The sequence below is a fragment of the Melospiza melodia genome, chromosome 4 (genome assembly GCF_035770615.1).
Source record: "Melospiza melodia melodia isolate bMelMel2 chromosome 4, bMelMel2.pri, whole genome shotgun sequence".
Lineage (NCBI taxonomy): Eukaryota > Metazoa > Chordata > Aves > Passeriformes > Passerellidae > Melospiza > Melospiza melodia.
In genome coordinates, this window is record NC_086197.1 from 68759812 (window position 1) to 68831900 (window position 72089).

The 72089-nt window shown below is 39.8% G+C and overlaps 1 protein-coding gene across 1 annotated transcript; it reads left to right on the plus strand.

The window, feature by feature from the left end:
* The first annotated feature begins 13253 nt into the window (after nucleotides 1–13253).
* Nucleotides 13254–30218, plus strand: TSPAN8 (tetraspanin 8). The gene is made up of 8 exons (XM_063155920.1): nucleotides 13254–13475; nucleotides 18576–18635; nucleotides 21208–21330; nucleotides 21967–22041; nucleotides 22127–22234; nucleotides 23918–24061; nucleotides 27304–27387; nucleotides 29921–30218. The coding sequence occupies exons 1-8, from the start codon at nucleotides 13416–13418 to the stop codon at nucleotides 29972–29974; spliced, it is 708 nt and encodes a 235-aa protein (XP_063011990.1). The 5' UTR covers nucleotides 13254–13415; the 3' UTR covers nucleotides 29975–30218.
* The last annotated feature ends 41871 nt before the right edge of the window (nucleotides 30219–72089 follow it).

Here is a 72089-nt window from a genome sequence, read left to right on the forward strand (position 1 = left end):
AAGCTCTGCCTACAGAACTGGGAGTTAAGCAGGGCTCTGACACAGCACAAGTCCAAGACATTTTCAGGGCCAAAATCTGAAGTAATTAAAAAACACAAGTAAAATGATGCTACTTACACACTGAAGAATAAGATGTATTCAACAGACAAAACCCTCCAAGAAACCAATGAAAAGGTGTAAAACATTATTAAAAAGTTATGTTTAGTTTACAATTTCTGGAACAATACTATCTTACTAAAATTTGCTAAAAGATGCAGTATCAATTTCACCTTAGTAAAGAAACTGAGCATATCCAGGAAAATGAGAGTTTAGTAAAAGAATTTTTTTTGCTGCATTGTACTTTTTCCTTCCTGTTTCTTCAGTTTCTTCTGCAGCTGTATGTATTACAGTACACACCATATTTTAATTAGTAAAATTAGTAACTTAGTAATTAGCAATATTAGTAATTTTAGTAATTAGTAATATGCCAGGCACCAACAGTTACATGTCTTTACACACAAGTTCTTATCATCCCTTGAGGTGTGTTAGTACATAAGGTGCAACATATATGCGAGCAAAGTCTCCAACAGTACATGAGTGTCACACACCAGTTATTGTTATCTACAAAAATTATTTATTAACAGACTAAGGAGGAAAAAGGCTGGGTGCAGTTTTAAATTAGGGTTTCATTCACTTCACTTCCGGTTACATGATTCACAAACGGAGGGTGTGATTGTGTGTCTAAAGCTGTGTTTAATTTGTCTGTCTCTGTTCTCTGCTCATGGTTTACTGTGTAGCACAGCCCTTGTATAGCCTCCATCTCTCTTTATTTCCCCTGCCCTAAGTAGCCCACAATATTCTTCCTTCCCCTGATTTCCCCAGTATTTCCCTGTCACTGACTCTGCCCTGTTCTCCCCCTTATTCCCGGTGCTGGAGCTGAGCATTTGGTCTGGAGAAATGGCGGGATTGCAAAAACTTGCTTTGAGTGCAGCACTCAGGGTCGATATTGCTTGGCCTTGCCCCAAAAGACTTTCTGTAACCAGAGCTGGAGCCAAAGCAGTTATACCAATTTGGCAAATGTAGAGGACTCCTCTGTGCACTGAGTACACTGGGATTGCTCTTTAACTGCCTTTGAGTTTTCTCATGAAATCTGCAGTGACGCCCAAACAAGCCTAATGTGGTTAAGAACTCAGTCCAATGATCTCACATCCTCCACTGCAGTTGAAGGCTCATAAACACATTTTGTCTGTATTGGTATGTTGTCATAATTTGGGAGACACATTGCCTGGAAACACAATAGTTGGTTGTGAAAGTCTAGTTTGATGCTGAGAGATCACAGCCAGATGTTACATTCTGGTAATCAAAAATGAGTTTTGCAGGAACAAATAAAAAGTAGTGAAATGATAATTTTATATAGCTCTTTTTTTTTTTTTTCTTAAAAACATTATTTATTTTTTGTCTTTAAAAGGAGGGACTACTCAGAGGAGACAATGGTAACTAGGAAATTACTAGGAGAAGAAATCCAAAGAACTATAGAATAAGTAGAGCTAGTTAGGGGAGACATTTCATATTATTCATTAAGTTAGGATGTATCTGATCACAGAATGTATATCTGATTACATGCATTAAGCATAACAGAGGTCCAAGAAATGACCAATAGACTGTACAATCAACTGGTGCAGAAATAAAGATGTGTATTTGAAGATACAGTAGATAAAATATTTCACAGAAAATTCAGAATTTGCAGGTACATGCTGCACAAGGCAATCTCAAGGCCATTCTTCCAGATAAATTGCAGAATAAATGAAGAAATGCAAGAGTTCTTTTCTATCCCATCTCTATAAAGCATGTGATGGGATACTTGGGGAATATCTGTTAAACCAGTGAAAATCGATATCTACAGAAGTATTTTGTGGTGGGTAAGGAGAAGCTTAAAATAGAGATGTAATCAGATAGTGCTGAAAGGGAAGATGCTGTCATTGAAGAAAATTAGTTTGCAGAGGAACAGAACAGAAACAACAAAGGACCAGACTTGGGAGCTTTATTCTTTAATATTTTTTCTGTAGTGTGGAGAATGGGAGAACCCAATTGGAAATGATAGTGACACAAATGGTTGAGAGATGATCAAGACATGAACAATCAAGATATAGAGAAAAAGCTGAATGGCTTGAGGCCTTGAGGATTAGAATGGGATTAATTTCTGAAAACTATAATGTCAAGTATTTATCTTGGACAATGATAAGAAAAAGCCTTGTGTAATAAACCATAAACTAATCTGGTAAAATTTGGTTATGAGGATGGGGACCTTGGACATATTATAAGAGGGATGGCTATTGCAGTTTTTCAGACCTCATCTGGAATTCCATATCCTTCATGGGACCTCCCTTATTCAGGAAAGATGAACTCAAATGGAAGTGATGCAGAGTGACAGCATACGGCTCGGCATCTTGTGAGGAGAAACTAGGAGAATGTGGCATCTTTTGGACAAAGCAGTTTTCCAGTTCATAAAGCTGTTACAGAAAGAAAATAACTATTTAGGCTAAAAGACATAGTTGTAAGAAAAGACAGAAATCAAGTGTAAATGTAAACTGGTCACATGCAAGTTTTAGAATGGAAGTTAGAAGAGCGTTCCTACTGAGAATAAGAACAGGAGCAGAGGAAGTGAAGAAAACAACAGCTAAAATGAAGATAATAAAAAAGGATATAATATGATATCTGCACTAACAATAGAACACAAGAGTACTCCCTGAGCTCAAAGGCCGATTTCTTAAATGAAAAATTATATTTTTATAGTTCATTAAATCATTGTAGTTGTGGCAATGAAGTACAGTCTAGCTAAATGAGACTGGATTCTTATGTTCAGGTGAGGAGAGAGCATTAAGATCATCCATCCTGAAATTTAATGTAATACAGCCCATAGAAACCTACTCATTCATTTTTTGCTCCAGGCTCTATGCCTCTCTTTGATCTAAAGCCCATCTTTTCAGAAAGGTATTCAGATTTAATTTAAGTGCTTCAAGTGAAGTAGAATCCACCACATTTAACAGCAACTTCTATTGAAACTGCAATACAGATGGTTTGAGAGAAGAGCTTTTGACCTTCAAGATTTTTTTTGCCATCATTGACAGGCTTTATGAGGAAATACATCAGACAGATCGTTGTGGAAGATATTAAACTTCCTACATCTATTCTGATCTGATGATCTCCTTTTCAATATTTTCAGGAGTTAATGGCCTGTGGTATGTTTCTTCTGCTACTAAGACCAACTTTAAAATCAGTGAAGTTATTCCCATTTATACCAGGTAAAAATATGATTCTTTATGTATATGATTAACAGACTTCCTGGGATGAGTAAATATTTTCTAAGTAATCCAACAGAGTGGAAAATAGCTTATCTATAAACCATGTATCTTATATCTATATCTTATATATAGCTATTGTTATATAGCTATCCATCTTATCTCTGAGTAAAGTCAGCCGACTTTGGTTTATGGCATGATTTGTGTAATGCACAGCATTTAAATTCTTGCACATAGAAACATTTTAGTGTAATACCTATTTCCTTTAATACCACCTTCTTAAATTTGACATATAATCTGAAATACCCCTTTAAAGTCGGTCTAAAGATTTTATCTCTAAAAAAAATATTCTTGCCAACAATAACCATCTCACCTGTTTTATATACTTAGGATGAATCACCTTTAGGTTAGAAAACTAACTTTTAAGATTAATTGAAAGGGATCATATTTAAAAAGTATGGAAAAGAAATATCCTCGTGACAGGGTGTTCTGGGTGGCTGTCACAGAAAAAATTTGGAGTAGTGCATGGGTAAGACTGAATCAACCAACACAGCAGTACTTGAATGCAAACAGACATCTGATTTCTGTGTGATTGAGTGAAAGGATGGGGGGAAAAGCCTTTCAGGTCTGTGAATAAATTTGAGTCATGAAGAACTCTGCAACTCAAAACCCAAGAATGGAGCTAAATCCTAGCATAGCTAAATAGTGATTCAAATCGTGGTTATCTCTTGCAACATTTTTGTTTGGTGGTAGTATTTCCCTGACACCCATTCTAGAGCTCTCGGGCACCATGGAGCAGAGTCCTGTGCACCCAGCAGTGTGTGTCCTGGAGGATGCTTGCACTATGGCTCACATCTGTAGCAACAAGCTTATTGTGTGTAACACTGTGGTTAGGCCTTATTTTTAGTAACCAAAGACTCTTTCAAAAGCAAAATATCTTTGATGCCAGGTTTTGAACTAAAACCAAAATCAAAATCCCTGTGTAATCAAAATCCTTGCATAAAAGGCCTTTTTTTTAGGTATCATTAGCACGCTGTTAAGTGTGTCTTTTGTAAGGGTAGTTTGAATATGATTAATCCGTACTATGGTGCTATGAAAAGAAAGAAAATGTGTCCAAACTCTGCTTTTAGCTACAGCAGTCAGCACAGACATCTGGAGGTCAAGTATTTTTAGAGGTCTGACTTGGATTAGAGTCTGACCCGCATGCACATGAATCATCACAAGGATTAATGAAGTGTATAAAGTGTGTGTGCTTGTTAATCTCATCTATAGACACGACAAAGGAAGAAATTCTTCACTTTGAGGGAGTAAATGGTTTAGCAAAGAGAAGATACAAAGCCTAGCCTTAAGCTGATGTGAAGCCCACAGCTTAATGGAAGAGTGTCTTTTATTGTCTTAACTGCAGCAACTGTGTTCCAAGGAGGTATAACATGAAAATGATCCTCTTTTATTTTTAGTTGTGAAGTTTTGTCCCTTTCCTTTTGGTATTCTCATGTCTGTTTTAAATGTTACCTATGAAAAAGATTCTATTTTAAATTTAAACTAGAGTTTCAACACTTTCATTTATTTTAGTTCACACTTTCTGTAAGATCCTCTGGCTCATGACATGAATATAAACATGGTTGCTCAAGATTTGGCTTTGGCCAAATACCTTCAAAGGGGCAAGTAGCTCTCACAGTAATTCAGGTAACACAAAATAAGGAGTATATTGCCTGAATTTTCTCTTGAGTTTTTCCATCAGCTTTCTAACTGAAAGAGCTCTCTGCCATTCCAGCTCAGGAAAGATACTCTGAGGCAGAGTAGTTCCCTAAAGATTGTCTTGCCTGTCCTTGCAGGGGAGGATTTTAAATGTTCTGAGTCAGCCCTAAGACTGACTCTACGCAGAGCTTTGAAATCCTTCATGGATGGTATCAATAAAAGGTTTGTCTTCAGATGCTCCTCCCTTGTGGTACTGTAGTGTTTGTCAGAGAATGAGTCAAAGGGGTCAGAGAGCAAGAGAGGAAGCACATCACAACCTACAAAACCCTGAGTTGGTCTCTAAGAACTTCTACAGCTACAAAAGCCCCAGGATTATTCTAGCACGTATTTTTTTTTTTCTTTCTATCTCTGTAAAGGAAAGTCTTGGACACCTCTTGTAGCACTGAAGAGAATCATCTTTATGCAACAGCCAGGATTATCCCACTTCCATGTGTTTGTCTGATCAGAGGGAGGTAATCCCAGATAATTTGTGAAAGATGAAAAAAAGAGTAACTATTTTTACAGTAGTGGTTAACATTTGAAGCTTAGCACTGGATGGTTCTGAGATTCCTCTGAAAGGAAAGTTCACCACTCTCAGCTCTGATTACAGGCTTGGGAGGCCAATGGTCCCTCAGCATGGGCTCCTCAGCTTTTCTGAGGAGGAACAGGCCCTTTACAGCATCTTTCTTCAATGGCTTCAGAAGGAAATTAGTTTTTAGTGCAAATGTAAATTGCACATGTGCAAGTTATAATTCTGGATCATTGCCAGTAGGTAAAGTCTCTAACTCTGCTATTTGGTAGTTACTATAAAGTTTTCAGTAATACTCTTCAGTTCTCTTCCTGTCCTTTCAGCTACAGAAAAAACCTTTGGAAAGAAAAGAGTCTTTTTATGTATAGGGGGGATAAATGAATAGCACTTGGGGGACAAAGATGAATGGAAATTGAAATAAGAGTTTTTTCAACAAATGTTTATAGTCTGCAAATGACAGAATTTTTATATTCAAGTTTTGTGAAAAACAGCACTCAGGGGTAGAAATGAGAGTTTTGTGTGTGAGGGGATTAAACTGAAAAAGCAATACAACTATCTGAAGCAGAAAAGACCCCAGTGCCCACAAAGTGCTACAGGGAAGCAGAGTTTAATGTCAGTGGGATTGCGAAGGTCAGTGAGCAGATGAGGGTTGATGGAAACTCCTCTCTGGACTGTGAAAAGATCATACACATCTGGTAGAATACTCCCAGAGGATCTCTAAGTTCCAGGGGGTTGTGAAGCCTGTAGCCCATTTGCTGTGCTGTGTTATTTTGATAGCATCGCTTTGTCTACAGCAACTATAGAAAAATAAAGAAGCTCCCATTCAATTTTCAGAGCATGGATGTTTTATCTCAAATGAAACTTAATAAATTAATAATGTTGAAAGCTAAAACTAACTTACATTTGTTTTTAATTTTTTTTAATGTGTTTAGTTTTTACTTGCCCAACAGAGGTATGCCTCACTGAAAGAGGGGATTGAGTGTCACATTATCCTGAAATAGAAGAAATACACTTGTCAAAATAAATATCAAATCTGCATTTTTTGAGCAAAATTTCATGGCAGATATTATGGACTTCCTATGTACCAATTCTAAACATAACTAATGACCACATTGCCTGCTCGCCTGTATTATGCAGAATTTTCATATAAAGCATTAAGAATGCATTTTGATAGGGAACAACATGATTATAGTTGCATAACTCATGTCTATAAAGCAACAACAGAACGACCTGGTTCTCATTTTCTAACTGGTAAGTATCTGGTTTTGGATCACAAAATGACCATATACCTCTCTGGGCCTCATATCTTTGGGATACTTCCCACCCATGGGTGGAGGGCAGCAGGGAAAATTCAGAGAGAAAGTGTCACATTTCTCTAACAGGTTTATTCTTTTTCCTCGGAAAAAATATGGCAGGAGAGCAGTTAGCTATATTATTTCAAATTTGCACTCACAGTGACTTGCTTTATAAACTTTTTTTGATTTACATAGTCATAAACAAAATTAGAATTTTTTTCTGGTGTTTAGACCAGAATATTAAATATGCATGTCTTCTCCAGGAAAAACCCTCCTAGATCTGCTCCCCGTTACTTGAAAAAGAAGACAATGTTCTAAAAATGCATGCGAAATCTTTTGATTCTTCATTGACACAGGCTGTTCTCTGCATTTTTAAGGCATCTTTCTTCACAGCAATCTGTATAACTGTATAACACAGACATTTTCAAGATATGCTGATAATGACAGGGGCCAAAAGTACCATCCCTTATGTAAGTCACAGCTTCCATTCATGGAGCCCTGCCTATATAGTACAAGCCTACAGGAAACCTTTTCAGTACGTGTTCTTTAGCAAGCTTTTTTTTTTTTTTTTTTAAGAAGTTAGACTTAATCATAAACTTACTAATAATAGACTATATCTACAGGCTAGATGTGACGCCCTTACTGACACTGATTATCATTTAATCCGTGATAAATTAAATTTGAAACTACCAAAAGATTTTAAACTTGGAGACATACAGTTTAAATGAATCCTGAACAGGTGCTGGGAAAGAGGAAATCCCTGACAAAGAGCTCTGACATAAAAGAAGAGCTTAGTTGGTCTAGTAGAAAAATGAGCTAAATTACATAAAGCAGCAGTAAACAAGAAGATCTGTTGGGAGGGTGTAAAGAGAAATATGTGGATTAGGTATGCGAGTTTAGTCATACTTACGGACTTTAATAATAGCCAAGTATCACTCCAAGTGTAAAGATACGTATTTCAGAGAGTTTTCAGATGAAAGGCTCAGAAGAAAACCAGTGGTGTATGGGAAGAGAAGGCTGTGCCCTTTGGGAGGCAGAATGCATCACAAGCTGATTGAGGTTTGTTTTCTGGAAGAGCTGTTACTTTAGGGGAAGTGAGAGTGTTTGAGACACCAGACCTTGTTAAAACATGAACATATGGGTGTTGCTGGCACCAGGCCATGGAGAGCCTGGGTAGGAGTTTAGCACAGAGCTGGATGGGGATTTTCTAGTGAAACTTTTGTCAGAATAGGAACTTTTTGTGAAGACATACCCCCATTTAAACTCTCTCACTGGGGACTAGCTGTACATGGCTCATGTGAAAAGTGTGGTCAGAGGGAAGGTGTGACACACCTCTGACCAGCACCCTTAGGGCCAACAAACTCACCTGGTCTGGAGAAATGCCTATGCCCTCTGAGGGCCTCTTTTGGTATGAGGGATATTACACATCCACACTGCCTTTCTCTCAGCCTCTGAGGAGGGGACAGCATCAGGATAATCCAGATATACATTTTCCAGCCCAGAGCTGAGGCTAACAAGGCAGACAATAGGATCTGCCTGCTCCTGTGTGCATGGACATGTCCTGGAAATCCAGGTTTGTATTGATGATCAGGCCCCCGCCTCCTGTGAGCTGGGCTGTTCAGGAACTTAGTTTGGGCTATATCTTTATATAAACAGTTTGTGTATCTCTTGGCTGGAGTACAGATGATCATTATCAGTAATCATGAAAGAAATGTTTACATTGCTAATGGTTACAAGCACCTTTTATCTAAAAATGAAAGTAAAATCCCTAACAGACAAGAAATCCATTCCCAGTGGCACACTAACAGGAGCCCATTTACTCTTGTAGCCCACAGGAAATGGAGAGGCTTCAGATGCTGTTCTGAGACACAACTCTGCTCATCATTTTACAGTTCAGGGTGTGGTAGAGGAAAAGAAAGGAAGGAAGGCAGTAGCAGTATCTGGCAGAAGGAGGTCACACCAGATAGCTTTCTGGGTGGATTACAGCTTGTTCTGAGCTGTAACTGGGGTGGGGCTGGGGTCAAAGAACTGCTGAGCTGTAATCAGTCAGTGCCTCTGAAAGCCCAGGCTTGCAGCTTTGGGCTACACCCCTTGCTGTGGCAGCTACACAGCTTTGGGTCAGGGCACATCCATCTCATGGCAAAACTTCTGCACACACGCCCACAGTGCAACATAGCTGAGACCAGATCCTCATTTCCTGTGTTTTTTCCCCACAATTTTGGCATCATTTTAACAGAACAAAGAAGTTCTATAACCAAAAGACACATGCTCATCCTTTAGAGCAGTTTAAGAGCAAAAGGTGCCTGCTGTGTAATAGGGATGCTGTTCAAGGGCACAGTTCACCTGTCCTGTTTTCATGCCTATTTTAGGATAAGTTTAATCCCTCCTTAGCAGTGTCCACTCCTTGGAAGAAGCTGTGAAGGCGCACTAGACAGCTAATACAGCTGATGCTGATACCTGTATACATGTCTAGCACTGGTTGAAAATACTTCTACGGCTTTTCATGTGGTCAGTTGCAGTATCAGCCTTTACTATCACTCAACCATTACTATCTAAACCCTGTGAGGTATGGAAGTTTCCAAAAAGTTTATGCACTCATAAATTACAAATCAGCTACACAAAATAATGAAAATGGATTAAGGTGCATGATTAAATGCAATAATGCTGTCTTCTTTCTTCTAGCTTTTTATTCAGCCTTTGGAGTTTTGGGGTATATTTTTGTCATGTTTTCCACTCTTATCCTTCAACTCAAGGCTTAAATCAAAGGACAGTTTAAAATGAGGGCAGGGAGTCTTGTAGTTGTTTGACTGTGGGATTTGAGTATAAACTCAAAATCAGCTGTCCTGGCAGGGCCACATATCAAAAATAAGATCAGTCAGGAAACTGTAATATTTTGCTAAGAATCAGACATAAGAATATTCTTCAGTTTTACAATTGAATTATTACAGGCTTTTACAATATTGCAATGAGATGTAATTGCTAAGGTTGTAACTCAACTTGAACTGTAGCAAACTAAGCACGAGCTGAGTCAGAGCTTGCGTTGCAAGTACAGTCAAGGGCAAGAAGAGATACTAAAATTTTGCTCTGTTTTAAAGGTGTGTGTCCCACTGTTTGCACTGCAAACATGCCTTTGTTAGGCAGCACACCCCGTTTAGGTGACTGCAGAAATGCTGACAGGGCTAATGCCACTCAACATTTGTTTCACCTGGCATTATGAGTAAATAATTTACTGTGAAAGCATGAGAAAGCGCTTGTAATTTGCACTTTTTTTAGACAAGAGTTTAATTAGGAAATACAGACACTTGTATTGAGACCTCAGAGCAACAAGAGTTTGCAAGAGGTCGAGAATCCCTTTGGCTGAAAGACAAATGCCGTGACAGCCTGAAATCCATCTCTGCATGCCTTATATAAGCTGAATCTTCTGATTCTGAGATCTACTGATCTCTTTGAAGCTTCAGCCTCCACTCTGAATATGGTTCTTACCCATCTTCTCTGTTGTGTATTTATCACTGAAATGGTAAAAATCCCTTTTATTCTCCACTATTCACACCCCACCGTTCAAGGACTTCATTGTTACCCAGGACAAATCAATTTTTCAGGTCTGAACCTGAATGTGTGACTAGTTGTGCAGTGAATCATCTGATATGGGGCTTTGGTCACAGCCTGAGCTTGTGGAGGCACCTCACAAGAGAAAAGGGAGTTTGTAAAACAAGATGACAAAAGACTCAGAGTGAGGAAGGCTCAGAGGTGAAGGAAGATAAAAACTGTAAAATCAACTGTAGCTGCTTGGGATGTTTTAAAGGGGGGATGCTTTACTCCAGGTTCATTACAGAAATACTGGCTTATTCTCTTTTTGGCTAAAATATGTCTCTCCAGTATTTTGTGTGAGCGTGCTGTCAGAGCTCCCCTGTTGTGGTGGGAGCTGTGTGTGTTGTGTCAGAGGCTCTCACCCTGTGCTGCACTCAGGCTCTGCACTGAAAACCCTCCTCTTCTAATCTGTAGAGGAGCAGTAACTAAATGGATTTTCACAAATTCTTTGTTGAGAAAAGCTTTTGAGTAGTTTGTGGCTTAGGCTTTATTGGTAGGGTATAGCTGATTATCTAAACAGTTAGTGGGAGCAATTTCATATGCAGACAAATAGCAGCAATATTTCTCATGCCATTCCTGTGATTTATAAGCCTCTGCAATTATCTGCATGACCTTCGTACTTGTAGGTGCAACTAAGAACAAAATCTGTGCCATAATTGTAGCCTTTTCCTTCTCCAAGGCATAAAAAACACTGTGTAGCCAGGAAATAAGAATTAGGCAAACATATGGAAGATTTAAGCTGAAAATCTGTCACTTATTGGAAACTGCTTGTTTGTTTCTAAATTTAGATTGCATGTTCTTGCTTTAGATGCAATTAAATATAGATATGAAACATGTAGGAATTGTAGCAAAGTCAGATACTGAGTTTCTGTTCAGCAGCTGTAATTTAGCATGTTGTAAGCTGGGATCTTACTAGAACTTGCTTGTGGTTATGTTCACTAGGCTTATTAATAAAAACCCCAAATCTCCAAAACCCCCTAAAAATCCCAAAAACCCCAACCCATGCCAAGAGACCTCCCCAAAACTCACCAAAAGCAAACCCAAGAAAACAGCAGAAGTTCTGGGTGTGTCAAAGGTCCTTGCACACTGTCCTGTTTTGAAGAGCCAGTGTGAATGCTCATGCTTGCCTCCTAGATTATTGTTTCCTCAGCACATTTTCCCTCAGCCATGTCTGACTGAATGCCTGGGCTAAGCATCTCACAGACAGCAGTGCTATGGCTCAAGCCTTCCCTAATCAGCGTCTACTCTGTGTGAAGATTTACAGCAGGGTCGTTTTTGAAACATTGTGCAATTTCCAAACTCCACTATAAAAAACTTTTCTGCAATTGTATGGTCTGATTGCAGACTTATCTGTTCAAATCCTGTATCATCTGTAATTCCCTTACTACCCTTAATGGTCCTTTTCATACATTTTTATATGACTGTTTAAACTTTTCTCATGATTCATCTGTGGCTATGGCATCCCTCCATAAAGACACCCACATTTCTCAATTTACTTCCTTGTGGAGCGTGTTAGATGGAAACCATACCACACAGTTGTTTCTCCCAATCCTTACAAGATCTGTATTTCATGAGTGCAATTACTTTTAGGAACATTTTCAGATTTAGGGTGAATATTTGAAATAAGGTAGTCAGTCAGTTGATATCCTAGAGCTATAACAAAGACTATTACCTCAGAAAGGAGCACAGGAAGTCTGAGACAAGTACAGATACACTCCTGAAAATGGGAAAGCTAGCTAAGAGAGCAGCTGGAGGGAGTTGTTTTAGATGTAGAGTACTTGTGGGGTTGTTTTTGTGGATGCTACAAAAGCCAGATTCTAATTTACATCTTTTTGTCACCATCTATAAGTGTGTTACATACTACACTTTCCCTTTTTTTCAAATACAGAGACTGGAGCTGAGGAACAGGAACTGACATTGAAGACTGAAAACTGGATTTGGGCCAAATGGACTTCATAAATCAATTCAGATCAATGTTTCCTCAATCTCTCACACTGTGTTCACCCTCAAAATTAAGTCTTCTTTTTGTTAATGAAAAACTCAGAGAAACCTATGTCTGACTCTTGTTTCTACAAGCACTGCTGTATTGGGCTTCTTCAGAAAATAGGCTGATAGATAAAACAGCAAAAATACCTCTTTTTTTGCCTCAGGATTCTTAGTTGGAGGGACACAGAAGAAAACAAACAAGAAAAAGCCCAAACCCAATGAAATAGGCTTTCTGCCTTGCTTACTGGAATGAGTCTAGCTCCTGTTGCTGAGAGGGATCCTGCACCTAGTGCCAGAACTAGGGCTGCTGTGCTGGAGTTCAAAATGCTTCTGGAAACCTGCACAGTGGGACTTTTGTGCACCACAATGCTCAGGTTCCTGGGGTCCTGACTTGCTGGGGAAGAGGAAAAGGATCTGAAGCAGATACTCAGAGGGAGAAAATGTTGGCAGATTCCTTATCCTTCCACTCCTGGGATGAAGCAGACTCATCCCTTCACGCTGGTTGAACATCTGAAGTGGAAGTGTGAACAAAACTGAATGAATGCTGGCAGTAAACATTAGTCAGTGAAAGAGTGAACCCTGCAACGTAAAGGATTGAGAAATGCAATCATCTCAACTTCCTCTTAAAAGCAGGTCTGTGAAATATTTTTATGCTCACCTCTCAAAACTAACTTCTGCTTCATTATTTACCTTTGAGGCGTAGGACAAGTCATAGGATTATTAGAGAGAAGTACAAATCACAAGACACAGTAAGAACCTGGAGACTTGGTGGTAACAACTGGTAGTGTTCCCTAATGCTTGGTTAATATTTACCTGTGATAAAGCAACTATTTAAGCAAATGTGGATGACTTGGTTGTAACATTTGCTTTCAGGAGCAGAGCACGGTGTATTTGACGTGCTTTGAGAAGTTTTCTGAAGACACAAGAACAACTTTTATATCGAGGTCAAACTCTTAGGAAAGCTTCTTTTGCAGCACTTGTTTTCATCTCAGCTGGTTGAAAATGGCGGGTGTAAGCAAATGCTTGAAGTACTCCATGTTCATCTTCAACTTTTTGTTTTGGGTAAGTTAGTGTTTAAACTGTTATTAATGATGTAGGAAATGTGTTCCCCATTATCTGAATGCTGCAGTTAGAGAAATTGTATAGAAAATAGAGCATAAGTGGAACCAGAGTATGATTCTAAATCAGGGAGGGGAGAATATATTTAACTTTTGCCTTCCCTTTGTCTTTTTCCATCTAAACACCTTTACCTCTGCATTTAAAAGTAGACAAGCTACAAATGTGTCTCCCTGTTCATCTTGTGCCCCTCATGACGAGGGACATCACTCATCTCAGTCAGAAGATAACAGACTCTGCAATAACAATGCACAGTTGTTTTCCTTTTATTGTCGTTTGCATGCAAGATCCTGAAAATGCAGTTGCAATAGAAAATATGGAAAACTTGGTTGAATTTTTAGCCTCCTAATTGATAAATGGTTTTCATAGCCTTCTTTGTGGTTCTTTGCTTTACATTTAGTGCATAATTAGTTTCTGATGGCGGGCAGTAAATGTTTCTAAGAATGTGTGTGCTGGCAGTACTGCCGCAGCTGTACCAAGGCTGATACAGCACAGCACAGCAGGCAGGTTTCTAGGTGTTATTTAAACCACATTTGTCTGCTTACCACATCTCAGCTGGGTTGCAAGAATTTCAGGTCTTGAAAGCTCTGGAAAGGTTTGAGTTAAAGAACACTTATGTCATGGTTCAGCCTCACAGTCAGATTTCCTGACAGAGCTTTGTCAGGTTCACCAGTGGTTCACTGAAACCAGAAGTGGAACTCCTAGACATATTATGGGCTTTGCCTCGAGGGATTATTTTCAAGTGTAAAGGGTGATACCATTCAAAAGGGACCACTAACAGTAGCCTTGGAAAATTTGTGGCTAGCCCAAATTCTTTGATTACTTATGGACCTCACAAAGAAATTCCTGACAGACCAGTGATGGTTTGGACTGTCTCCTCCAGTTCCTTCCTTCAGTTTAATGAAGGCAGATTGAAGATTTTTGACATTTGTGTTGAAGTTTTTATGCAACAGTATTTACAGGAATCTGTAAGTTTCTGAATTTGACTTCCTGTTCCTCAGGAAGTTTTTTCCTGTTTTTGTGGTTTGACCCACACCAGCAACCAAGTACCACACAGAAACGCACTCACTCCCCTACCAGCAGGATTGGAGAGAGAATTGAAGGCATAAAAACTGGAAAATTCTTGAGTTTACATATAGACAGTTTAATAGGGAAAGCAAAAGCCATTAATGGAAACAAAACAAAACAAATAGTTAATTTCCTGCTTCACATGGGCAGGCAGGTATTCAGCTATTTCCATGGGGGCAGGTCCATATTATGTGAAGTGTTTACTTGTGAACACAAATTCTATGACTCCAAATGTCCTTTCTCCATCTTTCTGCCATCTTTATCTACTGAGCATGATGTCAAATGGTCTGGAACATCCCTTTGGTCAGCTGGGGTCACCTATCCTGGCTGTGTCTCCTCCCAACCTCCAGTGACAGTACGAATTTCCTAGGGAAAAAAAAGGGGTAGGATCCTGGGGGAGTCTGTGAAACAAACTTCCTCCTTTCTTTACAGCAAAGTTGAAAAACCCATAATGTATTCTAAGGAAAGAAATGCTGAGAGCATTCACTGCACATGTGCCTGCCTCGATGGAACAGAGAAGGACAGGAATGCAACTGTAGTTAACTGTTTTAGGGAAGGTGTTTAGCACTATTAAGAGAGGGAAGAATGAAACAGAGAAGGACAGGAATGCAGCTATAGTTAATTATTTTTAGGCAGATGTTTAGTTTAGCCTGATCAAGATAGGGAAGAACAGTATGGCCGGACAGAAATATAATGAAACGGAACTTTTTGGTTCACATTCCTGTCTCTAATTCATGGAAATCACTAAACTGTAACAGTAAGGTTGAGGGAACAGAGATAACTTTACAGCCACTCATTCCACAGCTGCTCTCTCTAATACTAAGACAATTGAGAAGTGGAAAATTACTGATACTGGGAAATGAAGGTGACTTTAACCTAAAGAGATAAGAACGACTGTTGCGTATTTACCTGGTGTTCTCATTTTACACCCTTTGCAATCTCTCAGGGAGTGTCCTCTCTTAAAAGACTCAGGAACGAACTTTCTAGGCTTCTGATGACATTTTCTAAGCAGGTCATGTAGCATCACACTAAGTGTGTAAGCCCTGGAACAGTCCAAGATAGCTCTGGAAATTGACTATGGATGGCTTCACTACATGATGTGTGTCCCCTGGGCATCTTCATGCCCATCAGCCCCATGCTGGGTTCCAGCACACAAATAGAGCTTTTCATCTTCCCAGTTAGGTGAAGAACAGCAGACTGGTTTTTGAAGATCTGTGCTTGGGACCTGGGTGCCTACATGGACTGTTAGAAAATATATGGAGTTTCTAACAGTCCTTAAATTAATCCTTGTCAGTTTTGTGCATTAAACCTAACACATGTCAGATTTTTCTGCTTTCCCTTCTTTGGAGTTTGCAGGATATCCAGTCTCACCTGTTGTCCTCATTGCGCCAACTTCTGCTCCTCCACATCATGCAAAATTGGAGGATTAGCTATTTTTTTCACTGAATACTGACGTCTGATGCTTCTTTGAAGCAACGTGGTTGGTGACAGAGATCTTTGATCAGCTGTTAATACCAGACTTGCAGTCCCATCTACCAAGTGGCCCTTTCCCTGAACCTTAATGTGAACATCTCAGTCCCTGAAGTAGCAAGACAAGCTTAGCAGGTTTGTTGAGCCAGAGGCCACATTCTCTGCAGGACCTGCCTAGAATTGTCATTTCAGGTGTCTCAAGGAAATATGCCAGTCAAATATTTTCTTTAACAAAAGCAACCTTCTGTTGTTGCAAAAGCTCCTCCTGATACACTTGAACTTACTGTTTGAAAAGGGTGTGCCAGTTGAGGAAATTCCCCACAAATTTGGTATTTGTGTGTGTGAGAATTGCAGAGTCTTAATATACTGTTTGTTCAGCACTATGTCAGGCTCATCTGAGGTAGTATTGATTTAACCAACTGAGCTGTATTTCCTTCTCACACCAAATTTGAAAGCTTGAGAAGGACCAACCAAATGTGAGACCCAGCAGTATTCTTGCTGCTCAATTTATGAGACTGAGATAAGATCACTGATCCTTTATCAAGGATTGTGGCAAAAATAAGATAGCCATCTAATTTTGGGAAAATGGGTGAAGACATTTTTAAAGAAGCTAATTTTATTCCATCAGAAAACACTAGCAGTTCACTAAAAATGAAATTTCCTGGAATGAAAGTTTATTGAATTGAAACTTTATTTTAAGAATACTTTAAGATGGAGTATTGCAGCAAACTTGACATGTTCAACTTGGACTCCTTGGGAACAGGCCATTTTTATTTGCTATTTCAAAACTTTTCTTTATGTGTTTTTGTACACTTTGCATATTATGAAAATAACTAGAAACAAACGATTATGATTTTACTGAAATGTAGCATTTTTTTATCAACCTAAACCAACTCTATTTTAAAAATTAAAATATGTACACATCTTACTAAATTTTTGATTTATAAACAGCGTTTCTATTTTTACATTGAGAAAATATTGTAGTATTCCCATTTGATTGATGTGTTCCTGTACATTTAGCTAAATTTGCTTCTATTACTCTGCTGTATTGTAATGGGAGGTCCTATGTAACAAAAAAACTCTCTTTGGATTTGTAGCAATAGATGCTTCAGTGGAAACTTTCACATTAGCAAGCCCACGTTATCTAGTGAATAGCCACATCGCGCACACAGCGCTGCTGAACAAGACTGAAATGTACAATCATATGATATACCATCAGTTTCTAGGCAAATTCAGCAGGATTCAGAAGGTTTCAGTGGGAAGTTCTAGCTAAATTTGATAACATGTTATAGCTGTCATTGATTGTACAACTTTATTTTTTATGTATTAAAATGTACTTATAGGAGCTTTACTTAGAGCAGGAAAATGTGTGGTACCCATGTCTGAGTGCTGGCCCTATTCCATATTCAATGATCTGCTGAGGTCATTAATGTCTTTGATACTGAATATTATATGAAAACTTCTGTGGGGAAAGTTTTTTTAAAGAAAAAATATCTAAACCACGTAAAAAAGAGCTATTTTAATTTCAATAGTCCCACTCTTCAAGGGAAATTCATAACAACATTTCAGGGCCATTTATGACTTGAGTATTAGCGGCACATGGAGATAAGTATAAATCTTACTAGTCCCTGGTCCTCAGTGAGGTCTCTCTCTTACCAGTCATCTCAGTAGGCACAATCCTCACACCTGAGTAGCCTCTTGGTTACCGATGTCCAACAGTTAATAAAGAGAAATTCTGTGTGAGATTAATCAACAACAAGGTTAGGAATAGAGTGACTGGCACACAGGGGAACAGTACCTCAATGATCGATGAAATAAGAACACCACTAGAAATGAAGGAATGTATCTGGACCTGTGATTCATCTTCCCTGGCTTCAACATCTTAAGGAAAGTCATGCTGGTCAAACATTCACATGTACAAGTTCAAGTTGTACTTGTCTGTTTTCTGTAAAATTATAATGGGAACATATACTCTAGGCCTTTTATGAGACCTGTTCTAAGGATTGGATTGCTGCATTTGAAACAGCAAAAAGAATTTATTTAGAACTTTTCCTGTTAGGGTTACCATGGAGAATGTCTCCAGATATGTGTCCTGAATAAGGCTAGAAACAGCAGATAGGCAAACATCCCTTATCAAATCTCGTGTTTCCATTATTCAAGAAACAACATTCTTTACAGACACGTTTTATAGATACAATAGCAATTTATATTTCTCTCTCATCTGACGGAATTTCTGTGTGCTTCCCAAACACATGTATAAATCATCATGTAAATGCTTAGTCCTCTGGGGTGAAAACATCAGGGATTTGGTGCATACCTGAAGATTTAACTACACTTACGAATTTTCCTGGAAATGAATCAATATTCTCTGCTCCAGGAATTCATGTTTCTTTTGCTTTGCCAAACAAGTGATTTCAGAAGTTTGGACAGCATATGGTGCAATTTGGATACTGAATGTTAGTAAAAAAGTTGCTGACCTTTCTAACTTGTCTTTATTTTCTCCCACAGGTGTGTGGTTGCATTATTTTGGGATTCTCTATATGGATACGTGTTAGCAGTGCTCAGCAGGTAAATGCATGCAGCCATAACAGCACCATGTGAAATATGAAAACTACTGCATATACTTTAATTTCCCATCTTCATTTCCACAAATTTTCAATGTTTTTGTTGAGGTGGTTTGTGTGGGTGAAGAGGAATGCATTTTACGACGTTAAGATGAAACATCATGGTGCAGGTAGTCAGATAAAGGGATCGATGCAAGCAGAGATACATGACTATGAGAAGTAGCTGCCAGTGTTATTATGTAGTTTCCTGCAGATGCACACAGATTTCTGTTTGAAAATGTGTCTCTCACCTCTAGAGAAAAATAATTATGCTTTTGTTAATGATTTTGGTGTTAGAATAATGTGGAGATTTGCAGCTCATAGTCTTTTCCATGTTTTTCCCTATTAGAATAGCATAGTCATGTCTATTCCTAGGGTTACTCCTTATGTTTATGGGGAATAATTTTATCTTTCTCACTATGTTCAATAACACAATTCTCATTTCCCCAGTAACTGAAACTTTGAAAGGGAGAAAGGAGTTTACCGTTCAATTTTCAATAGCTCTTTAAAAACACCTTATCCTTTCTTCTCATATTTACATATAAAGAGTTTTAAACACCCAAGAATCTAGGATTACAATGTCCTAAAACTCCTCCTGGAGGGTAGAAAAAAGACCCTGAGTTGCCCTCATGGATTTTTTGTATGGGTTATTAAATTATTTCCAATATTATTACTTTTATTTTCTGCAAAGCTAGGGAAAATAAAGTTTTGAGGAGCTCTCAGTCCTGCAGACATGCAGCAGAGGTTGGTCCTGTCCTTCAAATACCCCATGGTCCTGTGGACCCTTTTGCCCAGTGAGTACTATTGGCACTGACTCTAAGGTTTAAGCAGTACCTTCTTTCAAATAAATTTGGGACATAGAAATGCAAATTAATTTGAAAGCTTAATTTGCATTCTTCTATTTCTAAAAAGACTTCTTGGTTAGAGAAGTGAAAAACAACCAGGTGTCACACAGAAGCATATTTTTTTTCAGCTTTCAGATTGACCCTTTTGTGTAGATTACATTGCAATTCTTCAGATGACTCCCCTGTTGCTCTGGCACAGTCTGTCAGTTATGAAAACAACTTTAAACCTTATTTTTATTTTCCCACCTGGAAATAAAAATATGGTCAAGGTAAGAGATAGCTTTGTACATTCCCTGCCATCTGGCTGATGGCACTTTACCCTTAGCCAGTCCCAGGTGTCTCATGACTGGCAGAGCATGGATGCAAGAGAACTTGGTTCAAGAGGACACCGTGTCATTGGGTAAACAGGTCAGGGTGGAGAGCTCTGCCATTCTCTTCTCTGGAAGAGGAAGAATCACAGCTTTCACTCTTCAATCAACATTTTACTAAAAGCTAAAACTGCCATACTTAACGCTGAACAGTCTCTGGTATGATGGCTCAAATGATGCAATGGAGTTTGGAAAACCAAAACCACTACCAAATCTTATTTTTTAAGAGATTTCCTGTTCAGAAAAGAATATTTAAATGTGTGTCAAATTGCTTTCCTGAAGCAACACTTAGTATTCTCCAAAAACCTATGAATTAAGAGCCAGGACCAAAATTGAAAGCATTTTCTCACATTTTACCTCCAGGCATGCAAAGTTCCCATTCAAAACCAATGTATGTTTCGCCTCAGTAATAATTGAGCAGACCATAAGGATTTGGCTGTAGATGAATAGAGCTTTCTAAGAATGAATAAATAACAGCAGGTTCAGTCCAACTTGGAAAGGGAAAGAACAACACATTCTTCAAATTATGCTTGTCTATATACCTTTGCAATTTCCATCAGAAGATAAATGTGACAACTTCCAGACATTTTTGCTAATCTTGGCACCAGTATCACTGGAAAATATTCTTTGAACATTTTTCTCTCTTTAGGCCTTTGGCCTTAGTTAGTCCTGTGGGAACTGAATAATTTGATATTTAATAATATTGAGGTATATGAATTGTTTGGTTGAATGCCCCACACATCAAAATAAAGTTCTCATCTCTGAGGATAATATTAGAGATCAAGCCTGGGAGAAAACAAAAAAAGAAAGGAAAAAAATCTGTCTTGGAAAATACATCTAACTATTTCTCAAATATATGCAGCATCACTCTGAGAAGTGTTCTCTCAGGAACAGTCATAGAGCATGTTCCTGGTCTCCTAATGACAAACAGAGATTTTTTTCTTTAACATTCGGTTAATGTAGGAGAGGTTTTGAGGTAATCAAGTCTCCTACTTCCAGTAAAAAGCAAAAATTCATTGACTGAAAACCAACTAAAAAGCCACTTTAAAGACAGAAGATCTATATTTATTGAATTACTCTGTAAAGTTGGTTTTCATCTTCTGCAGAAACAAAGGTTGTGAAAAACCAGATATTATAAAGATCTCCACCACAACATTTGTGAAGGGAGCATTAGAGCTTTGTTTATTTGTGGATCACAATTTCTCCATAGTTGCTACTCAGTATATTTATCAGTTACAAAATAATTATCTTGTTTTGGGGAATACAAATGCTTTTAGGAGGACCTGCTTGCAGCTGAAAGGTTGTTTTTCGTCTCTCTTTCCAGGGGGTAGACAGCAGCCTGCTTGGAGGAGCTAATATCCTGATAGCCGTAGGTGCCATCATCATGATCCTGGGGTTCCTCGGGTGCTGCGGTGCTGTCAAGGAGAGCCGGTGCATGCTGATGCTGGTAGGAAGGAAAAACATCTCTCTGCCTTTAACAGGCCACAGCTGCATATGATGGATGGAGTCTTTGCAAGTAGCAGCAAATGAGCATCTTTTAATTTAACCAAAAGCATGACTATAATCCTGTGTTTTCTTTGCTTGCCTTGAGTTTGGGCCCCTTCTAAATTCTGTTGTGGTAAAAATTGTGGTTGGTCTCATCAGCAAAAAGACAGGGTCCAGAGAGACTTGAGCATGTTACTCACTAGCTTTTTTCCAATTCAGCCATCATCAAAGTTCCCTCCATCAGATTTCACCCATTAACTATTCTACTTAATTTTCTAAATTCCCAGCCCTTTCTTTGCTGGTTCACCTGGAATGTCCTCCCTGTCCTTCTGCCCAACTCTCACCTACACACTGTTACCATGACACTGCTCTGGTGTGTGCCTTGTTTTGATCCCCAGCTGTTCTGATCACTGGTACTCTGTCTTGAGCACCAGTTTTTCTTATAATCAAAGAAGAAATAGTTGGAGCAGCTCTGACTGGAAAATAATTCTACCTACATGGTTAGTCAAGCACCTGAAAGATAAATATTAACTTAAAAGAAATTATATCACCTTGGTCAGAAGTAATACAGTTTTCTACTCCTTTTGTTTTTCCCCAGTTTTTTATTGCACTGCTTCTGATACTGATTCTTCAGGTGACAGCAGGTGTTTTAGGAGCAGTGTACAAACCTCAGGTACAGTATTATTCTATATTTTCATTGGTATCTTCATATAGTTTTATTTCTTCTCAAAAAATTAGTAATATATTTTAACTTGCAGGTTGAAGCAACCTTTAACCTTACTCTGAGCGAAGGTGTAAGTGCACTGCAAAGTACTACAGGAGAATATAAAGAGTATCAGGAAGAGTTCCAGAAGCTGGAGAAAATGGTAATTAAGCAGTAACAAAACGAAGGGATTGTTGCTATTTGTCTCATCTTTGGTATCTGTCTTTGCTCCATTTTATGACTACTCTGCTGCAGGTTTGAATTTCGTTCCCTGGGGTGGGAAAGGGTCTGACTTAAAGGCAAGATGAAACACCACAGAAGGGACTTCTGTTCTCTTGACAGCACAGGGTCTTCCCTGATGATTTCTTTGTGCAATAGTGCTGCCTATAAGAGCAATGAAGCAAGGACACACAACATGCAAGTAAGACCAACAGTTAGGTAAACTCTTTTGGGAGAGGACTGCACGGCCCTTTCTTACAGCTTTCCCTTCTGAAGGAATGTTGATCTTTCACCATATTCCAAATAAGAACTCTCCAGTACTTTTCAGGAAACTTTACCCCGGGGGTTAGGAAAACATCAGGAGTGTATTTAATTTGGAATATCCTACTGCTTTGAAGTAATTAAATGCCACACTTTACTGTGTTAGAAGAGGGAAGGAAATAGGATGAGAAGTTTATTTTTATTGTGTTTGCCCTTTTCCTGGTGCCCCCATCCTGCAAGACCCTAGATGGCAGATGCTTAGTGTGAGCTTGCTCCTGGGTATCTCACAGAGAACGCCCTGGAATCTCATGGATGACATTGACATCACACACCCCTCCCCTCCCACAGGCAGCTGGGTCTGTGCATTGACAGAATGCCTGCTGCTCTGGTTTTTTAGTCCCTAATGGGTGATTGCTTTTATGGATTGATATAAAGTTAATTTTTATGTTTTTAAAGACTGCTGTATGAAAGAAAACCAAACAAGGACCAATATTTAGGTCTCTTATGTTACTTCCACTTCTCCTTCCCCATTCCATCTCCAGCCTTGTCCTCTGCTTCTGAGACAGTTTATTTCTTCTGATATAATAAGCCCTCTGGAGAGATGAGCAAAATGAAAAATCCCCTAATTACTGCATTAATTTTTAAATGTAACAGGACTGCTGTATTATGTCCCACAGCCTTTGCTTTTATACAAAATTATGCGAACATTTCCAGCTGCTTTTTAATAGAGGGAGGACCTCAAACCCAAGTTTGCACCTCTGAGCTTTAGTGGTTTGAAAATAGAGGAACATGAAGTGAAACTGCACCTGGTTTAGGTTTCACAAACCCCAAATGGAGTCCTGGTCTCCTCAGTCCATTTCCGATTTAAAGAGATAACTATCATTTAAAGAGGTTATTTTTATAGATTTCAGAGTTTTATGCGCCTGAATTTTACATTTCCAGCCTGGCTTTTCAAGATGTGAAATGTGGATGTTACTGGAGCTGGCAACTTACCTTCTTCAAGTACAACATACAGAAGAAGGCTTGATTTAAAAAAAATAGTATACCTAGTGTTCTAGTTCCATTGTGGCACTGATAATTACTAGCTTTATAGTATGTTAATGTTTTTTGAGCATCTTATACTGAAAATCTGGTCCTTTTTTCTCCTATCGCTTCTTTAAAAAAATCAAACAACTGTATGCACTTACATTCATGGTATAGAAACGTAAAGGGTATTTGAGATGTATCAGTTCGGGACAACTTCCACATTGAAAAAGGTGAAATAAAATTTGTTTTTTGTTGTTCCTATCAGCTCCCTCACCTACTCTCTTTAAACTGAAAATCACCTATTTTTTAACTCTTCTCCACATTTACTCCTTTCTTGCAGTACCAATGTTGTGGATTGAGGGATGGACCTAAAGACTGGGGACAAAATTTTGACAAACAAACAGACATCTGTCTGTGCGAAGTAGAGAAGCCATCATCATCAGACCTCTGCACCACCTATAGTGGCAGATTCGTCTATAAAAAAGTGAGAAAAATGTTCACTCCTCTTTCCAAAGAGCCAAGTTTTAACCCAAGGTTATCTCTGGTGACTGGCCTGGTCAGGAATTCTGTATCTTTCTGAAAAGGCAAAGTTTTGCTTTCTCTTTCTTAGCCAGAATTACCCCCATGCCATCTGTTAAGAAATGACTGTTCATAACTCTGCTCCTTCCTCTTCTTTGAGTTTAGGCCCTTAGCAATCTGCATGGGCTGTTGATGCAAATTATTGACTTTGGGGCCAGGGTATGACCCTGGGTCAGAGCTGCACATCCGCTACCCTTTGGCTCTCATTCCTCTCTCTGAAGGCTATGCTCCCATCCAGGCTCATTGTGCTAGTAGACATGTTGACTTTGAGACTTCCAAAATGCTAAGCTATATTGAAAATCAAACACATTAAATGCAATACCTTTGGGGTTTTATAATTCTTTAATTAAAAAATCCACACAGATTCTGCAGGATCTGCTGGAAAGAAACCTTTCATTTTGTGGAATTCATGGCAGAATATCCAAAGAGTGATTTCTTACAACTTATTAATGTAATAAGGCAAAATATCTGGTGACAGGCAAACAGGAAGTACACTTAGAAGGGTACCATCTCGTAGACAGTAGAGATCTCAAATAACAAATTTCATAGTTTGTTTGTCTCATTATAAGGAAATCTGGACTCTATGGATATGCAAAAAATATTTAAAAAGAAATGCACAAAATAATTGAATAGCACAAAGTCATTGAAGTTTTAGAACACTGGTGGTGCAAATTTTGCCAGTATGCACCTAGCACTGAGCAGATTTTAGCAAATATCCATTCTGGTTGTATAATTCTCTAATTGCACAGCTCCTTAATCAGGTCCTGCCTGAGCAGTAATTTCCTCCCCATGTAGTCCCACAGAAGCAAATACTAAAATATTATTTTAAAGCAATGAAACAATCTGGTTAAGTAGAGGATACCAGAATCCAATCTGGAAATAAGATGTATACAAAGAGGGTGTTTTTGGTCAGACTTTAATGTCTTTTTGGCCTCAGGCAAGCCCTCAAAGGACACATGAGAAGCCATCTGTGAAATTACTGCAGGTGCAAGATATTGCTCATATGAACACACATTTCATGGTGATGTGAGATGCTAGTAGAGACACCCAACTCTTCTGATATGGGAAAAAATATTTGAAATCCAGTGCAGTTATGAGTCAGCTTAACTGAGAGATTTTTAGAAGAACTAGAAGACCCATGTGTTTATTGTGAGAGAGGATATATGGTAAAAAAATACAACTATATCTGGGAAGGAAGACAGTTGTGGTGTTGTTACAGTAATGTAATTTGGATGTATTTAAGTTGTACTTGGCTTTCCCTCCTGTTTGCAGAAGGAGGATTGTCAGTGCCTAGAGAAGATGTAGTCACTGTAAGAACAGACATATGCAAATATTCAAAAGGAGTGTTGCTCTGCACAGAACTTCAGCTGAACAATCATAGAATAGGCTGAGTCGGAAGGGACCCATCAGGATCACTGAGTCCAGTTCCTGGCCCTGCACATGACAGACCCAAGAATCACATCATGTGCATGAGAGCATTGTCCAAATGCTTCTTGAACTCTGTCAGGTTTGGTGCTGTGATCACTGCCCTGGGGAGCCTGTTTCTATGCCCAGCCAAGCTCTGGGTGAAGAATCTTTTCCTGATATCCAAGCTAAGTCTCCCCTGACTCAGCTTCATGATATTTCCTTCAGTCCTTTCACTGTTCATGAAAGTGGAGAGATCAGTACCTGCCCCTCTGCTTCCCCTCATGAGGATGCTGAAGACCCAAATGAGGTCTCCGCTCAGTCTCCTCTTCTCCAGGTTGAACAGAGCAAGTGTCCTCAGCCATTCCTCATATGCCTTCCCCTAAAGGCCCTTCACATGGCCCTACTTTGGACAATCTCTAGTAGCTTTATAGCTTTCATATGTTATGATGCCCAAACCTGCCCCAGCGCTCAAGGTCAAGCCATCCCAGAGCAGAGCAGGGCAGGACAATCCCCTCCCTTGCCCGGCTGTGATGCTGGGCCTGATGCACCCCAGGACAGGGCTGGCTCTCCTGGCTGCCAGGGCACTGCTGACTCATGTTCAACTTGCCATGGACCAGGACCCCCAGGTCCCTTTTTGCAGGGCTGCTCTCAGGCATTTTCTTTCCAAGTCAAACCCCAGCATAACCAGGGTTGCAAAATCTGGCACCTGACCTTGTTAAACTTTATATGATTGGTGATTGCCCATCTCTCTGTTTTGCTCTATTTCTAGGGCCTCTTTTCCCTCAAGGAAGTGAACAGCTCCTCCTAATTTAGTGTTGCTGGCAAACTTCCTTAGTATTCCTTTGAGTCCTGCATTCAAGTTGTTAAGGAACATGTTGAAAAGGATTGGACTGAGGATGGAGCCCTGCAGAATCCCACTACTAACCAGCCTCAGACTGATGTTACCTCACTTACTATAACCCCTTGTGCCTGACCCACGAGCCAGTTGCTCACCTAAGGCATAACATGGCCGTATGCTGGACATTTTGTCCAGAAGGATACTGCGAGACAGCACAAAAATCTTTGCTGAAGTTCAAAAATTTTACATCTATTGGCTTTCCAAGACCATTAGGTGGGCTACCCTGTCATAGAAGGAGTCAAGTTAAACAGGCAGGACTTTCCCCTCATGAAGCCATGCTGGTTACTCTCTTCCTTCCAGCTCTAGCCTAAGACCACCAAACATTGGACAAAATTAATTTTGAAGACAGGTTTTATAACCAAATATTTTTAGTTAATCCCAAGTCTAATAATAAACCTTGACGTTTCAAATCCAAACATTGGTGGGAAAAAAGCTTCCTCCATTGACTCTTTCCTAGCAGCAAATGATTATCAAATGGAAGTAAGAACAAACACTTCTTTCCTTGTTGACTGAAAATAAGGCAAATATTAGGCACTACAGCTGTATGTCTTCCTTTAAAAGCTTGTTATGGTCAGCTACTAAATCTTCATACTTGGGAAGGCAAAGGCTTTTGCAGAGCATAAAGTACACATAGCTGTGTGTTTTGTGTTCATTAGCAACAAGCCAGAGTAAATTCAAATAGCCTTTTTTTAGCCCAGAGCTAAAGAGAAAGAGAGTTTGAAAGTTATTTTAGAAGACGCATTCCTATATATTCCTATATTTTCCTATATATTTCTATTATTCCTATATCCTATAGGATAATATTGCTTACCTGTAATTAATAATTTTGTTTTCTTTTTCAGTCCTGTGGAGAAGTGATTATGCAAAAAGTTAAAGACAATCTGGTCATAGTTATGGGGATCGCCTTTGGACTGGCTGTTGTTGAGGTACCAGTGTACACTGTTAAAATACTTAGTAGCTGACAAGCAATATGTTCTACTTGGAAATACATTGGGAATAGGATTAAAACACATGGCTTGCTCAATTAATAGACTAGGGAAAACCACCTCTCACCTTAGCTATAACATTACTGTTATTCATATAAACATATTTCATTAAAGTATGTGGCTGCTGAGCAGCAGACTTCAGGTGAGATCAGACCACCCTGCTGCCTGTATGAGGGTATCACATGGGAGATTTTCGTCACAAAAATTGCCAGTCCTGAAACTGGGCTGTGTCTTGACACTGAGCCCTGTGTTCAGAGATGTGCATGAGTAAACAGTGTCAGAAGACATGAGGAAGAATAGACAGATTTTTTCCTCCTCTTTCTCATCTTTTCTTGAGGAAGAATTAATGTCCTAATAAAACTTAGCCCCTAGAGTACATATTTTTATCATTAAGAAGTTTTGGTACAAAATTATAATTCGGAGGCATTAAAACTTTAAGCACCAAGATGATGCATGAATGTGCCTGAGTGCACCCATGTGATGCTCCAAATATTCCTGTGTAAAAAAACCCACAGAATATGTGAACCGTTTCTCTTAATTTCCTCACCATATACTGAAGAATAACATGCGAGATTTTCTCTGAAGAGAGGAAGAAAAGAAGTAAGGCTATTCAGTCAGCTAGTTGATTTTGATTTGAATAGGAGAAAATGATAAAGAAACAGGGGATTTCATCATGATGTTTTCTTCAGTCTTTTTTTTTTTCTTTTCACTCTTTCTCCTTGGTTTTCCTCCACCCTTGCTCTCCACCAGTGGATGTTTGAGGGAAAACCAGAAATGACAAAGATTGCTGTGGAAAGTTCAGTTTGTTATTCAAAGCAAATACTTCTTAACATCATTGGCAGAGGATTGCTCCTCATGACAGAAGAGTGGGCAAGAGCCCCAGTTCAAAACTGTGTTTCCAGGAAAATAGTAATAAGTGGGGAGGAATTATGCAGCTGCAGCACTGGAGGTATACAGGCCACCAACTTCTTGCTTAGCACAGGCTTTCTGGTATTTAAGGACCTATATGTAGGCAGTCAGGTCTCTCACACATATTACTTTGAGGGAAAAATAGGTGAAATACACTGATATAAAATAGTCTTAAAATATAATTGAAGTGTAAAATTGCATCTGCATCCCTAAACAAATTATAATATCCCTAGACAAATTATATTGCTCTAGTTAGTGCAGTTATGTGGGTTGTAGCCCTTAGTTCATTGGCCATCATTCTTTCCTGTTCTCCAGCTGGCATTTTCTGTGCTGGCTGCCTTTCCCAGTCATAAAAGGATTGGAAAACAACATGAATAAACAATATGAGACTCAGCGCAAATTGTCAGATAGCAATCTACACTTGATAAACATTTAGCCTTTCCATATTAACTCAAGCAATTGCAAATCAAAGGCCACTTGCTTAACCACCTCTCTGCTCTAGGAAATCCCAGATAAAAAGAGGTGCTCTTCTCCCCTCTGCCTGCTTCATTATGCCACTTGTTACTGCTTTCAGCTCACCTTACTAGTGAAAATTATATAGATAAGAAGGGCCCAGTTTCATTTGGGTGCAAGTGCAAATGTGGGCATAGTACGTCAGAGAAGCCTTGTCAGTTTATTCCAGGTGTGAGGCCATCCCTTTTCCTTAGCTGTACCTCTGTACCTCTGTGCTCTTCTGTGCCTCTTCCTTAAGTAAATAAAGTATGTCAGTGTTTGTGGTTTCAAAGGTGTCAGCTGGGTGCTTTCCACTTTTGTGGAACACCTTCACAGACTGGTTAACTTTAAATTCAGAAGGAAGGTTTCTGATCTGAGCTCACCGGCTGTCTGCCACACATCATGGAATTGTACCCAGTTATTCCCAACACAGAAGGTGACTCTATTGAATTTTCTATTTCACGTAACAGTTTCTTCAGTGAACTCACTATTGTGCATTACTGATAAATATAAAATACTTGTTGCATGATCATTTGCAACTCAAAACAGTGAGGTAGGTTTATGGATGTATACCTGTATACAGTATACACATGTATATGTATACTTGTATACATACACTTCACACATATGGTTACACAGAAGAGAGTAACAGTGGAAGAGAGATTTCAAAGGGAGACAACCCTTAGAATACACAGTGAACATTCCTCTACCTTTATCAGAAAAGAAAATGCTCAATTTTTGTCCAGATTTCTTGAACTTCTCTGTAATTGCTGCTCCATTACAGCTAACAACTGCATTTTTAAATACATAGAGATACAGGGGTCCTCATGCACAGAGGCAATCCATCTTTTAAACAAATGAAACTTCTCCACAATATCTGCAGTCTTACCTGTGGTATATACTGACTTCATTAAATGTCTCTATTCTGTAAGAGGCACATTGTAGAAAATCTTCTGCATGGCAGATTTAGCCTGCATGTAAATCCAAGACATTTGCAAACAAAATATTCCCATTGTGTATCAGTTGATTTCCAGAATTACCAAGTAATACCAGAAATATCTTTGTTTTCCAGATTCTTGGTTTGGTGTTTTCTATGACTCTCTACTGCCAGATCGGGAGAAAATGAAACTGTGAAAATGTCAGGATGATGTCACCAGTCAAATCAAGATCTTTCTAGAAAGAGGGCTAGAAATTTGGCTGGCCACATTCATAAAAATATATGCAAGTCCCAGGCAGCTGTTCTGATGAAAATGGCAGCTCTTGTGCCCGTGGATGCTTAACAACTTACAAAATGACCTCTTTTTATTTCATAAGACTTAATGATGTGAATATGATTTTTTATTTGCAATAAACATCTTTGTTTGTGTTTCTGAGGTGTTTATTTTGTCCGAAGACAGCAATTATGTCATGTTGAGAGTGAGTTCACCACGTGGTGTGCCCTCATGAGTGTTAAAACACCCACAGCAGTCACCATAAACAGCTGCAAACCATCATGCAACGGCTGACTGCTCCAGGCAACTCAGGTCCCTGGGAACCTCTGCTTGTGGAGTAGGGTGTTTTCATTAAGAGAGTCGTGAGTTAGGGTTTTGTTACCTGTGGGAAGGGCAACTAACTTGGAACCACATAGGAAAGTCGCACTTCCTTTCAGGGATGTTTAAATCAGTATCTTGGTGGCTGAGATGGTTGTTCTTGGGCCCAAATGATACTTAGGTTGCATAAATGAGCTGGATTTAGTGGCATGTGTTTTGCAAATAAACATCAATGGTGAAATCCAAGCCCATGTGGAGGCAAGGCACAGACAGAAGTCATGCAGGTAAGGCTTTGCCCAGAGCAGCTAAGGCGAGTGGGTGGACAAACACAGGGCAAGGCTGGCAGCACAGCAGCAGCCATTAAAGCTGCCTGCCTTTGGACTGAGCAGTGCATGTGAGTGTTTGGGCCCTGAGTACTGACAGCCCCGATGGTCCCTGCCCAGCCACCCCAGTTTCCCTGCATTGCCCATGGCAAGGACACCACATCAGCCTCCTGGGCCAGTTGGTCCCTGCCCCACCAGTGTCACGGTAGGGCTGGTCTCCAGCTCCCTGCCTGGTCATGGCATCCCACCAAGCTGGGCCTGCCTCTTTATCCTGGTGTGGCCTCAGCCCATCCCCAGGAAGTGCATCATGCCAGGGGCTGGGGCTGCCCTGGTGCCCTGCACTGCCCCACTCCTGACCCAGATGGAGGGATAGGCCAGGCTCTGCCTTGCCACCCCAGTGGAACCCCATCTGGTCCCAAGCCCTGGGGACCTGCTGGCCTAGGTTTCCCTCTAATACAAATGGTATCAAGGACAAGATTTTTAAGGTATGAGGGTGTCTAATGATGCCTATAGGGACCTGCAGGGGTTTTATACAGAAGGCTGATGGCTTCCCTGCTGTGTGTTGGGATTAGCTGATTTATCCAGCTCCACTGGACCCCCATCTTCATAAAAGCAACTTTAAACACCTCACACAGTTACTCTTAAGAGATAACCACGTTTCATGCTCCTCTTCTTAAAGACCCCTTGAGTGCCCTCAACTGTCTCAAAGCACACCTTGACTGCTCCCATCTTGACAAAGCAATGCAATTTGCTTACAAATGCATTAAAAGCTTCCCTTGAGCAGAGACCTTTGTCCATGTCTTACTTTAGCAGTACTGGGTTCAGGTAAAATTCATCTGCAGCAATGAGGTTTTTTTTAAACTGAACCAGAGGAAATTTCTGTCCCATCCACCATCCTTCTCCAGCACCCAGAGCATTAGGCCAAGAAGTGATGCTGCTTTCAGTAATACATGTGTCTCCCAGGAAAGTCATCTAGCTACCAGACAGTTCTGGCACTTGTCCTTCCCCCTGCTGAACCTCAGAAGCTGTGCCAGAAGAATTCAAACTTTGTTGGACCAGAGAAGAGCCATGACTCCATAACCCAGCTGTACTAACTGGAAAAAGAAACGCTGGCTTCTAGTTCCTCCTCCTCCCCAGAGTGTTTTTTTCTGTGCATATCTTATCCGTGATCTGAAGTCCTGGAAGCTGAACCTGAATCACCCAGATCATGGCATGGCAGCGGGAGTCCTGGATTATCACTACAGAAAAATATTTGGAATATAAGGACAACATGAAGAAAGAATTGCACCTTTCTCTTTTTCCTCCTCCTTCCCATTAAAAGGGCTGTTCTCCTATTTGAGTGAAAGACAAGAGGGACTCCCATAGAAAGGGGTCTTGAGGCTAATGGATGGACATGATGGAGAAATTATAGCTCATCCTTGCTGCCAGGAGGAGTCAACTTCACGCAGCAGCAAACTTGAGTAATACTGGCATGAATTTGTAACAAGCATTGAGATGAGACTGACAATGTGCGCTGACTCAGACACCAGTCTGGTTCTGCATGCTGCTCTGGGGATCCAGATGTGTAAAACCAAGCTCTAATACATCTAAATTTTGGTTGTCTACTGCCTGGTATTGGATATAATCCTCAAAATAATCTTTGCTTGCATCAAAATAATGATGTATGATACATTAGACTTTTTGTTAAAGCAGTTGAAACTGTTAATATTAAAATCAGCATCAAAATTTTGTCTTCAGGAAGGAATGTTGACTCAGGAGTTTTATCTAGAGCTAAGGTGAACAGTTACTCTGTTGATTTATGCAATCTGTCTCTATTATGTAAAGCTCTAAGGAATAAAAGTAAAGCACAATGATTACGTGCTACCATGACTGTTAAAATGGGATTGAGCCAATGAAGTAAATGGCATATTATCTGCTTGCTGGTGAAGTGGGTTTGCCACGAAAACATGCCCATTGCCTTTGATGTTGCAAAATTTACTTTCTTCTGATGTTCTGTCATTTCCTGAGTTTTTCTACTTCATTCTTTCAATGGTAGCAGCAAAATGCTAATCATGAAACAAAAAGAAATCTCTCTGGATAAGATTCATTTGGCCATTTGCCAAACTACAGAGTAGAAATTTGTATCTTAGAATTGTGAAATGGTTTGGATTGGAAGGTACCTTTAAAGACCATCAAGTCCATCCCCACTGCCATATCTGAGCTAGGAGTTTGAACTCTCCCTGTAATCAACAACGAGAAAAAACACATCTAGGATTTGAGCCATCTGATTCTAAAATAAATGTCCAAAGAGGTAAGGAGAGTGATTTTCATTGCAAATAGGTGGAATTGAAGGCAATGAATCCCACCCCGCAATACTGAACTTGTTGAGAACTTTAGAATCACTGATCAGTCAGGAAAGAGCATTAGTATAAAATTCCATGAAGGTGCATTGATTATTCATTGATTCATTGACATTTTTGCTCAGTCATAATCCAGCCTGCTAGGAAATGAGCCCTGCCTGCTCTCTAGGCTGATAGGATAAGATTCATCTGGTCTGCACAATGTTGTAACAGAGATCCCAGCACCATTCCTTCATGAATTCCCCTCTGTATTCTTATCAAAGAGCATTTATGGTTAGCTGTTGACTCAAAATAGCAATGGGACACTTCTGAGCCCAAAAACACTTTTTAATCCTGATGTCTGGAATTGCTGAAATGGAATTTGACAATAAATCCTTGACAGAACAATAAAACCATAAGGGTTTTCTTTTGTGGGGTGTTGGGGTAGGTTGTTTTTGGTTTTTCACAACCATCTCATGCAAGGTTATGTTCATCTCAGTGTTACCCAATAAAATAGAACATACAGAGGAAAGACACATGTTCAAGGCCTTAGTTCTTTAAAATATCAAAGGGAGATAAAGCATTTATCATTATAGTCTCAAATGGAATAAAAAAAGAGTGGTAGGAAGAAAGACAATGTGTCCCTGTCTTTGCCAGTGGAGCTAACTTCCACCTTAAAACCAAGTCTATTTAAAACACACTGGTGTTAACCAAACATCTATTTAATGGCAACAGATAAGACATCATACCTGGGCCAAAATTTCTCCAAATAAGAATTTGTTACATCATTTAAGGGATTTGGAGGAGAGAACATATTTTTCTCAGAAAGGATTTTATTTGTGGGGAAATGCAGCCCAAATAGAAAAAGAAAAATGTCATAATTTATGGCAAAATATGAGTCAGTAAAGCAGTGTCAGAAACAATGAAAGGAACATTATTAAGCCTGTTATTGGAAACAAAAATAAGGAGGAGAAAGACAGAGGCAGATAGACAAAAAGAGAAATGATTTTTAAAAAATGAAAAAAGAATGAAGCAAAACAGGAGAGGTCAACTTGAAAGACAGAAAAAATTAAATATTATCAAGATCCAAGAATTTGCTGCGCTCTATTCAGCATGAGGAGAATTTGGCCCCAGTCCGCCTTTGTGTCCTGGATGCCATGTTGAAAGCCAATTCAATCTGTCTTTAAATCAGTGTCAAATCTGCCCCAAATCTGTCGGGCTCTCCAGGCCTTTGAGAAGCTGGGGCTCATCACAGCGTAGCTGGCAGCCAAAGGGTACACCAAGACACAGCTGTGGTAGTTGTATGGCCTCTGGGCACGCCTGGAGAATGAAACCGAGGAGGTGAAACAGCTGACTTTCCCTCTGGATAGGACACCAGGAAACTGTGGATCTGGCCAAAGTATTTTTGGAGACATGATTAAGTGAGGCAGCAGGCTTTGTTTTTAAATTAAGATGGAGGGTTATCAGTTTAAGTTTTGAAATAGGATTGAATCCACAGAATTAAAAGGCAGTTCTTTGGCTCTGCTGTAAGACCTGTCTTAACTGCTTAGACCAAGGTTTTCTGGCATGGGAGGAACTCAGCTCATTTAGACTGGATTCAGCCCTCCTCAGCTGAGGGGATGTTTGACTTTGGGTTGTTTGGGGAGGTCAGTTAGAGAGCAAACACCTGATAACGTTCCAGGTCAGAATCAAAACCTACCCCTGCAATGATTCGGGCTGGAGAATCTGCCTGGACATTTTTCCTCCAGGAGGGAACTGGGATGTGCTGATATGGGGGAATGTTACATTAGGATTCCATTCAGGGACCAAAGGGAGGCTTGGATCTCTTTTGGCTTTATCCATGGCAATTTGATTATTCTTAATATCAAGTAAACTGGTACATTTTCTCCCCACCCCTGTCAATAGCAATATTCTCATCCTTTCACTGAAAGACTCTTTTTTTTTGGTGCAGTGGTTTGGATTAAATTCCCTTTTGTTCTTTTCAAGTACTTTTTTTTTTAACTGAAAGCTGACCCCTTGGTGTGTTTTGCAAAATGCTCAACCTGCTTGGGTTTCTATGGGAGAGAAAAGGGTGATGTCATTCACCACTTGATAAGGCTGAATCCTTTATCTGTTTGAACTTGGACACTGGGGAGGAATGGGAAAATCATTCCTCTTCCTTTCTGTCTCAAATCCACTTACTTTTTTTTTTTTCTTTGTAGAGAAATACAAGTCTCCACTTACTCCTAGACTTTATAACATTTGCTTCAGCAGTCCAGAATTCTTTAAAGGACAGGAAACAGAGACATAGAAATGGCATGGAGGAATAAGAGGCAAACGAGGTCCTTGTGCATTAAGACGGATAAGAGACATATAATACTCTTCTTTTCTAATCTGAGAGAAGCTCAAATTCAGCTAATACAAGTCATTAGAAAGACTCCAGTTTCTTAATCTGCATTAACCTGTGAAAGACTGGAAAAGACTGCCCTATTTTTTCATGAAAATTAGAGCAAACTGTGCTAATGGACTGGCACACTCAAGGCTATGGAAGAAACTGGTTAAAACGACCATACAAAAACTATGGACAAAGACAAGGGCACTCTCAGACAACTTAATAAAACAATTTCAAGGCATTTCAGTGCACCAGCCCTTTACACTGAAAGTCTGTGACCTTGCTAACATAAGATTAATTAGTGGTTTACAGGGGTTGCAGTAAAAGGTCCGAAGTGTCAGTATACTGTTTCACATCTGCTATTAAGTGAACATAATGTGTTTCTAAACTATTTCAAACTGTGTTTTTATGTTGTTTGTTATCTAAAAGATTTGTCAGATCAGCTAGACCCAGGCTGATATATGAATATTGACTATTTCACTGCTGTATTGCATTTTCTTGCTGAAGTTTCAGCTGAATATATTACTTTGCTTTAATACAAATGTTTCCCAAACCCTATTTCATTCTGCTAATGAGTTAAAGTAGCAGCAACTCTCTGAAATATTGAGTCTATCATTATTCAACCTGACATTAAGTTTTTTACTATTACAGTTAATTCAGACCAGGGAGGATCTTTTGTAGTTGATTTGTTGGGGAAGAGAAATAATTTGAAAGTACTTTCTACTGTCTCTGTTAAAAAAATATCTTTTAGAATGTACTTAATTTTGTTGAAAAAGTGTTTTCATCAATGGTTTTCTGTCAAAACCACTGATAACGTATCTTCATAGCTCTGTCAAAGTTTATTACCTCTATCATTGATTAGAAGTGTATTAAAAGTAACAAATATTAGGAAGTGGAGCCATGGAAATGAATGTGTCATGTTCATTGGGACCTCCAGTATTTACTTCTGTTTTTGCTTGGGAGAGTGTCTGCTGTAAAGACTGTTGGGATCCTTTGGAACAGGATTAAAATGGACACTTTCAAGAAAAGCCAGTGACTGAAGCGGATGTTTACTAGAAGGTGTATAGTAATGGTGTGAACAGGAATAGAGATGCATGTACCAAAGCAATGTACAGCACTGCATTGATGTGTAGGAAGGGAATTACAATCACCTCTCCCATTGCTGTAGGTAGGAATGGAGTTGGGAGCATGTTGCCTTGGTATCCCGGCCATTGCATTTCTGTACATGTTTATACACAGTTAAACAGATGGAGCAGAGTAAGGATCATGTGGAAACAAGGCTCAGAACATCAGAAACAAAAGTGAATGAAAACAACAGCAGCTGAAAGGGGCAGATGAGACACAAACTGAGATAGTTTGGGAGCAGAGGGAATGGCCTCAGGTTGTGCCAGGGGCCATTTAGATTGGATTTTAGGAAACATACACGGAAAGGGTTGTCAAGCAGCAAGAATCTTTCCACAGAAATGGCTGAGTCATCATCCCTGAAAATATTTAAAAGATGAATAGGCTCATGGACAATGCTTAGTGGTGGATTGGCAGTATGGGTTTATCACTTCACTCAATGATCTTGAATATATTTTCCAACCTAAATGATTTTATTATTTTATTTATTCCATGATTTTAAAACATACTTAATTGCAACTGGGAGAGGAATTCAGGGAGCTGGAATGTGTATTACATGAGCTGGAGTGCAATAGGAGTGACAAGTTTGCAACCCAACTTCAATCAGGATCGATATGATGGATCCCTGCAGCCTCACGCCAACTGATCGGGAATGGGATGTTTGTCAGCACAGATGAGAAATTACAGACTACTGAACACAAGAGAGTGTGCTGAAAGACGAAGGAAAGAAACAAAACTTGTTTTGTCATGGTTGGATTACAAAATGGTCTTCTGCTCTAACAGACATTCCAGATTGTATAAGGGGTTCATCACATTAGATACAGGAAATTGTCTGTCAGACATGGGTTTGGGTACTGTGGTCAAGGTATAAAATATCCAGATGCACTATCTCTGATATGCTTAGTACCCTGTAGCACAATTATGGTGAATTACCTTCTGCCTGTTATTTAAGATTCTACTCTCACTCTACACATGGACTGTTACAGTGACGCAGGGTATTTCCTGCTATTACCTTTCTTATATTCCTCATATTCTCATTCCTCAGTCTTTCAGCCAGGGGAAAAGGGATTTGTAGCAACAGAATAAAGAGGCCATTCTAGAGTACACTGTGATGAACTTGTTTAAATATAATTTTTAAAATATATACACAAGGAAATACACAAACCATCTGAGAAAAAGAATTGCCTGTGGCTTTAACATAAGAGATGTGCTACAGATGAGAAAAGCTGTGGACAAAAGACTTCAAGAGCAGTTTTTTCAAGCTGAAATTGGCTCTGCTTCAAATATTCTTGAAATACTAATTTTCTTTGGATGGTAGTGACCATAAGTTGATGTTAATAATGCAAGTCAATTCTAATAATACGTGGCTTTAACTGCAATAACCACAACAATATTATGTAAAAGGAGCAACTGCCATGAACTTCTTACTGGTGTGGAGAATTTTGTTTGCAGGTGGAGTGGATTTTATATTTTCCATGAGGGACACTTGAGGTATTTCTGGTCATATGGCAGCCATTCCTGAGGCTTGAAATGATAGGTGAGAAAGTTAGTAAAAACCTTCTGTTCTTGTAGATTCATGATATTAATTTATGCCTGTTGTCTGATGGCTATCACTTTGAGTTATATTGGAATATAAATGCATTAGAAAGCCTGGAACTATGTAGGCAGAAATTAAAAATATGCACAAAGAGATGAAAACAGAAATTAATATTGCCATTTTCCTCAAGAAATGTAAGACACCAGACTGAATATTTAGGGAGTATTTCAAAGTGTAGCAAACTTCATATACTGGATATTGCAGATCCTGACTATCACATCACAAACATGTTAGTCTCCACAAAAAATAAATATAGACGTTATCTGTTCTGAATTTCTGTGGATTTGTTTATTGAATTAAGATTGGAATATTAAGGGGGATTCAATCGCTTAGCAATGCATTTTGTGTCTTCTAGACTTGTGCTTGGGCATCCACTGCCGCTTGATTATGAGACCATGTATATTCTCTGTTCTGTGTTACATCTGGCAGCCCTCCATGGGCTTCTTCCCCACCTTAGCAGAACTGAAATGAGACAATTTACTTTAACATTCTTTATTTAATCTCTTTCTCCCTAGAAAATATTTTCTATCACTTGACTACTAGTTATGAGCGTTGTTACAACAGGCTGCCTACAAGGAAAAAGCAGAACTCTAGCTGGAAAGAAAACGATTGTGTCAAAACGTTGCTGTGGGTCAGATACCCAGGTGGCCTGATGTTATGAATGCTAATGGAACTACAGTGACTTCACAGTGTGCTGGAAATAAGACACAGGATAATGCCTCCATTCTGAAGTAGCTGATCCAACTGCGAGAAGGAGAAGTCACAAAAAAGCCCTTGTGATCCTTGTGGACTTTGTGTTTTGTTCGCATGAAGGAGTGACACAGAATCAGCAAAGCCACAGGCATTATGATTAAATTAATTTCATAGGTGGCAAAAAGGAAAAGAAAGCTGCAAGGAAGGGAACAACTAAAATGTTTTAAGGCTGCAAAAAGCAGTTCAGTTACAATTCCTCTTCTGAGACTTCATCATGCACCTGGGAGCAAAGTGATATTGGTATGGAAAATGTTGGGCACTCTGAAATAGGGGTGATAGGAGAAAGCAAGGCAGCAACCACCACCTTAATTATGGTTCATGGGTTGTCCTGAGGCTTGTCCACATGCTAGGGACAGTTTTCTCAGGCATTAGATCTGCAGAACACACAAAAATCGTGGCCCCAGGATACTGCTTTCAGTTGCCTCTCCAGGGAGTATGTTTAGCGTTTATTTTGTATGTCACGTGTGTCTTATTGCTCTGGCCAATGTGTGGCTACACATTTTGCAGAGCTTGGGGGTCACACATGGCCCAGCACATGACAAATTCTAGCAGGAATTTGTACAGTTATGAAGGCCCAGATGCCTGGAAAGCGTGCAAGGCATGACTGGGATATGGGTTACAGCAGCCTCCGTGTCAGCACCTGCTGGCAAGCACAAGACACAGCTCAGCACCTGAGCCACACTTTGAAGTTTAGCATTTGCCTGCAGCCAAGAAATATCCACCCCGCTGGAGTATGGATTAGCACAGTGCATGGAAAATAAGCTTTCACAGTCAGTTTATAACTTATCATTTTTACTTTTCTGTAAGATTTTGTAAATGTTAGAGAGTAGAACTAAGGGACTCTGGGGGAGGCAGGTGAGATGGTAGCAGATGATGTAGATTTGTAGAACAACAGTGAACTAATAAGATAACAGCATGTTTTCACAGATTTTCAAACCATATTGTTATTTTAAACCACCTGGTTATTCTATGCTGAAAGTGAAGAATTCTACAGAGGATGGTACTTGCTAGCTATAAACAGTTAAATTGCTAAACCACCAAGCTTCTGAAAAATATATCTATTTTTTCTAACAAAAATTGAAGAGTATCAGGCTGGTGACCAGACAACATTCACAAACAGGAGTCAGTGTTCAAGCAGATACAGTGAATTTGTGCAAGATCAGAGTAGCAAGAAAGAGCACCATATCAAAACCTTAGAAAACAGAAAACTGTTTTCTTCTATTTACCCTGATTTAAACTAAGGAATCTTTGGGAATCAACAGATTACAAAAGCAAGTTAGTGTTTAGGGCAACAGTGCTGTGTCATTTGTGGAGTAATAATGTTCTCTTTAACACCAAAAATCTTATTTACCCAGGAGACAAAACAAGGCCAAATCCTCATCTGATGTCAATCAGCATGATTCCTTTGCTATTAGCATGGATTCAATGTGTTTGGTGGAGCAATAGCAATTTACTTGTGCTGAGGGCTTTGCCCTTGTGTCTCATAGCTCAAAGAAATTAAGCTGCCCTCCAAGTTTTCTGACTGAAGTCGTGTAGAGTTTAAAACTTGTTGCAAAAAGCCTGCTCAGATGTGTTTTTTCCCTTTCTGTTTCAAATGATTTTTCATATTCATCAAATGAGTTTAATGTAATATGTCTAATTTTCATCAAACCATGGCAAACTGAAAAATGTTCACAGGTTATGCCAATGACCCATTTTGCTGAGAAAATAAAAATGCACTTAGGCTAAATTTATGCTGTTAAAATGGTTTCTTTTTTTTCCTTGTTTTTAAATTTTCAATGAAATGTGAGGACAATTAGCATATAAGACATTTTACATCTCATTAATAACATTTTGACAGTTCTGCTTTGAAAGCCTACTCAAAATAATGCAAAAATCCAAGAAAGTTATGTCAATATTATTTTAAATTGGAAAAGCTCCCTTTCTCATTTTTCTTTTTCTTTGGTCATGTTCAAAGTGGCCTTTCTTAAACTTGCAAAACACCATAAATTCAGAGTTAGAGATATGCTTTTGTCCTTACTGAAATTAACAGGAAAATCATTACAATTTTCCATGTTTCATAGTGGGAACATCCTACACAGACTTTAATGGTAGCTGCGATCAGGAGTGCTGCAAACTTCCTCCTGCTATAAGTTTTGCAGTTATTTTTCATACCTAGAGTCAACTTTTTTATTAAGTGAGGTATTGGGTAGGTTTATGCATTCATTTCATTCCAGATCTCACAGTCTTTTACATGTGCGCTTCACCTGCGACAGGCTGCTTCCTCAGTGGTGAATTCACTCAGGAGGTGAATGTTGCTGAAGACCAACAAGCAAGATTTGTGTGGAGCTTGCGAGAGAAGGAAAGGAGTGGTTGGTCAGCCCCTGTGGTGAGGAAGACCTGCCCATGAAGGGCTTAAGTTCCAATGGAAGGAGGCTTTGAGGGACTCGGTATCACCAACAGGGAGTCAGGTCCCTGTTGGTGATACTGAACTGGGGGTCCGAACGCCAAAGATCTTCCATAGGAGATAGGAAACAAAAAATAGTGCCAGTAGTTTGGAGATATTCACATACCAGTTCATGAAGTGGTGCGCTGAATTATTTGAGAGAGAGGGACATGAGAGAGGATCAAACCGCTTAGAGCAGATCTACTTAAGCAGGAAGCTCCTGGTTTCAAATTTCCCCGCACCTTTGTCATCTTTTCTTATCGACCCTGTGGCCATGGCAGGAAGCCTCCTTATAGCCTGAGCTGTGTGACCCTGCAATCAGAAGACATGACTCCACGCACCTACTCATGTCACTTGGTATTGCCACCATGACTGTGAAGGGGAGAGAGGTCAGAGTGGATGAGGGCATGGTGAGTCCTGGTGCTGCCTGGGCCTAGAAGGATCTGATGGCACGTCTAAAGAAGGTAGAAAAATAGAGAACGTTCCTCAAAAGAACTACACAAGATGACCAAAACAAGCTGTTTCCATGCAGATCCTTGGAAACAGCTAGGGCATTGCTGGCATGACTGTCAGCAAGTCTGGAAACTCCTAACTGAAGCACAGGTCCGGCAGCCAGGCTTTAGTGCAGATCAAGATTCCAAACGGGCCAGGATGCTCTGATGCATAATTTCCATAATTTCTAGCAGGTCCCACTAGATTAGGATGTGTTTTTCATTTGAAGTTGAGCTACTCTAACCCAGTTCCCTCCAAACAAACAAACAACTGAACGAGCAAGCAAACAACCCCGTGGGAGGGATGGCTTATTCGAGCACAGCGGGGAGCAAAGTGGGGTGGGAACCAACTGGCTCCAAGTGCCGGCGCTGGCCTTGTTCTCCCCTATGACTTTCATCCTGTTTGTCACTGTTACCAGGGGCTTACAAACTCAGAGCAAACATCTGGTATGGTTTAATACCAACAAGAAAGAAAACTAGATATTAATTTTGATATGATAGTAAAGCAGTTTGATAGTGGTCACACTGACAGAGCCACCACACCATTTACAATCTCTAGAACTAAATTGGTTTTCATAAAACCCTTGCGAGATCATATTAAGATTGACAATTAAAATTATAATGCAGCCAAGCCTGCTAAGGAGCAGTAAATTTTCTGGGAATTTGGTCAGTTGGTTACATTGATTTTATATTAAGTTAGAGAAAATTTTGTTCATGAAAAAGCAAAAGCAGTTCAAATCTGTTTCATACATTGCAGCAGGGTCTCACTGATTAAAAATACCTGGGCCTGTTCCAAACCTGTCGTCATATTGGCTACATGACTGTTAAAGCAAACCCCCGCAAACAGAAAGTTCTGAAAGTTCAAAGCTTATTTAACTCAAGAGTGCTTGTAAAAGGGAAAAAATGCCATTTCTGTATGGAATAATGGCTCGTAACTTTTCCAACATTATTTTTTTCATTAATGTCACCTGAATCTGATATGCATGTTTCACAGCAGACTCTAAATAAGAAATCTGGTACCTTTTGGCATGTTATTCCTGTACCATCTGGCTAACAGGTACTGTACTGTTCCTGCAGTGTGACGCACCAAATAAAAAAGTCAGATCTTTTTAAAGTCACAATAAATTTCCCAAATGAGTTTGTGTGAAATGTTAAAAAGCAGAAGATAGAGGTTTTGGGTTACATTGCCTCTAATTTGAAAGGGGGATAAGTGGAGCCAGGTGGGCTACTTAGCCAATACCTGCCTGTTCCAGCTTTTTGAATCTGTGAACATTACACCCGGATACAGATGGAAATTGGAAACAATAAATGATTATTACAGAGACTTTATCATCCTGTAGCTCATGAAAAAAAGATGAACCACTCTTAAGGACACTTTGAAAGTGTGCTGCTTAGGCATGTATCCGGACAGATGTGGAGGAGTAGGAACATGCCATATATCAAGTGAGAGGAATAAGATTTCTTAATTCCAGTGTGACAAGCAAAAGCATCTTCTAAAAAATAAACCTCCCCTTCTCAGTATTAATCCATTTTCTTTCTGATGTCTCTTTTTGTGTTTAGGATGAGCATCTCCCATTTCCAGAAATCTCTTAGTCCACAGATGGAAATGGGAGATGGTAGAATCAGACAAATAGAAAAAAGGGAGTCACAATCGGAGTTACAGCTACAAGTCATAAAGGCAAGCTCAGACAGTTAAGTTCTTCACTCCCACTGGCCACATCAGACTTATAGGTCTGTATTCCCATTAATTTTCAAAAAAAGTTGCATTTCAGGACAACAGCTGCAAATAAAAACAGATCAGAACATACTCAATCACATATTTCTTCATTGACTACTCACAGACAAAACTTTCCACATGGATAGCCTGAATTTTTTTGGGAATGGCTGGGAAGCAGAAAAATTTCCATCACAAAATCTCTCACTTTCTTCCAACTCATTTGGCAGGGGCCAATTACCCTGTGGCCTGTGGTCCCTGCTGCCGGCTCCCTGCCAGTCGTTGGGAGCAAAGGCCGAAGGAAATCATGGCTCTAGGAGCTTTGGCAACAGCTCAGCTCAGATCCATCCCAACCTCAGGTAAGCCAAATCTCTCTGCAGAAGTGTCTGTCTTTTCCCATTAATGATGAAGGCAGGAGCTCAGGGCTTTCTTTCCTTTGGAAGTCTTGAGATGGTGACAAAATGAATGCTGAGAGATGAAAAACCTCAGCAGGGGAGGATGAGCCTCTCTGCACATCTCTATATAATCAGCTGGCAGGCTCTTCCTTTGGGAAGGAGATCACCACAGACAGCACAAATTCTGATAAAGCTTGTAAGTACTGGGCGGGTCTTCCTACACCTGCCTCTGAATCTCACCCCTGTGAAAAGGTTCTCTAATTCTTTTTGGGACAAGTGCCCCAAGGGGCTGAGCATCACCATGCTGTGCCAGGGTCTGGGGTGAAGAGCACTGCAGAAACCCAAGGCAGGGGTCCCAGTGAGCTGTACCCTGAGTGGAGCAGGAGGGCTGTAAGGGCATGGATGGCCGCAGCCCATACGGTATCCTAGTGGGACAGCAGGGGACACCATGGCCCTGCAGAGGGATCCTGCTTGCACAGGTGGGATTCAGAGTCCAAGAGCTCTACTCAGGAGGAGCCTAAGGCATGCTTCTTTTTAAGGGACAGGTTTTGTTCTTTCACAGTATTGCAAGGCTTTCTTAAAGGTCACTGAGCAAAGTGCACGCACTTTGGGTTAGAAAGGAGAGAGCAGAGGACTCACTGCGCTGGACTTTGGTGATTAAGTTTGCTCATGGCTTTTTTCTGTCTCACCCTCATGCATTACCATTTTTCATACTTTCTACTGTTGTCAGCCTTATTTCCTTTATGATTGTCAGCTCACTTCAGCTCCTTGTCAAGCATCACCAGGCTGTGCAACACAGTAATTAGTTAAAGGGCAGATAGGGAAAATAAAACATGAGCTGGAACAGCAGGACTGCATTTAAAAGAAAAACAAAAACCTCTTTCAAAATACATCCATGCATAAGAATGGCAAATTATTCCTTGGAATTGGACCAAATCAAGGTATTCCACAAGATATAAGGCACCAATAAGGAGGAACCACTGGGTTGAAACACAGTGCTGAGCCTAACACCATCTCAATTTAAAATTAAAAAAACCCCTATTGTACGAGAAATAAAACAATATTTTCAACATTTATATTCATTCTGAATTATTGGAAATGCCACAAAGACGGTAATTCTTTGGCCTAGCATGGAAAATGCCAGTTTCGTAACAGCAGTATATGTTAACATACTTGTTCCCTTTGGGGTATTTGTATGTTTTACCAGCTTAAATAGCATCACTACTTATAAACTAATACACAAACGCCTAACAGATGTACAAGTTCACACAAGAAGAAATAAAAAATGCAGAAAACCCCTCACTCTTTCACAACTAATCTGCTTTAATGTAGCAAACACAGCCCACTTGCTCTTCCTTCGCTTTGAATGCTTTCTTACTCTGTGAGATCCCTGAATCCCAGCCTACCCTTTGTTCTTTCATATTTGAAATAGTTGTTGGACTTTTAGAAGCACTCTGTAAGACTTTTTTAATTGTCTCATGAGACTCAACGCTCTGAACAAGCATAAATAAATGTCTTTCAAAACTCTGAGAAGGATTTACTGGGAGGGTTGAGGTGGGTACATTGCCCCTTACATAACAGCAGATGAGTTGTAACTCTCAGGGTTTCTTTTCTCCCCTTATCCACAATTGCGAGGCATTAATCTCTGAACAGTTTGATTGTCATTTAACTGGCCTATTAGCCTTTTTCTAAACAGTTTTGAACTCCTAGTTATTCTTCTTTCTTGTTCCTCTCCTGTTGTGATTTTGAGCCAGAGCTGTCTGGCACTGATGCTTCTTCCTCCATTCTTCTTTTTTCTAACCTCCTGTTTGCTGTGTCCTTTCTCCAGGAGAGCATGTACATTTAGGATATTTCTGTGATGTCCCACAGTGTGTTCCCACAAAGAGATGGCCTGAGAAAGCTTTGTGTTACCAAGAACAGACAACACAGCACAGAGGTCTTTGTAAAATAAATCAGCCTGCAGTGTTTCCCTGAAGATAAATTTATATTTTGAAGTACAATAAAATAGTCTCCCTGAACTGCAGTATTAATTTGGCTTCACTACTGTCCAAGCTAGCTTGCTTATGTTTGGGGCAGATTGTTCATATGGCAGTGATTTGTGTGACACCAACTACATGACTCAAATTTGGCTCAACAGTGGAGGATATTTGGACTCATCCGTCACTCAAGTGAGTTTCTCCAAATGCTGCACAGGGCATATGATCTTGTGTGCTGTATGACACCAAAATACTTGTTATGCTATTAAGCAATGTAGTTTCAGAAAGAAATGAGAGAAGAATGTTTCTAGACCAATTATTAATCCATGCTTGCAGGAGCATAAACGAGGAACACATTCCTATCTCTTTGGAAGCACTCAATGCTCTGCTGAGCATCCATTACCTTTATGGTCATCAAGCTTAACTGGGTGACAGTTAAAAGATTGCAAATGCTGTATCCTGAGCTGTGCTGTGAATCTTTCTGGTTTACTGTCATCAGTGAGACCTAGATCATCTGGCATTTCCCCCATGTTCTTTGCTGTAGATCCTGCCTATGGCTTTTGGGTTAGCTCTTCTCCTTTGTCAAGAGAAGCAGTAAATAAGCTGGTAAATCTGTCCTCTGCATTGTCAAACTGTAAAGTTACACCGCATCTGTACTTTCTTCTTAGTTTTGTTTTTTAATAATCTATTGGGTTTGTTTGTTCAAGTTAATGAAAATAGTATGTTATTGTTATGTAGTTATGCCAAAACACTTCACCAGAAATTTCATAAATGTTTTCTGGTGCATTGCCCGGTTTTATGTGGTTTCATTTTTTCCCTTCATATAGAAGAAAAGCACATGGAAGATAAAGATCTTATGGTTACTAAAGCTAGAAAAAGCCCTGGGAAGATTCCCTTAAACAGCAAAAAAGGAGTTAAAGAAAAATCAAGTACAAATGAATTATTGTCTGGCTGGCTAACAGTAAAGCTTTAAGGCCTCAATCACAGCTTTTATTTGCAATGGTACACATTTATTCTTAGCAGGAGTCCAGCCAACTTTTGGGGGGACCATTTGTGTGAGAAAGCACACATCACCACAGGGAGAGGTTTTGCCACCTAACTCTTGCAGCTTCACAAAGTTTCAAAATTGTCCCTTGCTCATAGTAGCATTTTTTTGGGCTAATGAGTTTCCATACAGTTAAAAGGAGACGGCCTTTGGCCTTTGCCTCCAGAGATTGCACAGTTGAAGGTCAAAAAATCCAAAGGGAATCAGACAAAGTTTGGGGTTTTATTTTTTGTGCAAATCAGCAGAATGCTACAAAACAGCATTTCTCTAGCATGTCTCTTAGGATGTCACTGACTTGTTGTGTTAGTACAGAGAGGCAATTTTCCCAGAACACATCCATTATTTGTGCATGCTTGTTTTGGAGATGGCACCTGAGAAGTTCTAGAACCATGAGAAGGAAATTATAAAAAGACAAAACCTAACAAACTGTAGTTCATTCTGATACACAGTGCAAAATTTGGGTGCAATAGACTTCCAAGCAGGAATATGTGATAATGTATAGAATTATTTATATTTGCCCCACTGATGGTAACATATCTACTAATTTAATTTGGAAGTTTGGATTCTTATAAATCAGCTTTGTATCCCATCTTTGCATCCTGTCTGTATACATCTACTGAAGTTTTGAGCTGTGGAACTTCCTGGATATTTTTAAGATCAAAATATTCCTCATTTCTGATTTCTCTGTTGTTCATGTTAAATTTAATGGAAAGCACTCTATGATTTTATTCAAGTGGGATCAAACTCTCAAACATAATTTAAGACCTCAGCCAGTTCCAATTGCAGCAACCAGGTCCAAAAGCTAACAGCTAGACTTGAATATGCAGATTGCCAAATGGAAGGAAAACAGGCTGAAAGAAGCATAAATACAAAGGGCACTGAAAATAAATTTATTGGAAATGAACACTGAGTCTGAATTAAAACCTGAATTGCTTTCAAATCTGTTTCAAAGTACTGATACAGAATGGAAAGGCCTTCTTAGCCAGTATTATGTCCCTTACCTCAGATAAACTAACCTACTAATGATGTATGGTGGAGTCACATATTTTTCTTTGATGCATCTGCCAAATATCTATATATGCAAGTGAATTCACAGATCCTGGATTGCTTTCAGAGGCAGGAATGTAGACATATAAGTTCCCAAGTCAAAGTAATGTGACCTTCTCTGTAGCTAGATACCTTTTCCCCTCAAGTTTCACGTACACTAGTACAAATTTCCCCAAGACCAGTCACATCTGTGTGGAGTTATGTGAGGAGGCACATGTACTTTGATGAACCACATGATAAGGGCACAGATTCTGAATATGGGGTCCAGGTTACAGCACTGGGCCACAGCCTTTCCCCTGCACTAGGACACTTCAGGTCTGAGTAGCAAATTGGGCAGATTTAAGATCAAGCCAACCAGCTGGATTTGACATTTAATTACCAGACAGTTAAACACAGAAGGAATGAAACAAAGAAAAAAGAACAGAGAGTCTTACGTGGTGAGATGGTACATGGTGGTAAACTGCCCCATGTTATTTCTCAGTCCTGCCCACCACAAGTTCCCACCTCTTCTCACCCAGTGCTCTTCTGCTCACATTTTCAACCCCACCCCTCCTGCACTTTTCCATATGCAGGTTTCTATCCCCTTTCACTCCTTCCCATCTGCAAACCATCCTGGACTCTGGTATTTCCAGACCTCCTTGTGCCTGCTCTCCTACTGCCCATGCATGTCCCAGTGTAAAGCCAGCTTGTTTTTGGGATGAAATTCCATCCCTCCCCTTAGACTTGTTCCATCCCCACCCTTGTCCACATCCACTACTTCTCTTCCATCCTGGCTATGTCAAATCTATACCCTGATTGTCCCAGGAGAAACAGTGGAACTTTACGAACCTGGTCACAGTCTGCAGCCATGAAGAGCCCTCCAGAGCTGCACCACGAGGGTGTAAGGTGTCATAGAAAGACATAATTTTGCCTTGGATCAAAAACTGGGAAGATGTCATGGCTCTCCCAACATGTCAGGTACCAGTTCCATGGGGGAGGAAGATGAAGCAGGAACCAGTTACAAGGGTGTGCATTATCTGTGACTTGAGTCCACCATCAAAGAACTAGTAGTTGTTCATCAAACTTACAGTAAATTGTTAATAGTAAGTTGTTACCAAACTTACAATAAATATAACAATGTCTACAGCAGCTGGGGTTAGGAGAACAAAATATGGAGCTACAAGCCTTTTGTGGAGCCACAGAATAAATTCAGCAAATTTCCTCTCACACACATAGACAAATTTTTTCCATGAACATAAGTCTGTCTTGTCCTCTTCCTCCACATTTCCCCCCCTCTTTCTCCACCAGTAGAAATACAACAATAAAGCAGATTTTCTTTTTCTGTCCTTGGAAAAACCCACTGCACATTAGTAACTTCCTATTTGAAATCTAAACTGAAAAATTATGTGCACTAGCATACCATATCGTGTTATTATTCTTGAAGCCAAGCTCCCCTTGGGTATCTATACAGCTTAAAAAAGCAGTGACAGGATATATAGCTGGACAGAGGATTTCCAGTGGAGCCACTGTCCAATGGACAGTGACATTTGGTGGACTGTGTGGATTCTGTCAGAATTTGTCCTGGGAGCCAGTCTGGTAAGCAGGTGGGTGGTCAGAACCACAATATATATTCCATTGTACATTTCTTTTGTCCTTCTGACTTTTCCTTCCAAATTAAAATAAAAAATAAATCAAATCTGGAAATGGTAATTTTTCTGTGGAGCAGGAATTCCTAAGCCTTAACCAAAGAATAAACTATTTGCTTATTTTTCCATTTGGCTCTTCCTCTCTGTTTCTCTGGCTTCTCTCACTCAGCTACCCTTCCCGTTCTCCTTTTTTGTTCCTTCTGCTCATTTTTCCCCTTTCACTGTTCCATTTCTCAACTGAACTGTTCTCTCTCTCCTGGCTCTGTAATCTATTTCACAGCTGATCCTTGGCTGAGCATGAACTCAGTAACACTGGAGGTGAACTTTCACACTTGTGTCGATTCAGAGGATTAGGGTAGACAGGCTTGCCCCTCTTTATGAAGTAAGTAAGGTTAATGTATAAACTTCCTCTCTCTCTGCTTTATAGTCTCCTCAGTTTTATTATCTTAACTTGCCATTTTGTTTTAAACCCCTGATCCATATCTAAACACAACCTCATGTGAACTACCTGGCCACCACCACCGCCACTTCACTGTAGCCTGGCTCCCCTCTTTGAGTATTAGAGTTGCCACTTGAAACAGGACTTTAAATTAGAAATGACTTCAGCATTCAGTGCAGTCCCTCCAGTAATGGAGTTCGCTAATGGAGTTCCTGCTATAGGCACCTTTTTCCTCTCAGCCTGAGAAAAGTTTTACCTCCCTTATTATTTTCACTAGCAGTAGCACAGGTTGTTTTAATATTCTATGCTGCCTGTAACATATTGCAGATGTACCTGTGTAAAATGGCCTCTTGTTATTGGAATGCAATAAAAAGAAAACAAGCTTCTCAAGAGGAAAGAAGGCAAAAGAAAAAATTTCAGTTTGAGCCTGAAATTCCCCAGATTTTTATACTAACATTAATGTTTATAATACAGCTATTAAATTACACATAGAAGTGCATTTAAAAGGGCTCTGGGCTAAATTCCATATTCCTTCTTTTACTCAGTCCCTATGTCTGTTGCTGAAGCAGTAATAGAGCTTGCCTGATTAAGGCAAAAAAGTAACATTTGCAAAATCATGGTAGTGATTCTAGGACCTCTTCCCTGAAATTCAGAAGCCTAAGGTTACACTTGTGTCATGCCACACAGAGTGATGAGCAGACACCTGACACAGAGGAAAGCATATAATTTCAGCAGCAGCAGGAGCCTGAGCATCTCATCTGTGCTGTACCCCAGCCCAGGGCAGAGCATTTCAGCATTTCAACTCAGCTGCACCTTGCTGACCTGGTTGCTGTATGCTGGAGTCTGGGGCTGGTGTTCACACGTTTCTGCACTGTAGCTTGAGTACTGGTTTTGTTCTCTGTGTGCTGTGTGTTCTTGAATGATGTAGATCGACTGTGAGTCAGCTTTTAAATGAGACCTAGTCTCCTGAGTGAGTGGGAAATTTGCAAAATGTCCATGGAAAACACGAGGGCCAAATGTTTTCCCTTGAAGGAGAGCCCTCATCTGGTATGGTTCTGACACACTGTGCCTTCTCTCATTATGTATGCAATGTGTTAGGATACTTCAAAAGAGGCAAGCTATATCGTATATATGTATATGAAACAAGCTGTATTAAGCATATATTTGTCATCCCTAAAGGGAAAGGGCCAAGAAATCTTCTTCCAGCAGAAAAGCATCCATGCTGATCTGAAGTATGCTTAATGTAGCACAAAACTGGTAACAGGATCAAATTATGTGCCTGTGCACTTGTTCTCTGCACCCAAGGCACTCTAAAGGGTTTTTGGATCATCTGAACTGGCAGATGAACTCATTCTCTAATTCTAAATGCACCTTCAAATTGCTTGCATCAGTGCGTAGATATCTCCAACAAGTAACTTGAAGCCAGTACAAGCATTTTCATTTGTTTTAATTCATTGCCTCTGTGAAATGAGACCAAGGCAGAATGTCCCTCTCTTCCTCAGAAGAGCAGAGAATTGTGTCAGTGCATTTCTCAAGGCAAGCTGCGTTTTTTCACACCAATTTACTCCAAGTTCAGAAAGAGATCCTTGCAAGCACTGGTTTTCACCCAGGGTTTGTTTTTTCAAGTGAAGTGTTTATAATGGATCCCTAATCGTTTGAGTAGTTTGAGTGCTTTATTACCCATTGATGGCAGAGCTAGAAATAGGAATGTTTTTTGGCATGAGAACATCATCTGTGATTTCAATGGACTCTGTGTAGTAAAAGGTGAGGGTTGATTGCAAATGTGTGGTTGTTGGTCTCATGCCAAAACAGATCTCACTAAAAATGAGCCCAAGTCAACATAGCTGGGGATTCTGACTTAGGTTTGGGTAAATCTACGAGTTTGGTGATCTAAAACTAGGGGATAAAAGTGTAACTGGCCCTCTGTATGTTGAGAGATGAACAGTGAGAAAGAAACAGTATTATTGCAGTGGAAAGGAAAGAAAACATTGTGCAGCAGTTGTTTGCAATGTGCTAGTTCATCAGGATAATTGTTTTGACAAAACTCTCCTGCCTTCAGTGAAGCTGCCCCATTTTATACCACTGGAAGACCTGTCTTGGTGTAATTTATCATTACTGTCAGGAGTCCCTGTAATTTTAATCTTATAGCACCTATGAAGACCAATGTGTTATGCACACCTAAGGGAATCCTAAGGGAATCATAAGCCTTTTAGTAATCGTGGATAATCCCTGAAGCTATGAGTCACTAGAAGCAGAGGCCCTTCATGCATCGTTTGAACCCCAAATTACCCAACACGTGTGGGTGAAAAGTGAGAGGCAACAGCAGGGCCAGAAGCAGCCAGAAAACACTGGATGAGCAATTTTGAAGGGGACTTCCTTCCCATTAATATAAACAACCTTCTTTCCTTCCTAATGGTGCACCTGTTAGCAAATATATTCCTGTAGAGCTGCTCTCATGCATCTGCTTACAACTTTGCAGAGGAAGTAGCTAATTGACATTAGGGGACTTCGAGGTGTTTCCTGACTATAAATGTGCAGTATTTAACACTGCTTTATAGAGCACAGTGCTCAAAACACTGCCAAAAACTCCAGAGCCCTGCTGAAAACATGCAAGAAGCAAAAGGTTTCCATATCCAGAACAGTGACCTAGGATTTAATCTGTTTCCAGGTAGAATTAATAGCAGTCTGGCACGCAGCCCAGTCTCTTTCTCTGCACAGAATGAGTCCTGATGAGAGTTTTTTCCTCTCTGAATGACTAATCGCATCTCTTTTCAAAGAAACATGATTCCCTTGATCATTCTCTGTTCCTTGGGGTGGAAAAAAAATCAGATCTATTGAAGAGAAATCTGAGAATCTGCAAGAACATTTTAGAAGCAGGGTGCAGGCAGTGGCGGCAGCGGGTCTCACGTTGTGCCAGGCTCAGCACATGCTGCGCAGCAGGAAGGGAGCTTTCAGCCCCTTGGATGCCTGCAGCTTGAAATCACTTGTGGGGGACACTGCCCAGGTGGGGTAATGCTCTTACCTGCAGCCTATGGATGTACAAATGAACAAAGTGTTGCAATGAGAATGAAATCCTTCTTTGAATGTAGTTTTCGATTCATTCAAAAGGAAACATTTTCAGCCAATTTTTGGAAGGAACAAAGTTAATAATCTTGCTCATTGGGCATTGCTTGTTCCCTATCTTTTGAATGTTTTGGTTGATTTCAGCATAATTGAGGGCTTAAAAATCTTTGAGAATTCACAAGGAGACAGGTTTATGACTGCTCCAAGTGTGTAAAAAGCTGCAGCAGAACCCACATCTTCATAAGCACAGGAGCCAACCAATCGTGTGGTGCAAGCAAAAGGAGGCTCCATTAGCTCAGATGCTCCTTTAATTTAAATACTCCTTCTGCTGCGTTTAGAGTCAACTGCATGACAGAACTGGAGGAGTTTCTCATGAGATGTGTGGGGCCTTAGACAGTAGTAATGGACAGGATCATCAGTCAGTGGTGTTACTTCTGGTCATTGCTCAAGGCAAAAGTGGGCATTTCTACTTCAAGTGCGAAACTTCAGAGGGGAACAGGCTAGTGAAAGTTCAACCAGCAGGAAGGTAGAGAGAATTGAGACTCTGTACTTGCTACAAAGCTGTTGCTGCCTTTAGGACATCTATAAATCAGGTCTGTCTATTTGGTGTCTCAGATTAGGTAGAATTATTTGGGCCATTGCCAAAGAACTGCCTCTTTAAATCTCTGTCAGCCCAATACTGGTTAACGTGGTGGAATGTCAGAGGTACTACTCTGTCCCTCAAAGGTATGTTCAAATTTGCCTCAGGGGCTGCAAAGCACAGCTGGATGGTGAAAATGCTGTGGATTTGGCTATGGGCTTGTTACAGAAATTATTGCAAGAGAACAATGTGAAGTTACAATCTATTGCATTTCTGGGAATAAGTTTTTCATCTCACTATAGCTGGAGGTTTTGCCCTTTTTGTTACTTTAAGTTTAGCTTGCCTAATCTGTTCCTCTCTGTCTTTTTTTCTCCTTTTAGGAAATTCATTTGTAAGTAACTTCAAAAATGGAAAATATTTTAAAAACTATAAACAATTTCTTTTGTTTTCTTGTGGGGGTCTGTTAGCTGGCACTGGTCTAAAGAAGAAATACCACAGCTCTCACAGCCAATTTGCTTTGGTTTTCTCCCTTGGTTTATTTTATAGTTACAGAGGCCGGATGGGTGGAGATCAAATCAGTATCATTGCAATCCCTGTTATATCTGTCGTCCCACAAGCCTGTCTGCTTTCCAGAAATGATTGGTGTTGATTGCAGCAGTTCTGTCAGCTAGTATACTGTGCTATTCAGTGCTTCTCTTGCCAAAACGCACCTATGGCATCCAAAGGCAGGAAAAAGAAAGTTACTTTTCCACAGCCTGTGTGTACATCAAGAAAGCTCTAGCACATCTCTGAAAGTTGTGAAACAGCCTCGCCTTTTTTGTGTATAATTTTTCCATTTACTAAATAGCTCTGACTTCCTCTTCACCTGCTGGTATGACTGTCTCTGTGCAGAAGAGGCAGCCAAAATTCCATTTCTATTATTTAAAAAAAAACATCTCCCAAGCCCCAAATCCTTTGTTCTATTGAAGACACTGGAAGCAGCTCTGGGCTGACGGAAATCAGCAACAATGTTGACATGTACTTCACAGGGTCCAAGCTTTGCTTCAGTAATATTATGCCAGAGTGTAGATCTTCAAAGAATTTTCTCACTAGAGAGTTTCTCAACCTCCACTTTCTTACACAGAGTCAAGCTGGGAATAGATGCTTCCTTGTTAATTTAAATGGTACTTGTCTAGATGCCTTAAATCAAGACAGTATTGCTTTTGTCACTGTACCACTATGCATATGGGAATCCCCAGAAGATACAGACACTGGCACCACAGAAAATAGGTAACAGAGAAGATTAAGATACTTTATTTGTCTTGCAGACAAGAAACCAGACCAGCTGCCTTGATCTCTGTCAAATGGGAAAGGGCATTAATCAGAATGAAAAGAAACCGAAAACCCAGTTGTCTTCATTTGCTCATTTTAGTACTCGGCTCTTAAGTAGAGGTATAAAACACTTCTGGGCATATTTAAACTATTCTGTTTTTCAACAGACTTTCATTGATTTAATTTATACCCACTGTTCATGAGAGAGAGACATCAGCAATATGCAATAGCTCAGGACATGCAGTAGGAATCTACATTAGGACAGTGGTGGTGCTTAAGACTAAGAGAGGCACAGGCCAGCCACACAAGAGTCAGAGCCAAAGTTAATGCTAATTTAAATAGTATATCAGTTCCAAGTAGTTATGAATGCGAAACTCTGCAGGAATGGGTGTTATGGAAAACTCATATGGTTTTGATCTTCAGGAACTGCAAATAAAAAATAAAAGCCAATAGAATGGAAGAAAGGGGTCTATAACAACCAACAGAGATGATAAAAAGTAATATGAACAAAAAAATATCGCCTAATACAACATTAGCATTGCAGGTTCATTCTACCAGGTACTGCAACACATCTGAGAGTGGTATTTGAAAGCAAGACATGACTTTTACAGAGAAATAAGACTGATGTTTAGGCTATTTGCATATACTTATGTCATTCCAGACTGTTGGTGGAATCAAAGCTGTAGGTATAAAATATAAGCTGCTTTCAGCTTAAGTTGGTTGATTTAGTATTTGACCAGAGGAAATAAAGTTGTTGATCTGTTACTCTTCAGTTGCACTGCATTAAAGTATGCTCAGAAGGCTTGATAAAGTATTTTTCATAGAACCTTTATTGTGTGGCTGATTTATGTAGCTACTTTGATGGTAAGGAAGTTTAATTAGTAATAGTTGCAGCTCTTGAAGAGAATTTTAACAAGGTGGCTGGCATGTGAAAAGTACAAAAGTCTCTTTGTTCTGAACAACCTCTAGCAGGGTGTGTAAGGAGACTTTTCCTCACTCCACTCATTCTAATAAATTAGTGGGCTGCTTTGAGCAAGTAAGCAGAACAAGATCACAATACCATCAAGTCTTGGCCCGCTGAGTGTACAGTTGTGCCATCACTAAACTGCTGCAAAAGATTTATACCAACATCAGTGCTGGGATTTCCTTCCTTACTTCAACAAAAAGGAGCTTCAAACTCCAGAGATCCTTTTCTATCTGTGTCAAGCTTGGTGTCAAAACCTAAGCTATTTCCCCCCTGAATGCAGAGAAATTGGTACGTATTGGAAGTGGGTCACCTCATCTAAACTCTGGAGCTTAGGATAAGTCAATTCAATTGCTGTAATCAAATCTGCTGAAAACTATCTTCTACACTTCCTGTTATGAAAAAAAGGTGAGGCTGGTATTGCAGTGTCCCACTTATTCAGGCTGTGTGCCCATCTGAAGAACATAATGTATTCTCGTGTAACTTTTAATAAATATTTTGGTGTTGTCTGAAAGGCAGTGCCTATGCCACCAACCAAAGGCAGCCAGAGATCACTTATTACTGTAGGCATGGCATTGGTGCCATCCACAGACCTGAAGCCCATGCTCTCTCAAAACAGAAATGTGAGGCAGCTTTGCAGGACAGGTCCCTGGCAGGCACAGGCTGGAGCACGGCCTGGGGCAGCACTAAAGGGCACTGGCCACAAAGGGACAGGACTGGGCTGCTTGTCTCATCCCAGTTGTGAACCAGGGTGTGAGGTGCGCCCTGCCTGCTTCTTGTTTATTAGAACAGACCCCATCAAGAGGCCTTATCCTGAAAAGTATAGTTAATACTGAACGCACTTCTTTTAGCAGCAAAAGACCAGAGGCTCAAAAGTGACAGGTAGGGCAAGGTGGTATTTTCATGTTGGGAAGACTTACAGACAATTTCCTATGTTTGTGAATATAATTTCATCTGTTCTTTAAGAGAAGTCCCCAGAGGAAAAGCTGCATTGCCTGTATGGTCTCTAAGTGAAGCCTGATTAATGGATTTTTCATTATTTTAGCTACATCAGATAGAGTATCTGAGAGCGTCTCAAATCCTCCTCTGTGTGCAGAGGTGGTGCCTCATATATTTCATAGATGTTCTGAAAACTTCTAACAGTTTGGCAAGAAAGTAGTGGAATAGAATAATAATTTTTTTCTGGTACTTTAAATGTATGACTCATGAAGGAAAAAAATAGGCTAAGCATTTATCAAACATCAGGGTTTATGATAAGACTAAGAGAGGTCAAGAATACAATCTTCAATTCCTTCTTTTTGGTGAAGTGCTTTAAAATTCTGAGGTCTCAGACAGGTCAGAGGACCTCAGTTTCAAGGGGCTAAGGAACTACAGTGAACAAAACTCTCTCTGCAGCATTGTGAACAAACTCTTTCTAGCTCTGAGGAATCCAAGGGGAATTGTGCTAAGGAGTTAACTTACTCTCATAAGAATTGAAAAGAAGATGAATGGACACAAAAGAGGAACTATAATCAGAAACTATACAACACTTCCCCAGTGTCTAGAGTTAAACTGAATTTCTGAATGACTGTGAGATATTTTAGAATTTAGATTTTGTGAACAAGTCTCTTATTTGCCATAGGGACCCACTGTGAATTTAATGTATGTAGAATTGGGAAGTTATTTTGTGACACTTTTGTCTTCACCAAGTGAAGTCCTGTGATTCTTTACAACTCTCACATTTAACTCAAAGCAGTAAGTTATTAATAATGATAATGATCCTCTACAGTGGGGACAAATGAGTGATTTCCTAGGTTTACTTGGATTATATTGTCATATAAAACCAAATCTCTGACAACTGCCAACAGGTTAAGAGATATTGGTTACAGAATAGACCACCCATTCCTAAGCATGCATTTCCAATGGTTGTACAAGCACAGGCTTTAAAGCAAAGAGGTGGTTCTCACTGTGGCAATCTGCGCACTTTGGAAAAATTTATTGCACAGACTCAAGCAGGATTTTTTTGGTCTTGGATATATTTAATTGCAAAGACAATAGGATTCAAGTGTGCTATTAAAAAAGCAAAAATAAAACAAACCACATATATTTCTTTAGTGGCCTGAGATAAAGAGCTGAATGTGTCCTCTCTATCTGAAACATCTCAAAACCAGATGTAGGGCTTTTTAATACTGCAGTGCTGCTAATATCTAACAGCTCTGCGAAGTAAGGAAGCAGACAATGTCTCTTGTTCTTCAGCCATGCTGCTGCAATATCAGTGCAGATGGTGGCTGGAACAAAAGTTTCTCATAATGCAAACAGTTATTGTCTCTGCCACTGAGAAGCCCTCAGTCAGAATCTGTGGCACACTGCAGGGCTGATGAGGAAGGAAGGATTAGAAAAATAAGAAGAGCACGTAGGACAGTTCATTGTGGTGGACAGCACTGCAGCCTGGGTCTGCAACGAGCGATACAGACCTCTTGTGGTGGTCAGACCTCAGTATGTTTCAGCTACTTAACTGCTGTGTATTTCACATAAATTAGCTGGCATTGTGTACATACATTATAACAGTTATATTCAGCTTCAGAAATTAAAAAAAAATTCTTTGTAGCTTTCTATTCTTTCTCAAATATCTCTGTGTTTCTAAAAACAGTCTCTTCCATGAATTTTTACTTGTTTATTTTACAAACCCTGAAATTCGTGGCAATTTTTCCTTCAAAATGTAACAATTTAATCAGAGACCTGCAATTCTATTAACACAGGTCTTTTTAGTGCATTTCCTGTCATATACACTTCAAAGTGTCCCAGGGAAATCAGCTAACTGGGAGAAGTCTATAGCAGTCAGAACAGTTACAAGACAAACAGGGAAAACCAAGAGGAATTATGCAACAAATCATGAATATATTAGAGTCAGTTGAATTCTTCTCTCTTGCAGAAAATGTAGACATAATTAAGAGTAGGCATCAATTAGTGCTACAACAAGAAATGTTTAGGTAAAGGGCAGATGGAAGGATTAAATTATGCAGCGAATTCATTTGCAAAAGCTTGGAACAAAGGAAATTATTAGCTGAAAGCCACGATGTAACCCACCAGATGACTGCATGAGAACTAAACTGCAGCATGTACATCATAACAAGTGAAAATATCAGGTGGTGTTACTTGAATTTCACAAAAAGTGTGACCTTTCACTCTCACCTATAAATATAGATACATATTGCACCCTCTGTTGTACAAAGGATCTCACAGACTTGGCCTTATTTCAAAGAACAGCGGGTTTGGGCCACTCAGCATGTTATGAAGTATTCTCTTAGTTCACTTTCAAAGACCCCCCCAGTGAGGATCTTCCAAGACAATTTGCACTTCAAGTCTTGGTGATCCATCCAGAGTGTCTCTTGTATGTATTACATACATCACACAAGATTCACACTATTTTGAAATGCCCTTTTGACTACTTTCCTCACCTGTTTGAAAAATGGTGCCTATACTGCCTGCTTGCAGTGCCCAGCAGCTTGACAACAGCTGTGAGCAGCCTTTCTCATGCACCTCCATGGTCTACCTGGACCTATCAGCTCCCATGGCATCCCTGCAGCAGAGCAGAAGTAGCTCTCTGCTCTTCTTTGCAGGTGGCTTTTCTTTGATGAGGTCCTGCTGTGAGACCCTCCTGTGAGAGAGGCAGGTGCTCCTGGTAGCAGGGCTTTTGGTCTCATAAGCACAGTGGCTCCATGCTTCACATGTACTATCAAGTCTTTAAAAAAAAAATCTCACCATGTCTTGAGCTTTGGGGTGAACACTTTATTTAAGTTGTCCTTGGGGAGAGCTGCTAATGGAGGAGTCACAGGGACAGTGTAAGGGAGCACACCCTTACCCTTGAGGTACCTGAGCATCTGAACCAGAGGTTTCCTTCTCAGCAATCCCATTTTATTATGAATTCCACAAGGTATTGTCCAAGACTAAGGCCCCCATAGGCCTTGGAGTCACAAGAGCCCTTGGAAAGCACCAACACCTTTAGAGAGTGTAGCTTCTTCAGATAGCTGACTTTTCCTCATTTTTCTCTCTGAAGCACACACTGGGAGAGAACACAAGACTTCCCAAAATCTGATACTGCTGGGCACTTCTGCACTTCCCAGCAGCTACACCAGCACCAGATGTTCAACAATTCACTGGAGCCTCAACTAGCACATGCAAGTGGAAGAACTCTACTCAAAAGAAAATCTCTTCACAGAGAAATAAGATATTTTGTGTAATATTATTCCATTTTTTCCTAGCAAAGAGAACACACTAAGATGAAGAGTTACATTTAATAAGAAATTGCTTAAGGCAAGTAGACTGCTCTGTTCAAGCTGAACTCAGGATGTAAACCAGACAGTAGCACTTGGTTATCTGCAGGCCTGTAATTATTCTAACTCTCCACTGGATGTCAATACTGTGTAATACAAATGCTGGCTCTAAATTCACTGCTTAGAGCAGAGCAAGCCCTCTTTTTAGGTGTGATTATTGTTAAAGAACATAATTAGGTAAGGAATGTAATTATAGCAAGTGAACCTCGCCCTTTTGGTGGTATAAATAAAAATAACCTTTTATTAAAGTAAAGGCACTGCTTTCTCCTTTTCCTGAAAAGTTTGCAATTATGCTTCTATTACACAGATGATGCTTTCTGCCCTGAAATCTTTGTCAGAATTGGGAACTTAGTGTCTAAAATTTCTACAAAATATAAAAAAGTATTCTAAATAAAATCATTTCAACACTGCTTTCCAATTTTTAGAGAAAGTAGAGACCTACAGAATTCAGGCACTTGAAATCTGGTGCCCAATAATTTTAATTGAAAAGATTTCTAAGACCACTGGGCTAGAGTTTGATTGGCTTGAACAGTTAAACTCTGAAATTCCAAGGCTTTATATACCTTTTTTTGTCCACCTAAAACCAATCCCCTGATGCAGAGTTTTGCTCTGCAGAGAAGAGGCAGGGTGGAAGCAATAAAGGAAGAGCCAACTGCAAAAGCAGGACAGGCCACAGCATTAAGGTAAGGAGAAAGAAGGAATAAAATTCCCTGTTCAGCAGATATAGAGATTTAGAAGATATATTTATTTTGAAATCCCAGTGAACACTCCCTGGTAGAAGTTCCACTAAATGAGTGGTGCAAGCACCGGGGAGTTTAACGATCTCTATGATCCTCCTGCTGCTGCCAGCATACATGGGAACATGATGCCCCTTTTTTATGGTCCGGTTCTTTAAATTTTGAGAAATGCCTCTGTCTGAATTAAAGTGCAAATGACACCATAAGTCAAAGTCAATAGTATGGATTTTATTTCACAGTAAATGTGTGTGTGAGAGAGAGTGAAAGAGAGAGGAAGAAAGAGAAAAGAGGTGGGTGGGACAGAAAGAGAAGTGAGAGAAACAGATGAAAGAAAATATCACCACTCCGTGGATCCCACCAGCATCCTGGTCTTCTTGGGGATGAGGGTCCTCTTGGAAAACATAGAATCCAATGGATGAGTGTATGTTGAGGCCAGGTGGATCTTGGATGGATTCTGACCCCCCTCAGCTGCCTCTCACGGGAATGTCCCGTGGATGTGGCCTTCCCAGGGCTGGGAGTTTCACTGCTGGGTGGGTCTGTGTAAGGGAGGATGGGTGTTCACTGCCTCTGACCAGAGCTTACACCACACACCCAAAACTCTCCTCCTCCCTGTTTGTTGGGGCTTGGGGGGAAGTCTGTGCAAACCTGGCCTCTGTGGGCTAAGGCCTCCCCACCCCAAACCCAGCCAGGGACGATTTTCTGCTGGGTTTGGCTTTCTTGTGGATGCACTCTTCTCCCTGAGCCTTGTTTAGTTCTCCCTAGACCTGAGATGATTGAATGACAGTGCCTCCTTTATCTTATCTAGGCAGCTCAACTCACAGTGCAAAGGCATCTTCAGGGAGGGGTGGGCTTTGGTGGTCGTAGCTTCCTTATACAGTTTTTGCTGTATGAAGCAAACTCCTTCATAACAATGATTAAGGAATTAACCATTTCAGTCCCTGACACCCTTGAAGTGGAGAGGGAAACTTGCTGATCACAAAATCTGAATCTGCGTTAGCAGAGTATAGTTTAAATGAAAAGCTTTTTTTTTTAGGTAACTGAAAGACAGGCAGCTTAATATGGTACTTTAGCCAAAGCAGGGGTGTTCAGGTGGTTTCCTTTCCCTTCCTTTTTTTTCACTTTTCTCCCACTTCAACATGTAGCAAATTAGCACCAACTAAATGTGGAGAACAAGATGAAGAGAAATGGGGTTTCTATGACTGAGCTCCCAAAGCTGAGCTGATGCCAGTGGTGCTCCATCCTTCTGTGATTATGTCTAATGATGCCTGTGGTATTTAACTTTCATAAGGATTTAATATTTGACACTGTGACAAGATTTTTTCCAAGCATGCATGGAGTGTTTTTATACTCTTTATTTGGCATATTTATTCAAAATGTACTATATTTAAGATTGCTGTAATCACATACACACATTGGCTACTGGCCACAATGTTCAAGCTATTAATCATACCTCAGAATCTATGGCAGATGTAAAAATTAAGTTTTATTTATCAAAGTTACTCATTGGAAATGTCAGACCAAGAAATTTACTCCTTAGGATTTTGACTTTTCTTACATACATCTGGCAGTGGGTTAAAGGTTTTAGAAAGGTGCAAATCATATTTTTGCTCCATCCAGATTGTGTTGGCACAAAACTAAAATTATATTTCCAGAAATGCAAACCCTTTTGTTTGGATGGCCTTTATTTTTCTGCCAAATTATACCACCACTGCTATTTCTTTAGTCTAACAGTATTTTCCACTATAATCCCATCTTTTAAGAAACAAACCAAAGCCTCTATCCTTGCAGAAGTTTCAATCTCACAGATAGAACTACCTTTCAACTGAATTGGGAAAGTGGTCTCCAGCGACAGGCTTGGAGGATTCTGGTTACTTTTTCTGTAAATAACTGGATGAAAAGCCAATAACCTGACAGAGAAAAACAGGTTCAGGGGAAATACTGTTTTTGTGTTATGAGCCACAAAAGCTCAGACTCTGAAAACCTTAGCAGTGTATGAGTTTATTTTCAAAAGACAGTGTATTTTAAAATAACCAGCATAAATTTAAGCAGACAGGCCCAAAATGATTGTGATGCTCTTTCTGTTGTTTGCTACAATGGGAAAATGGTGATACAAATTCAAAGTACTTATTATTTATTTGTTCTTAAACACTCCTCTCCGGGTTGTTTTTTTTTGGTAAGTTTTCCTACATTCCTCCTACTTCAATGTCTTCTTGTTTGCCAGCATCCTACTTGTACTCAAAATGTATTGCATTTGTTTTCCAGAATGTCAGCGTTTCCAGGTGTCAATTTTTGTTCTATTTCAGATGCAGAACTGCCAGCAGGGGGTTGGCTGTCTTTTTCTGGCTCACTGTACATAAGTTCAACATTTCCTGAAAAAGGTTTGTGCTTCAGAACAACTAATGGAAAAAAATTAACAACAACAAAAAACCCAACAAGAAAAACTCCAATAAAAACCCCCAACAAACTCACCCAAGGCCCAAAACAAGACAGTTGAAGGAAGGAAAAGCTCTTGACTGCAGTCTGAAAGTTCTTCAAGAGGAGGAAGGCAAAGGGCTGATAGAACATACAGTTCTCATGCATGCCCCTTCTTCGTGCCAACATATTTCTTCCTTCCAACTTTTGATCGCAAATTAGTAGTTCAGAAACTCACCATGTAGTGTTTGTGTTTTTGACTATTATTCTAGGTCTGCTTTCACCTAAATAACAACCATCTGGCAGCGTCTCAAATCAGATTCATGTGATGAACTGTATATAATAACCAGTTCAAGGATTGTCAGGGGAAGGGTTAACACTCCTGCCCTGAGCAGAAGGACTGCAGCTGCATGCTGTAAACTCTGCACAAAGACTGTCAGAAAGAAGGGCTGGGTCAGCTGTAAAGAATTAAGCAAATCCCCCTACTACAAGAAAGGGGAAGAAGAGTTGAATTAAGAAATCCTTTTCTGCTCTTGTCTTTTGTTCATAGTAAAATAGATAACTGGGAACATTTGAAGCATACCTTGACCCTTAGCCTCTGTACAATTTTTCCTTATGGAAGGCCTTGCTCCTTGCTCTCACAGAGCCTGAGTAATTAATCTTCCATTCCAGTGATGTCCGAGGTTTGCACAAGGTGTGTGGAAAACAGATCCCATGCAAACCTGCAAACTCACTTGTTATTTGTCTGGAAATCCATACCCCTGTTCTCAACCCGATGTTGCATCCCTAACAGGAAAGGTGGAGGGCTTACTCTATGCTGAAATGCTCCCTGCACAAATTCTTCTTTAAGGGTGTGATTGAACGTGCCTTGTTTCTCCCAAAGTGTTAAAAGCCTACTTCAGTACAAACAGAATGTCCAAAATGCAGTTACCTGAAAGGTTTATCACAGGGATACTAAGAAGTGGCAGTTCTTCCCGCTACAGTGAGTCATGGGGCAGCAAGGAACAAAATACATGCCACAGGATGTTAGAGATGGAAAGAAAAATAACAAAGGGTGGTTGATTTTGTGTATCCAAAGGCTCTTTTGTGGAGAGAAGGAATTTGAAATGCTGGAGCCTGTTGCAGAAAGGAGGCTTTCACGAAAAGCTGTGTTTGAGGATGCTACTACAGCCTAGGACCATGGTAATGGTACACTCAAGACTTCTCACGATTGGTGGGGAGGCCACATTCTGCTCTGTTGTTGCTTTCTGCTTTCTTAAGTTGAGTTTGTTGGAGTGTCAAGGGTTAACAGGCTCCTTTGTAGTTGTGGTTTGAGAAACAATTTCCCTCTATGTATCCATGTGAACGTAGCTTATGTATGTACATACAGAACCTGAATATGTGTATGGATCTAAATATATGAACATACATACATCTGAAAACTTCTTTAGGAATAAAGTTGTTTGTACACTGAGTTGTGCAAAAGCACAGCCACCTGCTTATGCCTGAAATCAACGAGCTTTTCTGCAGCAATAGCAGATGTGTGGGGTACGTTTTGGCAGCTGAGAGTACAGATTGACTCTTTTTTAAGCCCAAATCCAGGCACTTGCTGTTTGTCAGAAGGCTGCTGCACCTCTGGTGTCTTTGGGGGAACTGCCTAAGGGAGCAGGAACTTACCTGAACTTTTGTTCCTGCCTTCTCTGACTTTGTGAACTGATGCTTTGTGAACTTGTTTTCTCAGTAACCACTGCTGCACTGCATGTGACTGAAGCTGCTGTCCACCTGCGAGATTTACAGCAAGACTTGATTGTGGGTACTATGGACGATGGAAAAAAGCAGATTTTTTTCTGGCTTTTTTGGGGGGGGTTGCGGGAGGGGAGAAGGTAAGACTATATTTCATGAAATGAAAACATTTTTCAAAATAATTAGATCTCTTCCTCTGTGATTTGATTTGTTGGGTGGAAGGAGGGGGATGTGGAAGGAAAAAACCTATTGTAGAATGTTTTTCAATATAACAGTGAAAACCAAGACTCCAGAACAACAAACACTTACACATGTGCTTAGCTTTAAATCTGCATTAGACCCACAGGACCTATATTTGTATTTGATTAATGACGATTATTTGAAGAAAGATGGACTGGGTGGGAACAACTGGAAAAATATGTAGTTATAAAAATGTATGCTTACTGTAAACTATTTTTATACTGTGTCAGTTCTATTATATTCTTTTATCTTGCATATTTGGCACACATTTTTAGGTTTCTAGCATAAGGAAAAGTTTGTGCTGTCAAGTTCTGTTTCATTCTAACAGAAGTGTATAACTAAATCCCCATTTGCTAACAGAAGCGCAAGCAGAAACCCCACTAGCATTAGGGAGCTTGGTTGCAGAATTGGGACCTTAGCTTGAAAGAGCTCCAGGGATTAATCTCCCATTCTTCCTTCCTTCTGGTGAGTTCAGCAGTCTAGTCCTACTTGTTTAGTTATGAGGCTTAGTTTATAGTATGGTAGCAGGAATACTTTGTTAGCAATTCCCTTAATCCCCAGATGTGTTTTATCTTGTCTGTACACAAACCTGGCAGTCTGCAACCAGGTATTTGAGAGCAAAGTTAGAAAGCCATTTTACCACGTTAAGTGTGCTCTGAGGAAGCTGGCTGTCCCAAGTGATCTGAAGAACCACCTCACTGCATTTCAGAGACTGGGCACAGAAAGGTCAAGTCAGATGGTAAAGGTGCTGCCACTCAAGTTCCTTTGTGAAGCTGCCACATGGCTATACCTCTGAAACCAAACTTTCTGGAGGGTTAATATGTCTTGAGTCTAAACTACTGCTCCAACCTCAGCCTGAAAACATCTTCCTATCTGAATAGTTTGATACTGCTGTGCATTTAAAATTAATGCAGATCTCCACTCCTGAGGGACATGCTGCCTTGTAACGGGTGAAGTATTGCAAACACAAACACAGTTTTGTGTACATAAATGGAATCTCCCTGGATAAAAGGTGGCCTATAGACAGAGGATCATTATTGCTGTGCAGTGACAGTTTTACATCTAAACCTCATTAGCTCTATGCTTGAGACAGATTTTATCTTCTCTTTGGTACTAGTGCCTAAATGGAAACCACCAAGACTGGGGTAAAACATCTACACAAGACTTAGCCATTCAGATTGCCCCATTCTCATCAAAGGGTCATATTCTGAAAATATGTCTATTTTCTTCCAAACTGACTAAGACAGATGGTCCAACCTACATCAGGTTGAGTGAGGCTCATGGGCAAACACAAGGTAACAGAAATTATGTTGTTTCTATCTCTAGTGCATGAAGTTGTTAGACAAAGAAAGTTTATCCACAACTCAATACTCAATACAATGAGTGTATACAACAACAGATGCAACAAACCCCAGACTTGCAGCAAAAAGCTTTTGCAGTCCCTTGGGAATTCAGGTCGAGAGTTCCCAGTCTCTCTTCCTTTTGCTGCCGGTGTGGTACAATTTCTGTGAGAGCACAGGGCTGGAACTACTGCTGGAATGATGTACCAAGAGAGAGGTTTGCCTTCCTAAAGCCTGTAATTCTGTGCTATAATCACACACAAATATCCTCCAGAGATTTTTGACAAACTGGGAAGGCACAGGAGCCATGGAGCCATTTAGCAGAAACTGCTGTGTTTGATATGTCTGTGGGGTTATTGCAGTACAGTGAGGTTTCGGGTTTTATTTTCTATCAAAGTGTGTTTTACATGCCTTTAAAGACTCTAAAGCAAACAAATGGAGCAGTGCTTGAGTAGCCTAATGTAGTTGCTGTTATGCCAGTTATTTAGAAATATTCTCATATTTAACAATGTTTTCCAGTGTTGAACAAGGAAGCACATTCTAGCACTGTAGCATCGATACATAGTTTCAATATATGAACTATTAATTCAAATGAACCAAGTGCATGTGTTATGGCAAGTTAAATTTTACATAAATTATCAAGTGGAAGTAATTATTGGGTCCTTTTGAGGGAAAACTTTCTACAGTAGGCTATGATGACAAGCTATAGAAAAGTAGATGTTTGACTATCAGACATCATATCATTTTCTGGATTTTGGACCTGCACATCTTCATGCTTGGTGAGTAGAACCTGGGCTGGAGCAAGGGTTTTAGCCCCAGACCTCCCACATTTTAGGAGACCACTGTGAGAGCTAGATTTTTGGCTATTTGGGGGAGGACCTCTGTCTGTAGTTCTGAGAAGAAGTTTCATCCTTGGGCAGAAAACACTTTCCCAATCACTGTTTCATTGAATCTGGCACACACTGTACAAAGCTGTATTTAGGGCAAGTCAGCACTTTCCAAGTAAAATCCACCCTGTCAGAAAACTGGCTACTAGCTTTCACCCTGAGCTAGCTGCACAAATCTCCTGAAAGGAAAAAACCTAGCTGAATAGAATGTTCCAGCTGTGGGAGCTAAAGTCTGGCAGGTGACATAACTGGTCTTTTCCATTCCTTCCCACAGATCCATCTGACCTAGGGCTGTGTCTTTCCTGTGCTTCCCCAGCCAGCAGCCTGATCTCTGCTTCATAGGGGGGGATTGAGAATAAAGACCTATGACAACACCAATGCTTGCTTAAAGGCAGGACACACGAGGGTGTGCTGAGAGTGGTGAAAAGGAGGATAATCCCGCACAAAACAAATTAGGCAAGAACTTAATACGAGATCATGCTGTTGTTAAAGCAAAGATTTCTGTAGAGTACTAAGTATTACAAGAGAGATCAGGATCTTACCAATCTGTAGCATAAAGCCCCTGTTGTTCTCCAATATAGATGTTTCACTTTTGTTTCATTTCGTTGGGGTTTTTTAGTAACTAAAATAAAATAAAATACAAAAGGTGTGTATTTTTATGTATAACTCAATACAAATGTAACAAAAGTCAATGCAAAAAATCATTAGAAGGACAATTGCATGTGAACAACTGAAACTTATAAATAGAGTTTAAAGTTAGGAAATGCCTTTAGAAAAGGCATTTATGGAAGAAAGAGGGGAGGAAATACTTAAACTTATGAATAGTTAAGCAGTGCTATCAGAGGGAGTAACTGCTTTTGCACACCAAGAAATATCAGAAACATGACAGAGCTGAGCAACCTGCTTCATATATGTGAAAATCAGGCAAAATGAGAATATATAAAATCTGGGAGCAACAGGTCTTGTTATTTTTGGTTGGTTGGTTGGTTGGTTGGGGGTGGGGGGTTTGTTTGTTTGTTTTTCTCTGCAGATGATGACAAAGAAAGATGTTGACAGTACTTTCGGTAGGAGATGGTTTGTTCTGTCCCAAAGGGTTAACTACAGTTCAGCTCGGGGGGTGGAAAGTATCTCGCAGCAGTGGGACTGAAGAAGACAGGGAAAAGGCCTGAGTTGCAGGAAAGTGGTGTTGTGCAATTTTCCTTCTTTCTTCTCTCCCCTCCCTTCAAAAGGAGGATTAAACACCCACCACAAAAAAAAAAAAAAAAAATCCTGTAATCTGAACAATCATTTTTTTAATTTAAAGACTCTTCATATACAACCTAAAGATTGGGTAGAATTAGGCTACAGTCCACAAGCTCATTCTGAGTGGTATGAAAGATGAGGATCAGTAGTCAATATTACCTTGTAATAAATTATTCTGATCAAGATGAGCCTGATAACAATGTATATATATTCATTTTTTCTATAATCCATCTTAAAGACCACTTGCCTAATCAGTTAAGATGAGAAATGCAATGTATTTATGTTATTCTACTGCCTTCATTCATAAATATATTTCCTTGATCAGGGTGGAAAGTTCAACTGACAACACATTTCCAAGAGCAATGACATATTCTCCTCATGTCATAAGGCCTCTTTACTTTCATCAGAGAAGAACACTAAATATTGTATTTTTAGCTATGAGTGAGAGAAATATTTATGTTGTAGATAAGTGTGAATTTTCGTGGAATCTCACAGCAAGAATATTTCATCAGAATGACCCTGCTGTGCACATTCAGGGAACATATAATGGGATACCACACAAATGAGTGGAAAAAAGTAATCACAGCACTTTGAAAGGGAAATAATACCATTTTATTACCCATTTGGGCAGCATGAAGCAACACAATTTCTAGCCTCTTTAGTGTTGCTAACAAATTTCACTTAGTTTAATAAAAATATAATTATTTTACTTAAACTCAACTCTAAGTTGTTATTAGAACTGGGCAGAAAAACGAAATTCCATTTCATGTAGTACTTTGCCATTTCAAATTTGATTACTCTGATTTGGCAATGATAACAAAATAAATGTGAGCTTTCTCCAAGAGAGGAATGGAGGGTTGGCCAAAAATGGTGAAGCTATTGTTGGACCCACCTGGTTGAATGTTGAGGAGCCAAAGCAGAAGGCAGTAGAAAAGATTAAGTTCTTCTCCTGTAACCATCTTTGTTTTTCCGACACAAGCTTAGCCTTTAGTGTATGTATAAGCACCACTGATTTTACTGGGATTAAGCCCATGTTTAAATAGAATCCAAGAGAGTTCATCAACCCTCTGCTGTGAGTTAGGCAGCTGATGGCTGGCAGCCAGCACAGCTGTACTGCTGGTGTTCCCCAAGTATGCACAAGGACGTGCTAGGCCTGCCAACCCTAGAAACCACGGGTTCCTCCTGCTTGAAAAGGGTCAGCTGGAGTTTGCAAACTCCATCTCACCGTTGCACACTCCTACAAAGCAGGACTGATGCACTGGTACTGTGCACTAAGCAGGGGAGCTACTTCTCAATGTGGAAGCTTGCACACAACCTGGTTATATAGATGATGAAGATTGCTTAGGAGGGAGCTGAGAGTTTGTGATGTCCCATCACTGTATTTCTTGGCATTTTAAGACCTATCAATTGCATGGTTATGTTAGAAAGAGGAAAGAAGAGATTAGGATGACCTTTTCCCATCTCTCATCAACACTGAGCAATGTACCCCTTGAATCTGCTTACTTGGAGCTGACTGGAGGCCTGGGAACTAAAGCCTTCACTGGAAGCTCAACAGCCACTGCCTCACTACCATCTTGGCTGAGTGAAACTTATTTTTATTAGCAACTAATCTATTGCATAATCTAACATAGTCAGCAGGAGGATCTTTCAAAAACAAAGAAAGAAATTAAAAAAGGTAACAAAATCTGCTTTTTAAATAAATTATGAACAGAAAGAGATTTGAATCATCTTTAGGCTGGGGCATAATACCCCTAGTCTTGCATGGTGGCTACTTCTTCATCTAAGTTTATTAAGGTGACCAAGAAGCAAATGTGGTTTTGCTTACACACGAAAATCAAAGCCACAATATACTTCACGTCATGAAAATTCTGTGTTTACAACTATAATGGTCAGGAATTTACTTTGATTTCATGTTAGAATGTGATATAATTTAAAAACTCTCAAAAGCATGTGAGAATGTAATTCCCATAAGAGAATGGGGGAAAAAGGCTAAATACTAAATAAAAATTAAATGCGCATAAATTCTTGTCAGTCTTTGTGAATTACAAAGCATTAGGAGCCTCTCAAATGTTGGAAAAACGTTTCCTATCTTTAACTTCCTTAAATATAAAAGCACAAGGTATTTAGCAGACCAATTAAAAGTACAGTTTGGATTAACTATATCTATTCACAGGTTTCTGCTGACAAATATTGTTGTTCAAAACTATAGAAAAACAAACCAGAGGATTTTAACAAGACACTATACTGTATTTTCTATTTCTTGTACCCCAGTTTTGTATTATTATTATTTGCATTTGAAAAAATGTTTCTCAAAATCCTGAATTGTTTTTTTTTTATTTCAGAGTGCAAACTAAGGAATCTGATTTACATGGCAAGTTTTATGTTTGCTGCTGGAATTATTTTAGATGAAAATCAGGAGTTGGTGTTGAATTATATTATTGATGAAAAGTGCAAGAGAAACTGTGAACTTTTGCTTGATAAAACATGTCCAAATTGAGTGGTATTGGGAGTGTTGATCAAAACCAGAGGACATCTGGACAATGGATTAGGAGAAAAGTAGTCTGACTTACCCCTTCTCCTGACCATGGCTCATTCCCGCAGCTGAGCTGTCTTCTGGCCTTCCACTGGAGGACTGGTGAAGTGATGGACTATCCTGCATTCCAGGAGACGTACTCTCAGATATAGAGAAGGTGAAATCACACAGCTTCCCTGGCATAAACATATTCATAAATAGTATTACGTAGATTTTTGTTTTCCTTATAGAAATGTTCTCTTGTAAATTGGGTGATTGGGTCAATACAGAGCTCTGACCAGTTCAGTGTTCAGTCACGGCTTTCTTGGGCATATGCCTCATGCAAACTTAAAGCATATTAAGTTTTACTCCCAAAGAATTTATATTTAATCAAAGATTCCCATGCAGGCAGTAAACTCTCAGTGTAGCGGCACCTTACATGCATGGCTTCTGATCTAATCTGTTTCCCAAAAAAACCTACAGTTTTTTAATTGCCAGAGTTGTGAAAGCCCTGTTTCCAATCACTGTACTCTTACAGCTGACTAAATGTTCCAATAAGTTACATGAAAAAAAAGCTCATACTTTATTACTCACTGGGGAATTCATATTGACTATCATCAGTCACAATACAATGATTTTTTTTTCCTACATCTGGCAACATATTCTGGTATCTTTTGAAATCTTTATCTTCATATAAGATTAGGTTAGAACTGGTTTGAACACCCTAGGGGAGGAAATGAAGAAGACT

Coding starts and splice junctions, on each gene's coding strand:
- TSPAN8 (XM_063155920.1), top strand. CDS start 13,416: ATGGCGGGTGTAAGCAAATGCTTGAAGTACTCCATGTTCATCTTCAAC. Junction 22,235..23,917: donor TCCAGAAGCTGGAGAAAATG/GTAATTAAGCAG, acceptor CCTTTCTTGCAG/TACCAATGTTGTGGATTGAG. Junction 24,062..27,303: donor GCAGATTCGTCTATAAAAAA/GTGAGAAAAATG, acceptor TTTCTTTTTCAG/TCCTGTGGAGAAGTGATTAT.